This window comes from Papaver somniferum, unplaced genomic scaffold (assembly GCF_003573695.1).
Source record: "Papaver somniferum cultivar HN1 unplaced genomic scaffold, ASM357369v1 unplaced-scaffold_47, whole genome shotgun sequence".
Classification (NCBI taxonomy): domain Eukaryota; kingdom Viridiplantae; phylum Streptophyta; class Magnoliopsida; order Ranunculales; family Papaveraceae; genus Papaver; species Papaver somniferum.
In genome coordinates this window covers 1,089,497-1,161,585 of record NW_020647304.1, presented here as the reverse complement: position 1 = coordinate 1,161,585, position 72,089 = coordinate 1,089,497, and the positions used below count along the sequence as shown (strand labels likewise).

The window sequence follows — 72,089 nt, the reverse complement described above, 5'->3', positions numbered from 1 at the left end:
ATTAATGCTAATTTGCTTTAGTGTGCTAAAGGTGGCTTTTTTACCCTGCTAAAGGCCACAAATTATTTTTATGATTGAGGCCACCAAAAAGCTAGGGCCGGGCCTGCCGCGGTTCCTTGGTACCCGATCAAGTTCGCTTAAAACCAAAAAATAAGTTATTAACCATGATAATTCGGCTTCACACACGACCTAACAACCGCTCTCCACTCACACACGACTATTTCCTTCTCATATTTCATCTCTTTCGAGGCTCTCAAAACTCTATCTAAAGTTTTTACCCCAGCTGCTCCCTTGTATTTTTATCTTAAAACAAAAACCACCATTTCTCTTCTCTTCAACCAAGGTCTGGTGTCTGTACCGTCAACACTAGTAGGTACGAGTTTTTATTTTATGTTTTTTTTTTCATATGTTGTCTATGAAATCAATGAAAAATGAAAATACATAACCATATTTGTCTAGGGTTTAAAATTTTTGATTGAGATTATGAATAATGTATATTTTAATTGCAGATTTAGGGTATTTGCTCTCTAGATTGACAAAATCAGTTGTTGTTCTTTACCTATTTTTGATTTAAGAAATAATCTTAACCTATGATGTTGTTAGAACATATCCAACATCACCTCTTGTACAGTCTGTAAACATCCAGGACTAGACTAGATTTCCGTGAAGTGAGTATATATTGTTTCCATAAAAAGGTTATACGTATCTTGTATTTTTAGTATGTAAGCAAATAATCATTTATAAATATATCTTCCGTTAGGGTTCTTTTCATGGATTGAGAAACCTACAGAAAAGAACTTGTTCCAACTGATGTTCAAAAGTTTTTCCATTTGTTTACATACGGTGTTGGTGAATACAGTTGTGCGATGTTGTATTTGGGACGTTAATAATTACAATTTCTTGCAGAGTTCAAGCAATGGATGATTCGGAATCTGGTTCAGAGCCTCAGCTAGAGAACAGTCCAAACAATGTTGAGAAACAACGTAAGTTAATTAATTGGTTATTTCAGAACTTTATTATCTTCGAGGAACCAGATTTCTTATCTGTTTTTATTTGTGTTAGTACACTTATTCTTCATAATAATGATTTGCTGATTGTAGCTAAGAAGACACCTCGAAGTTCGACGAGGCTACCACTTTTTGTGAGTGAGAACATACCGGCGAAGAAGCTGGTCCTTTTGAATGACGTCGGCATGCCAGTAGTAAGGGGTCAAGTTAATTTGAAAAGCTACATGGGAGTTATTGTAAGGGCGCATATCCCAATAGACGTTGACCATTGGAAATATGTACCCACTCCAAGGAAGGAACGACTTTGGTAACTGATATAGGCATGCCAAATTTGGCAACTGTATGAATGCATATCAAATTTTTATAGACAGGCATTTGTATAAATGCATATCAAATTTTTATAGGCAGGCATTTGTATGAATGAAATATCAATTTTTTACCATACTAACAAGTTTTTGTATCAACGTGTTCATACTGCTTGTGTTAAGAGTCGATTTGAAGTCGAATCAGATTTGAAAAAAACTTTGCTGAGCGGATGCGGAGAATTGTGGAGAAACTTTAAGTCTAGACTCACAAAAACAATTCTGGAGCACAAGGATCAACCTGAGAAACTCAAAAAACCACCAGAAGAATATCCACAAATTAGACAACAACAGTGGGATAGATTTGTGACTTCCAGATTGAGCGAAGAATTTCAGGTGTGCATTATTTACTTTCTTTTAGCTGTTTCCTTGTTGAACTTTTTCCAGTTATCGCCTTTAATGCAAGTTTATTTGTGGTCTAAAGGAATTACATGAAAAGCAATCAGAGAAGAGATCAAAAAATATGTAGAACCACCATTCAGGCCGTAATGGTTACGATGGGCTAAAGGAAATATTAGTACGTAATTTTTTTTATTTTTGTTCTTATTTGTAATATGTAACTAGCAACATCTTCATCATTATGGTTGTTCATTCAATAATTTTCAAATGAGTAGATAGAAAGGGGTGACTACACACCGGATAAAATTGATCGAGGTGTACTATGGAAAGAAGCCCGAAAGGTTAATGGAGAATACAAAGATGAAGCTTGCAAACAAAAGGGAGACGACATTGTAAGCTTTCTTATCTGTATAGGATGAGATTGGAAAGAGAGATAAAGGTATGGTTTCTTTTAATTTTCTTCTTTCTTCCTAATTTATAAATATTTTTTATCTGTGCAGGATGAGTTTGAAAAGAGACGTAAAGATGGGACACTTGATGAAGACAGCGATATTGATGCGATAACCAAGGTTTTTGGTCCTGAGCATGCAGGAAGAGTCAGGGCTGCTGGAAAGTACGTCACACCAAATTCTTTTTTCGGTAAACAGATAAGTCGCTTCAGAGTCACCAAGGCACAGTACGATGCGGTCCTAGAGGAAAATAAGCGTTTGAAACTAGCAAATGTTGTATTAGAAAAGGAGGTTCTAGAATATCGACAAAGTCATCAAGTAAGAAACAAATTTAACTTTTCAAAATTCTTATGATCTTTGTAGAAGGCAGTATGGATATTTCTTATTGTCAAAAAAAAGTTGGATATTTCTTGAATGATGATACATTAGAAATCATCTTGAGTCTATATTCAGTATTGATATTCTTTTCAAATTTTAGTCATCTGCCGCATATGGCGCCTATCTAGCTCAGTCAACTTTGTTTGCATCGTCAAGAAGCCCAAAAATTAGAAAGGTAGATGTTACCACGTTTTTTGTTATTATGGCGATTTTTTAACTTCTTTTCTTTCTCTTGTTTCTCTAATTTTAATCCAAGCCAACTGAATTTCTTTTCCAGAAATCTGTTACTGCTACAAAAAGGAGGAGTTCTGAAGTTGAGAAAGCATCTGGGCCCCATCTAGCTCAGCCGACAATGTCTGAATCGTCAAAAAGTCCCAAGATTAGGAAGGTAAATGTTACCACGTTTTAATTATTATTGTGTGATTTTTTTTTTCTATTTCTTTCTTTTGTTACGCTAATTTTAAATCTTGTTGTTACTAAATTTCTCTTCCAGAAACCCGTAACTACTAATACAGTGAGTTCTGAAGTTGAGAAGGTAAGCCTTAATAACATTTGTTTCATTGATCTCATTAGTTATTTATTTCTTAGTTGAATTTTGAACAAAGGATTTCTGTTTTCAGAGGAAGAGATCCGGGAGTGATATGTTGCTCAATTATAAGCAGAGGAAGGTAAAATAAATATCCATTACCCAGTACATAGTTGTGTTCCTTGGAATACCATTATAGTTGATAAATGGGTCTGTTGATCGTACAGATGCTCAAAGATCTCGACTTGGGGAGGTAATCTTTGACATCCCATGGTTGGGTTGAAATATTCTATTCATTTTTGTTTTGTTTCTTTCATTATTATTTTGTAGAAGCTAACTAGTTAATATCATATAGGGCACACCATGCAAGTTATTCACAGACTTTGATGAGCTGGCAGCTGGAAATGTCTTCGACAGCACCCCTGGTGAAAAGGTACATAATGTTCCCATAGGTGTAGGCAACCTTCGTGTTCAGGTCCTGACTGGTAAAGATCTTGAAGCATTAGTCCCAATACCTGTTGAAGATGAGATAGTTACCGTCGACGATGCTCTTGGGTCATTCTTGGCGTGGCCCAAAAAACTTATAGTCGTTGAGAAAAAAGTATGTGGTTATTGTTGTATTGTATTCTTTTAACTGTTTTATTGATACTACTTATTTTATATTTGTACTAATGAATCTTATTTTTTAGGGTGAAAATACAGCATCTTCTTCGGATTTCCTTAGGAATTTTTTGCACGAAGCAACTTGACATTTAATAAAATTAGGGGGGGCAGTTTTTGCTACAATAGAGTCCAATGTTTTCAAGAAGAAAACCAATGATTCTGTAAATATTACAGAGGGAGATATTGAGAGTATTTGCAAAACAGAACTGAGGGCATCTGTTACCAATGTTGTTATATACATCAGGTAATGGTAGTGCAGTATAATCAACAATTTAGTTATCATGGCTTGTTTTTCAGGTATTTGCATCAAAAATTTCTCTCCGCAAGAAATCAAAACAAGTTTTCCTTTATGGATCCTACGGATATAACTGCAAGTGCATCCAGTTCTCAAAACTAACTCGTGATTTGATAGCACGTATGGACATAACAAATGCATAACTTGTTTTCGTCCATATATGAAGAAGTAAGTATTGGTGTTTGTTGTATGTTTCAGTAGTAAGATTTAGCACACTTATATTTGGTAAGAGAAGGCCCTCTCTATTCATCCATTGAAGAAGGGGATGTCCGAGTTGTTTCAGGTGGTGGTTTTTAGCTCTTGATCCATATGTTTTATATACATACAACAAATAATTTTTTTATTTTGGAAAAGTTCTGTGGTTGATGTAGGAAAATGAATTATGAAGCCCGGGTATTTTCTTGGTTAATGGAAGTAAATATTAACTTTGGTTGTTTTGTACATTACAGCCATCATTGGGTCTTAATGGTTGTAAATTTAAGTATTCAAAGGGTATGGAGGCTGGATTCGCAAGGGGAGCACCAAGATAAAGAAATTGACAAAATCATGCGGAAGTCAGTTAGATTTGTCTTTTCATACTAATTATGTATTCTCATGAAGTATCTTCGTATTTACTTCAACTTATTGTCATCCAGGGTTGTGGAAGGATGCCTTAAAAAAAACATTCGAGTGGTTCTACTGTGTTTGGTTACCCACAAGTAAGTGCACTAACCTAGTTGTGATGATAAATTGTGAAATATCACATTATTAACCCACATATATGTTTCCTGAATATTTAGCATATCCCACAACATAAAAACAATTGGGATTCTGGATTTTATGCAATGCGATTCATGAAAGAAATCATAGAAGGGAAGCTAAAACTGAATACTACAGTAATGGTTAGTACACACTGTACACTTTCGAAGTTTTCTTGTTCTCCATCATATTTTCATGTTCTTAAAGTTGTTTACTTTAGAACTTATCTGTGTTTGTTGAAGGCTTTATTTAAAGTACGTTTTTCTCAAATGCTAAAATGAAATTTCCTTTGGCCAGAACTTGATGTGATTGTTATACTTAAAATGAAATATCTCTCTGGTTGATTTCGTGTTCTTTCTGCGGAGGAAATCCGAGTACGATGAAGATATCATGGAAGTATGAAGAGAATGGGTGAACCACGTGCTACCATTATTGGTGACATGAATTGGCGGGAGTAGATTTCAATCAACATTGAACAAAAAAATGCAAGTGGTTTTCAATTTCACTGTTGTTTTTTTTTTGGTAGTACGAAGAATACTTATAAATATTTTGAATTATTTAGTACATTCACTTGTTCTTATTGGTTTCAAATTACTAGTTTCGTACCATCTGTTGAACAGATTATTGAGTTTGATGACAATGTTAAGAATCGTTTACAATTAATTGTGTTTTAATTGAATCCTAAAAAGCTTTCCATAATGATCTGGATTAACGTTACAGGACATAAACTTCGCTTACAGTTTTTATGAATAAACTGTTACCCTAGAACAAGAAATTAAGTTCTCTATAACAGTTTTATTAAGAAAGTGTTACAGTTACTCGCCAACAGTGACAGGTTTATGAAGTAAGTGTTACTTAAGAATAAGAAACTAAGTTTATGATGGCAGTTCTATCTAGAATACGTTGCGGTACCTTGTTACTAATGACGGGTTTATGAACAAACTGTTATCTTAGTTTAAGAAATTGAGTTTTGAATGAGAGTTTTAATAAGAAAATGTTGCCGTAAGTAGTCAACGATGATAGGTTTTTTGGAAAACTGTCACCCAAGTACTAGAAATCGAGTTTCCTACAACAGTTCTATTTATAAACTGTTACCATAAAACGTCAACAACGGCAGTTTTATGAAAAAACTGTTATATAATAGTCATGAAACAGTAACAGTTTCTTAATAGACCTTTCGTAACAGGAGCTTTGGTGACAGTCCAAATATTTTCAGAACTGTCACATAAGTATTTTGGTAACAGTTTTTAACTGTCACCTAAGCCCATTTTTCTACTAGTGCACCATCAAAGCCTACTCCAAATAACTGACTTTTTGCAAACTTTATTTTCAAACCAGTTAACATTTCAAAGGAGAGAAGAATGAGCTTTAAACTCTTAACTTGTTCCACATCTGCATCAAGAAAAATGAGTGTGTCATCTGCAAATTGAAGGTGACTTATAAGCATTCCATCTTGTTTAACCTGAAAGCCTGAAATGAGACCTTGTTCTTGAGCTTTCTTTATCATGAAATTTAGAGCTTCTCCAACCAATAAGAACAAAAAAGGTGAAATGGGATCACCCTGCCTGATACCCTTCTTGCTGGTAAAGAAACCAGTTGCACTGCCATTAATGAGAACTGAGAATTTCACAAATTTTACACAACATCTTATCCATCTTCTCCACTTATCACCAAAACCCATGAGATGAAAAATTTCATCAATGAAATCCCAATTAACATCAAAATCTATTTTGCATAGAATACCTGGCTTGCCACTTCTCAATTTAGAATCAATCAATTCATTTGCAATTAGAACTCCATCTAAGATCTGTCTTTTCTTGTCAAAAGCAGATTGTTGTTGAGAAATAATGTGAGGAAGTGTGAGTTTAAATCTCTCAGCAAGAATCTTGGAAATGATCTTATACACACCATGAATTAAGCTAATAGGTCTCAAGTCTTTAATCTCTTCATGGAATACTTTTTTAGAATTAAAGCAATGAATGTATTCTTCAACCTCCAATCTAGAAAACCTTTATTTTGTAGTTCATTCAAAACTTTAAGAAAATCTTCTTTAGTGATGCTCCAACAGATTAGATAGAACTTGATAGGAAACCCATCAGGGCCTTGTGCCTTGAATTGACCCAATAGTTTAATTGCATCTAAACATTCATCCTCATCAAAGTGTTTTTGAAGAACTGCATTCATCTGAAATTTTATTGAAATTCATGTCTTCCATTGAGATATTCCTTGGACTTTGAGACCGAAAGATGTTTTGAAAATAAGAAACAATGCCATCTTTTATCTCTGCTTCATCACTAGTTATAGAACCATTAACCTTTATGGAACCAATAAAACTTCTTCTTCTCCTGTCATTAACAAGCCTGTGGAAGTACTTTGTGTTGTTCTCAAAATCTTTAGTATGAGTGACTCTTGCTCTACTTCTCAGCTTCTCAGCATTAATGAAAGTTAACTTGCAGTATTACTGCTTAGCATTAGCTCTTTCCTCCTTTGCAAGTCAGTAAGGCCATTATTAGCATCCTCAGCAACATCTAAAGCCATGAAGATAGCCTCCAATTCTTGAAGTCGACTGTCTACTGCACCATACTCCAATTTGCTCCACTCCTTTAATTTTACCTTAAGCATTTGAAGTTTCTTACAGAATATGTAGCCAGCACTCCCTGACACATAAAAAGAGAGCCACATATCTTTGACAAAATTGAAAAAATTTGGATGGGAGAACCAAAAATACTAACAGCGGAACGGTGGTGGTCCATGCTTCAATCCCTGAGAAATAAGAGCAATTGGATTATGATCAGAACACGGTCGTGCAAGATCCTGTTGAATTACTTGAGGATAACGACATTCCCAATCAGGAGACAAAAGGATTCTATCAATTCTGCTTCTAATACTTTGAGTTTGATTATTAGTCCAAGTATAACTGGCACAAATAAGAGGAAGATCAATTATATGATGTCTTGAATGAATCTATTAAATTTAGTCATACCAGCAGTAACATCCCCTCCTGAAGTTCTTTCATGAGTGAATCTAATCTCATTGAAATCTCCTCCTATTACCCAAGGGTAACTCCAAAAACATCTGACTTCTGCAATCTCCCTCCAAAAGAGTTTTAAATCTTCAGTGTTAGAGGCACAAGGTGCATAAACACTAGTGAACATCCATTCAAAAGAATCTGAAACATTCTTGCACAATAAAGTGATAGAATAAGGCCCAATTAGAGAATCCAAAACTTGAATCTTTGAGGAATACCACAGACAATAAAGCCATTTAACTTATTTATTGCTCCAGCATTGCCAAACTAGTAAATCATTGCACTGTTGTAATTTGGTTTCTTGCAACACTATGATACTAGGTTTCCAATCTTTTATTTTCTTTTTTACAACATCTCTTCTTTTAATATCATTCAAACCACGAATATTCCAATAAACAAGTTTTAAATCCATTGATAAAACTGAACAACCAAGAAAAGATTTTACTTAACCACTTAAGCAGAAATTCGATTTTCTAAATCGAAATTATGAAGATGAAGTTTAAAAGTCTCCATCATAGAATCATTTACTTCATCATTTGTACCTTTCAAATGAATGCCTAATTTTGGCCAAAGAGTAGCCATTTGAAATATCACAGTTTATGCGTTGTTCAATCAATTAGAATATCCGACCTTTTGGTTGTTGATTTAAATTGATTGACACTTGGATATTGGTCTTCGGTACCATCAAAGTTATCTCTCTAGTATTTGATAAAGACTCTTAAATTTCTATTTGCTTGAGCATATATCAAATCGAGAGATTGAGATATAACCTCTTTGATATAAGTTTTATCTAGATTGAGTCTGACTGTCTAGTTGATTCTCTAGAAAGTATATTGGAGTTTGTCCATACAGGTTGCTAAGAGAAATATTGGGTGTGGTTGTTGTACCCCGCTTTTTCAGTTAATGCTCCAATATCCCGATTCAGTTACTCTAGGGATAACCGTTTTTCTGTAACTTTTTTTTGTTAGAATCGGATTACATGTGTGTCCAAAAAAACAGATTGTGTAGCCTTTGATTTCATAACTGCCTAGCCAACAATTGGATTACATGAGCACTTATAAAACGAATTGTTATGTGTTATGTTAGGAATCAGACTTCATCTGTGTATCGAGCAAACCAATCTTTTTAAGAAAAAATGCCCAATTTTCTTTGTATCTTTTTTTTGTTGTTGTTAGAATCGGATTACATAAGCACTAATATAAACCGATTGTTGATGTGTTATGTTAGGAATCGGTCTTTATTTGTGTATCGAGTAAACCGATTGTATACCTTGAATTCAAAAATATACATTGAATTCCATAGTTGTTTGTCGCTTATCTCCGCATTCTCCAGGGATAACAAGGGAAAGCAACAAAGACTAGCGGAAAAAAAAATATAAGAAGAAACATGACCTTGCTTCTTCTCTAAGTTTGGTACCTTGTCGAAAGTACAATAAAAATTTGGCCGCTTCTCACGGAAGGGGATCGGGGAGTAAACCCAAAGACAAAGGGATCCACATCAATGACCCACCACCTCAAGCGAAGCAACCTACACAAGAAGAATCTGATTCTACTACACTTACTGAAGAAGAAGGTGATGATAGAGAAGTTGTTGAGGAAGAAGGTTATGATAGAGAAGTTCCTGATGATAAGGAAGTTGATGAAGAAGAAAGTGATAAGAAAGTTGATGAAGAAGAAAGTGAGAAGGAAGTTAGTGAAGAAGAAAATGATAAGGAAGTTTATGAAGAAGAAAGTGACAAAGAAGTTGATGAAGAAGAAGGAGAAGTTCAATAACAAGTGGAAGAACAAGAACAAGTCCTAAGAGGAGAAGTTCAATGACAAGTGCAACAACAAGTCAAAGGAGGACAAGTTCAATAACAAGGTAAGAAAGATGGTACAAAGAAGAAGAGAGGGCACCACATGCCCAACCCGCTCAAGATATTTCCTCGCGCCCCTAATAATCCGTTTACAGTTTACCCGGCGATGAAGGAAAGTTTTTATGGGGGTACAAAGAGAGTAGGGCCGCTGTCGTCTGCCATACTATAGTAACTACCCAAATCTTATGCTATTTAAGATTAAATTTATTATCCATTTAGTGTTTTTATTATTGTCTACCTTATTTGTTTTGTTTATAGGATCACAAGGATGACGTTCGTCGTATGAATCCAGGAATGTCAATGAGTATGATGAAGAATAGTCCGTGGTGCTACGCTATGGTACAAGATTATATTTGGTCGAGCGGGATAATTTGAATGCGCCGGTCGAACAGACGCAAAACAAAATCACGCCTAATGGGGCGCTAATACAAAATACGCCCAAATTTGGCGTAGCCGTGAAATCCCGCTTCATGTGAGGCGTTATTATGAATTGCGTCCCACCAGGCGGGACTGGAAATTGCACCCACCGCACACTCGTGCCGCATGTGCCAAGGTTTATACACCCTCGTTCTCATCGATTCCAGTTTCTTCTCATCGTTTCTATGCTATTTCTCTTTTCTGATAAACCCTCGTTCTCATTGATTATAGTTTCTTCTCACCGTTTCTACTGGGTTTTTTTCGTTTCTCTATCTCGAGTATCCAACGAAGACAACCCTAGTGCTATGTTGAGTATTCAACAGACAACAAAAGATGAAGAATGATTAACTTTAATCATGCGATGAGGTATGTCAATCTTTCTTTTTTTTATTCACCCCAGTTATAGTTCAATTATTCCAAACAAAGATCAAAATCCTATTTTTTAACACCCTATAATTGTTTTATTTCTTTATTAGAGTTGAACCCATGTCCTAAAAATTTGTATTAGGTTTATATTGAATTCGAATTTACTGAAAAAAAACCCTTTAAACCCTAATTATACACATGGTGAATCTAATTGAATTAGAGATTTTTGTTATGCGTGTCATTATGTCTAGTTTTAGGATGATTCATTATGTCCATCAAAACTGCCCGAACATCATCAATAAAAAATCACATCAAAACTGGCTGGACATATGGTCATCAGTATTAGGGTGATTAATTTTTTGGTTAATGTGACTATTGTTTTGATTAATTCATCTTATTTGGTTACTGTGATTATAATTGTTTTGATTAATTCATCTTATTTGGTTAATGTGATTATAACTTGGTGAAAGTTTGCACTTTTGTTGGGTGGAGCCACTGTATATTTTTTCGTATTGCTCCTCTGAATTGCAAAGACAGAGTTTGCAACATATGGTTATGAATTGTATTGGAGGTTCACATGAATTAATCAAACGAATATTCCCAACTTGTGATGCTAATTATGTTTTTATACTAATGTAGAAACGTAGAGAATAACGAATGATTGAACAAACATAAGTTGTGATGCTAATTATGTTTATTGTATGTGTACAGATGTCGACTTCGAGGTTCAATAATCGCATAAAGACGAACTAGAAACAAAAAGTTGTTTCACATGATAATTAGAATTTGATCTCTACTTGTCAATATAAGGAGGTTGATGTTCCCGGGTTAGGGAGGTTTCCTGTCATAGAAGATGAAAAACCACACTGTTCTAGGGAAATCATTGTTGCAGGCAACAATGACTCTCAATATACACATCGTGGTAACCTGCATTCGATCACTACGGGAAAAATATACATCTACAATTGGAGATTTACAACACTTCGCTATACATCGTAGAAAGTCCTATGTTTTACAACTGGTTTCAAAGAAAGAGTTGTCGTATATCATCACTACCAACCCTTAGGAACAAGGGGTTGCGCTAAGAAAACAAACGACAACTCCTTTAGCAAAACTGTTGTGACGACATTTAGGTATAACAACTTTGTTTCATAAGTGTGGTGACTTAGCCTATCACAATTCTCACAAGTGTTGTTGATGAACACAAAAATATGATAATGAAAAATACGTTATAGGGGAGATTCGAACATGAACCTAATGCGTGGATGTATAGCTCATCAACCATCCTTACAGTTCACAAGTTTAGGTTTTTTCTTTTTTTTTAATAGAAACGTATAACAACACTTATAAGTGTTGTTGAAGTTAAAATATAGAATGTGGGAAAAAATTAGGTTTGGGGGATTCGACCCTGAGCCTCCTATATGGAAGTCTACACCACTAACCATACCTACACTATCACAAGTTCTGTAAAGTTGGTGGTTCTTTAATATACTATTATGACAACCCTTCATAAGCGTTGTAAAACAAAATATAATGCTCAAAGCCGACTGAGACGCAAAGAGCGCGAAGCATTCTCTGTAACCATATACATTCTTCTCTGTAAATAATCACATACATTCTATAAGACCACCCACTTTAAGCAAAGCATGCAACTGGGAAATTATGTCAAAAGTATACCATCAAATTATAAGTTAGAAGGGAGGGAGCATATATATACGAATATAAGCAGATGTAGAGAAAATATGCACAAGTTTAGACCAAGGCAGAATTTAAGTGGGCAAATATAGCAACCATAACAACTGAAATGTCTCATTTTCTCTCCTCCTTCATCCGGCCTTGAGACCGGCAATGAAATGATATATCATTTACATTGGCGGAGTTAAAAATGGTGTTATAAAAGTAACAGAGCTAGCATTTTATAACTAAGCACACAAATGGAGCTGTTAACTGTCTTTTTGCAAGAAAAATACTAGTATTACTAAAGAAAATACAACCAGAGTATGCAAGCTGCATTCTTACAACCTGCAAACCTGTACATATGAGAACAGTGGTCTGCACTCTGCACGTTTCTGAAAAACATTAACATCTCCAAACCGATATTCACACACAAATGATGATAACAAAAGCAGCCCTGAATTACCAACAATAGAACATAGAGTTTGATAAGTGATAAATACACAAGCCAATACGCGCAGTCACATAGCACACACTGCAATACTGATATCAGCGAAAAAACACCCCATGTGCGGCAGTATCATGGATACATCAAATATCCATAGCAGTGGCGAGTGATAGCAGCTACTGCTCCATACTCATTCTCAATATAAGCATACTTCACAAAGAAATATCTTTCACTATTAATTAACAACTCATACAGAACTACACACTCAGCTGTAGCAAGAAACTTGAGAATAACAGTTGAAGTAGATTACTGAGAAGGCAAATAACACCAAATATTGCTAAAGTAAGAATACAATACCGTAAAAATAATAAACTACTGATCTAACTTGTGAACTTCTTTTTCTTCTTATTTTTGTTCTTCTTCTTTGTCGGAACCACTATGGTATATTCCCCATCTTCTCTTAAGTAACTCTCGCTCTCGTCATCCATTTGGAAACCAAGAGTTGAAGTATCCACTGGTTGGAAATTTGTGTCATGCTTTTCATTGTATTCCTCTAATTCATGGAAACCCCTAGGCGGTGGTTTCACCATCACATACCAGTTAGATGTATTTGACTCTCGAGAATAGAAAACTTGTCGCGCTTGCTTTGCTAAAATGAATGGATCGTTACAGTATTTGTTCTTATGCTGCTTTAAATTGACTAATGTAAAGCCATCTTCTACCTTCACACCAAAATTGGTGTGAGCCCAATCACATTTGAATATTGGAATTTGAAACATATGATTGTAGTCCAACAATAAAATTTCTTCTAAAACACCGTAGAACCCACTAAGGTTGTTGATTCAATTGAAACTCCACTGTTTTGTGTGACTCTCTTAACATCCTTCGTAATAAACCTAGTGTCATTGATAAGCAAGCCTTTATATGATATGCAGTTTTCTAACGGCCCATATGACAACCATTCTACCGTGTGTGATATTGGCATGCCTTGTTCAATTTGCATCTTAACCTACAAATGTATAATCTCAGGACAAAAGAATATAACTAAATTTGTTATCTAAGCATAAGAAGTTAGATTTATATGATTCATAATCTGACTAAGAGTGGACTAAACATACTTTTTGTTGAAACCAATCTGCAAATGTGTCAGACTGTATGGAATTGAGTTGGTCTTCACTAGTAATTGCCCTCCCAGCAGGAGATTTTAACTCGTCCATATGCATTCTAAGACAAAATTAAAATTAGAAAATGAAGTATTAATTGACAGACCATTTTTAATAAACGTGAACATCATACTTACATCATATATGGGTCAATTTCGGGTGTGTTAAAAAGCACATATCTGTGATCTATCTTTAACTTCTCACTATCCATACGCACTTGGACACCTTTAGAAAGAGGACGTGCTTCCGGTGTGGAACCATTTTGAGTGTTTTCGTTATGCCTTTGCTTTACTCCTGTTTCAGCTGCTTGGGCCTTACGAATATCAAAATACCTAACACACTCCATTCCAAGATAACACTCGGCTATACAAGCTTCAGGTTGTGCATAATTATTTACATATTCTTTGAATGTCTTCATATACCTAGGAAAGTTGAGTATGCAACAGTTACTAGTTAATTAAATATTAGTATCTCTAAGATACAAAGGGCATAACTTTCTACACGAAACCAAAAAACATAAGTAATATAAATTAAATTGGCATACCTTTCAAATGGATACATCCAACGATATTGTACAGGTCCACATAATCGCACTTCTCGATCTAGGTGAATTGTCAAGTGCATCATGACATCAAAAAGTGACGGAGGGAAGTACCTCTCCATCATACACAAAGTCTCAGCAACTTCTACTTCAAGTTCTATTAATCTATGGAGATCAACTGCCCTTTGGCATATTTCGTGAAAATAAGAACATAACCTGAAAATTGCCTCCCTTGGCCCTACAGGTAAAAGTCCTTGCAAAGCAACGGGTAAGATTTGTTGCATAAGAACATGGTAATCATGAGCCTTAAGAACACCTAAGCAACCATCTTTTGAGAAATGCTTTCTAAGATCAGAACTAAAACCATATGGAACCTTTAAATTTCTCATCCTATTATACAATATAGCCTTTTTCTTGTCATTTAAACAGTATGGTGCTGGTGGAAGGATCATTTTTCCATTTATCTCTATTGGATGTAATTCTGGTCTTATTCCCATACTCTTCAGATCATTGCGGGACTTTAGACCGTCTTTTGTTTTGGACTTTATATTCAATATGGTACCAATAATACTCTCGCAAACATTTTTTTCTGTATGCATAACATCAATATTGTGCCGTAGTAATAAATCCTAGGAAGATGGAAAAACCCAAAATTAGTAATTAATTTTATAAAGAAATAAAACATCAGACATTTAATCTATGGAAAAACCCAACATTGATAATGTGAATTTTAGAGGCTAACATGGTGCAAAGCAGAAGAACTCATAGCCAAATATTAACAAGTAAGTTTAAAGTTATGGAACTAACCTTCCAGTAAGGCAAGTCGAAGAATATTGACCGTTTGTTAAACACCCGAAGTTCAGTTTCATCATCATTTGCACCAGAAATAGCCGCATCAGCAACAACATCCCTTTTCCGCTTCCCACATTTAGAATTACCCACATTTGCACTTGCTGCCGCACTACTCTTGCCCTTATTCTTCTTCTTTTGCTCATTCTTTTTCCTTATCTCCTCCTCGTTCTTCTCCGCTTTCCCAAAATCATTTGTAATACTATTCTGACATTCAAGTGCCGCAGCACCAGACATAACAGGTGGCTTTTCCTTCCTCTCAATCTCTCCATTAAACCAGTCTTTTTTCTGCCGAAGAGGATGATTATGACGAAGAAATCTCCTATGATTCAAGTACACAGTTTTACGACTAAATGCCAACCAGTTTGAAAGTGTATTTTCACCGCAAAGAGGACAGGCTGCCTTCCCTTTATACGTACATCCAGATAAATTACCATATGCAGGGAAATCGTTTATTGTCCACATTAATAACGCCTTCAAGTTAAAATCTGTTTTAGTAAACGAATCATATACCTGCACCCCTTTCTCCCACAACTCAAAAAGATCATCAATCAAGGGCTGCAAGTATACATCAATGTCATTACCCGGTTGTTTTTTTCCTGGAATCAGCATGCTCAGAATTATGTTGTCACCTTGCATACACAACTGAGGGGGCAAATTATTAACCACGAGCATCACTGGCCAACAACTGTGGGCTGCGGAAAGATCACCAAATGGATTAAATCCATCAGCAGCAAGCCCAAGACGCAAATTACGGGGATCTGAAGCAAACTCGACATACTTTTTGTCTATGTGCTTCCAAGCCAAAGAATCTGTTGGATGAAGCATCTTCCCATCCTTACTCTTGTTCGTCGCGTGCCATATCAACTGCTCAGCCAGTGCTGCTGATTGAAACAATCTTCTCAATCTCGGCACAATGGGGAAGTACCTAAGCACCTTCACCGGTATCTTCTTTTGCGGCTTGTCTATCATTTCAGCATCATCCATGTTAGATGTGTCTGCCTTCCACCTAGAATAATGACATTTAGGACACTCGTCTGCATCTTTCAAATCTTTTCTAAACAAACAACAATCATTAATACAAGCATGTATTTTCTGGTAAGTCAATTGATAAGATTTCAGCAGCTTTTTCACTTCATATGTTGAGCAAGGAAGACAATGATATGGCGGCAACAAGGAACCGATTGTCTTGAGAAGTTCGTCAAAAGATTTCCTAGATAAACCATTTACTGTCTTGTGCCTATACAATTCAACAGTGATGGATAACTTTGTGTGTGTTTTACAATTAGGATATAACGGTGTGTCCGCCTCTTCCACATGGTTTTCCAAACCCTCATCTTGCACAGGTTCATGTCCCTGATCGATATGTGCATCAGCTTCAACAACAGCATTTATATGATATGATCCCCTTGTTGCTCCCTCTTGGTGTACATCAGTAGAAGTGTGTATAATGTCCCCGTGAAAAACCCACTCAGTGTATGTAGGATCCCAACCTCGTTTCAGCAAGTGAAGATGCAATTCTTTCGAAGGAAGTAGGAAAGTGAGATTCTTACAATCAACACAAGGACAACTGAATTCAGAAGGATTTCCAAGTCTCTGACAAACGGTATCTATGAAATTCTTCAAGGCCTCCTGATAGGGAAGATCACCCCTACATGAAAGAACGACGAAATAATTAATCACGGAATAACACAATAAAAGAGGGAAAACCAATGTAAAGAATGTAATATTCTACAGTGAACAACATATTAACCTTGGCCAATGAACCCAATCTTTATTCATAATTTTGAATGACTTGAATCTGCAAATCTGTTCAGTTCTTCAATCCAGTTAAAAAAAACCTTTCAATTTCCCTTCTCAACCAACACTGGAGCCACTTCTTTGGTTGGAATGTTGAATTTATTAAAGATTAATGGCACCTGGCGCAATCAAAATATGATAGCCAGCATAAGTAACCACAACGGATTAACAAATCATAACATATTTACATATACAAAAAAATGATTGGAGCAGTAATTCTCTCATATTATCTGGGTGGTAACTTCTTAAATTACATTGATGCATCATTCATTTCACTGATGCACGAATCACTGGCCGTATGAAAATTATATTTAAACTTTTTTCTAATGGGGTGCAACCGGGCAGGTCCATATCATACTGCCTACTTCAATGAAAACCACACATTTATATCTATAATATATACATGTGCATCAAACATGTAAGCAAAACAATGAAAGAGAGTAAAGTAAATCATCTTACCGTCACTTGAAGTCTGAACCTTGAGATCAATTACTCAAGGAACATCTCCGAAATAAGCATCTTTCGCGCCGGTATTGCGAGAAATTGAATGAAATAAATTTCAGTGAAATCATTGGATACCTGTATATAACGGAGACTACTTTATAATTTCAAAATATGATAACCAGCATAAGTAACCACCCAGATAATATAATTCTAGACATTCAACACATTGGAGCAGGCAATTCTTATTCTACATTGGATCAGAACAAAATTGAACTCAGAACACACAAATGGAGCAATTGAAAACTCTCTAGAATCATGAAACCCTCTTTTCTTCATTACTGTCATGCAAATAAGAAAGGAACAAACTACCCATATTGTTGATTTTAATCAAATTTTAAACCAAACCCATATTGTTCTGTTTTGATTATCAAAAAACCTAATTCAAATTTTAATGCAAAAAAGTCACTGAAAAAACCTAATTCAAAAATCAAAAAAACAATATACCCTAAATTGAGCTTTGGTTACAGATCGATCCTCAACTTCGGGAAATTGGTGGAGGTGGTTAGTCAATATATGGGTTACAGATCGATCTTCAACATTGTGTGGTGATGATGAAGTTGGTGAAGTAATCTCCTGAGATCGATGAAGTTAAAAACGATGGTAATGAACGGAGCTGTTGGAGTCGTAGACGATGAAGTTGCCAGTAGTTTGAGTGATGGAGGTGTTGTTGTACCTAAGTGGTTTGAGTGATGGTGGTTTGAGTAATGGTGGTTTGAGGTGAAGTTTCTCCGTCGAACACACTGGGGAGATGCAGTTGAGGGAAAAAAAGAAAAGGATGAGGAAGGAATAGATATGAGAATGATGTTAAACAAAAAAAAAAAAACTTAACGGCTGTAGATGAAATAGAATTAAAATTAAATGAATGGGTGGTTATGATGTGATGATATACATAGAATATTCCAAAGGAATATTCCCAGTATATGGTTGGATTCATCGTTCTTATGAAGTCTCTGAGTTAGAATAGTCCACTCACCGCCAGGTTTCGATCTCGGAGCCATGTTATGTCTCGAAGTTGCCAAAACCGGTCAGGTTTAAGGGTTGGAGGAATATTATGAAAGCATCTTACATATGAATCGACAGATTCATCGTTCTTATGAAGTCTGTGAGTTAGAGTAGTCCACTCACCGCCAGGTTTCGATCTCGGAGCCATGTTATGTCTCGAAGTTTCCAAAACCGGACAGGTTTAAGGGTTGGAGGAATATTATGAAAGCATCTTACCTATGAATCGACATATTCATCGTCCTTATGAAGTCTCCGAGTTAGAGTAGTCCACTCACCGCCAGGTTTCGATCTCGGAGCCATGTTATGTCTCGAAGTTGCCAAAACCGGTCAGGTTTAAGGGTTGGAGGAATATTATGAAAGCATCTTACCTATGAATCGACAGGTTCATCGTTCTTATGAAGTCTCCGAGTTAGAGTAGTCCACTCACCGCCAGGTTTCGATCTCAGAGCCATGTTATGTCTCGAAGTTTCCAAAACCGGTCAGGTTTAAGGGTTGGAGGAATATTATGAAAGCATCTTACCTATGAATCGACAGATTCATCGTTCTTATGAAGTCTCTGAGTTAGAGTAGTCCACTCACCGCCAGGTTTCGATCTCGGAACCATGTTGTGTCTCGAAGTTTCCAAAACCGGTCAGGTTTAAGGGTTGGAGGAATATTATGAAAGCATCTTACCTATGAATCGACAGATTCATCGTTCTTATGAAGTCTCTGACTTAGAGTAGTCCACTCACCGCCAGGTTTCGATTTTGGAGCCATGTTATGTCTCGAAGTTGCCAAAACCGGACAGGTTTAAGGGTTGGAGGAATATTCTAATGGCACCGAAATTATTTATAGATAGACGAATTCATCGTTTTTACGAAGTCTCTGACTTAGAATAGTCCACTTACCAGTTACCGCCAGGTTATATCTATGTTACTTAGAGTGTTACCACCAATTTATTTTTTGTAATTTTGTCTAATCCAACGTACCAAAGTTAGGGAAGCAACTGCTACTAAATCTAACGGTGGAAATCTTGTGTTTGTTTGTCAAAAATTGTGTTTCTTTGCCAATCCGTATGCTTTTGCTTAGACCAATCAGAATATTCCACTTTCCCGCCCCAGATCCCGCCCAAATTTGGTCACGTGTCTGCCCAAGAAATTTTCAGACAATATTTAATGTTTGACCACTGCAACGTGTCCTATCCCATGTTAATTCCCCCCAGTATTTTCACAATGCGACCAAAATCATTATTCTCTTCACTCTTCACAAAAATAAGAAAACTCTCTCACAAAAAAAAAGAAAAAAATCTCTCACCTATCGCCATGTCTGCAACTGTGAAGATCTAACCCTAACAATCTCTTATCGGAAAACCCTAACAATCTCTCATCAGACTACCCTAACAATCTCTCATCAGGAAACCCTAACAATCTCTCAATCACTCAAACTCTTCAGAAAACCATAACTATCTATTAATCTCAGAGCTCTTCAACTTTAAAGAAAACCCTAACAAATTTTCAAGAAAAGGATTTCACGAAGGGGTAATCTCTCATACTCTCAAATCTTAAGAAAATAAATCTCTTTGTTCCAGTTTTCTATTTTAGTAATTTTGAGTTTTTTTTTTCTTCACATAAATGTTTAGATCTTCACATGCAATTTAGGATTTGTTGTTTCCATGATGAAATTGGTATTGGGTCCTATTTAATTTTGGGAATTTTCGATTTTAGGTCTTTTTATGATGATTTTCATTTCGATGATTGTCTCTGCAGCTCATGTTCTAGTTTTTTAGTTCTTTGTTCTGTGTTATAACAAAAAATCCCCCCTTTGTTCGATGCATGAAGTATAATTTAGAATTCGTAAGAATTTGTGATTTGATAGGTGTAGCCTTATTCTCTTTAGGTGTATGATTTGATTATATTTGTGCCAAAGCATGAAGTTTAGCCACTGTGATTATATTTTTGCAAGGCATAACTGCAATAATGAAGACTAACAAGGAAACAATAAAGAAAAAGCTGGTCAGGGAGTTGGCCATAAAGGTAAAGGCTTATCATCTCAATTTCAGTGTAAATAAATTTATTCACCATATCATTTTAACTAACCTATATGCATTGTTGTTGCAGATGAAAAACAAACAGTCCAAAACTGATAAAGGTTCTCCATCTGCAGAACCATCCCTTCCACCTGAAAGTAGGCGATCATCACCAAGGAAAAAGAAGTTTACGATAAAGGTAATGACTTTTCATCTCAATTTCACAACAAACTACTTACCTTCTCATTTTAACTAAGCTACACTTTTTGCAGATGAAAAACAAGCAGAACACTCAACAGTCCCCAACTGAAAGTGCTTCACTCACTTCAAAGCTGCAAACCCCGACTCAAACCAAGTCCGCAGAACCATCCCTTCCACCTGAAAGTAGGCGATCATCACCAAGGAACAAGAAGTTTGCGATAAAGGTAATGACTTTTCATCTCAATTTCACAACAAACTACTTACCTTCTCATTTTAAGTAAGCTATACTTTTTGCAGATGAAAAACAAGCAGAACACTCAACAGTCCCCAACTGAAAGTGCTTCACTCACTTCAAAGCTGCAAACCACGACTCAAACCAAGTCCGCAGAACCATCCCTTCTACCTGAAAGTAGGCGATCATCACCAAGGAACAAGAAGTTAGAACCAAGTGCTGCTGTTTCTTCTCTAACTAAATGTGCAACAACTCTAAAGCGTCGTCGACAACCTGAAAGTGCTAAAATGTCATCATCAACTACAAAGAGACAGGCTACTAGGAAGAAGAATGTGCAATCTGAAAGTGCTCAACATTCACAGACCACAACTACAAAGTCCCAATCAAAAAGCTCTGAAGGAGATACTGAAAAATCTGGAGTGGGGCGAAAGAATGTAAAGCGAAAACTTGACACAAGCAGCACAGGCCCATGTCTGAATGTTCAACTTAGGGATCCACACGACACTCTCGCAGATTTTCAAGATGAAGAAGAAGAGGAAGAGGAGGAGGAAGCTGTGGAAGAGGATAACTCTGATCATGTGGAGCCTGATGTGGAAGAAGAGAATGATAATGGTAATGGTGATGAGCCTGAATTGGAAGAGGAAAATGATAGTGGTAATGATGATAATGAGGAAGGTGAAGAAGGAAAAGAAGCGAAGAAAAGAAAATATGTTCCACGTGGTCCAACCCAGATGTATGCACTGAAGTTAGATTCTGCTGATCCGAAAAGAACAATTTCCTTCAACGCTAATGAAAAACCGATTGGTGATTCATATGTGCAACTTGCCAGTGTGCTAGGGGTGCTTGTTCGGAAACTTCCATTAACGTACAAGGATTGGAGACTTGTCCCTTATGAAGCCAAAGAAAACATATGGAAGATAGTCTCGGTTCGCAATTGATAACTCTTTAACTCTTTTCATTCGTAAATAATTATTTAAGTCATAGTCAACAATTATTTAATTCATAGCGTATTCTAATTCAATTATTTAAATTTATTTGTAGAACCGATTCATTGTGCCTGTGTATTACAAAGACTATTATTTCAGCAAGATGGGAACTTATCTTAGAGAAGCAAGGTCAAGGAAAGCTGGTTTGGTACTCGACGCTTTGGATCGGCTACAAGGGGAAGAACAAAAGAAACGGCTGGAGAAGTTAATGCCCAGGACCATGACAGTTAGGGAGTGGGAAGAGTTTGTGAAACATGTAGACTCTATTGAATTCAGAGTAAGTAATTTCTATTATATAGAATGCCTATATATTTGTATTAAAAACTTTAAAGTCTGTCAAATGATTTTTTTACTTTTCTATTCAGGTCAGAAAAATAAAAATGCAAGAAAATCGTTCAAAACACACCACCCCACATACCATAAGTCGAGAAGGTTACGCCCGATTGAAGGTGAAATTGGTATGTTCTACAGTCTTGATATTCACCATGTGAAAGCTATTGAATCGTTAAAAATATAATTGTTTGAAGTTCTCTACAAAGTTTTATCTTAGAAATATTCTGAGATAATACCATGTTGTTATGCTATTCTTGATGAATCATGTATTGATACATTTATTTGGCAGCAAAAAGAGCAAAACACAACCAAAGAGATTGATAGAGCTATAATCTGGAAAGTTGGTCATAAACAGCGCAAAGGAAAGAAACCACATCCTGGTGTTGTAGAAGCTTTGGTAAGAAATCTTCTCATGTTACTTTGTTTTATTTGTGTGTGCTTGAAAAAGTCAAAAATATCTGATGTTTTACACGCTTACACAAGAAAAACTTGAAAAAGCTCGAGAAAAGTATCATGCTGATTGTGGATCATCCGTGACAGATGATATTCTTGAAAAGGCCTTTGGTGAGGACAAGAAAACTAAAGGGAGACTTAAAGGAATTGTTTTTGGAGCGACACATAAAAAGGTTGTTGCGCAGTCCCACTATAAGATGATGATTAAAGAGTGTAAAGAATCCTATAAAGCATTGAGTGATCGAGTGGTGCAGCTAGAGGTGAGAATTTAACTTGTCTTTTATTAGGTCTCATTTTCTTGATAAACTCAAACTCGATAATGCCCCTGATACTGCTGATTGGTCTTAATATAGGGAACGAAATCAAAATGTTTCTGCAATGGAGTCTCACCCTCTCACATGTTAAGTCCCAGCAACAATCATGAGGCTAGCACTAGCAGAAATGTTATCTGTAATGAAAGAGTCTCAACTGATACCACTCCAAGTCATGTCAAGAAACAAAATGAGGTTCAATTGCCAAAGAGATTCCAAGTTTGCAAGTTGTTAAGCTGGTACAAGGAGGACGAGGTGGTTGTAGAGGCTGAAATTGCTGAAACAGATCCAAGTAAGCAGATACATGGAAAACCAATCGGTCTTGGAGCCTACACTGTATGTGTGAAGGTTTATTATGTGGATGATGCTCTTGTCTACCAAGCTACTTCAGATGTCAGAAATGTTCATGATGCTGTTTCAAATTTTATCACATGGCCCAAAGATAGAATAATCTACCAATAGACTTCTTAATCTTCTGTGATCTTTTTGGAGAATTAACTTTTGGTAACAAACATATCACTGCCACTTTTTTGTATGTTTTGTGTATATCACATTGGTATGTGAATTCTTTAACCCTGGGTTTGGTTTAATTTGAATGAATCTTTCAGTTTAATCCAATTGTTTATTTACATTTCAGTTTAATCTAGTTGTTTCTTTACATTTCACAAATAGTAGTGACAAAAGTGAAATATATATTCTGAAATATGGGTTTGATCTTATTCACAAGTATTGTAAAATAGTTTATTTGCAATCATAACTATGTGTTGTCCAAGATAGTCCTACTACACATAGTATAGTTGTATCAAGGTACTTCTACAATGCTAACAAGTGTACTGACTGTAATATTCACAATACTAACAAGTGTTGTGTTAACAATTTCTGCTACCCATGACAATAATTGTAAAAACAAATGTTCTACAATGCTAACAAGTGTACTGACTGTAATATTCACAATACTAGTAAGTATTGTGTTAACAATTTCTACTTCATACCACAATCATTGTAAAATGAAATCTTGCAACATCAGCAGGTGTTGTTCAGAATAGTTATACAACTCAAGGAAGTGTAGTGAGATGAGTATTCACAATACTAATAGACATCGTGAAAAGGTTTTCAACTACATAAACTAGATATTGTGAAACAGTTACTTTACAACATAAGTTTGTGTTGTCCAAGATAGTTCGACAATTCATACAAGTGTTGTGCAAATATTATTCATAATACTGGTAATTGTTGTTGCATATGTTTCTACGATATGCTACTTATGTTGTCTACTATTGTTCTACAATACAAGCAAGAGTTACGTTAGGTTATCAAAAAAAATCGAAAGAGAATCACAACATTGACAAACTATTGTCGAACCAGGAATCACATCACCCTTTACGTCACTTGTCAACCATTGTAGAAAAACTTGGACTTTCTACAATACCCCCGTTCCACAATGCATGAAATGGAGTTGTCGTAGGGGTACTGTAACTCTTATCTTGTGTCGTCAATGATAATTTTTCCCGTAGTGGATCATTGTTCATTATAAGGTTGTTTCTACACTTAGTCCTAGAGTAAAATATATTATTGAAAGAGCGGGATGGGATAGACTATTGAACATGGAATTGGCCGAAACCTCACATTCCATGGTCGATTATATTGTGGAGAGGTTTTGGGATACGACGAATACTTTTCACTTGCCTTTTGGTGAGATTGGGTTCACACCTCTTGATTGGGTCATGCTGACAGGGGTGACTATTGGTGATGGGCTTGAGGTTCCGTATAATTCTGAAAAGTACCAATTTGAATATGTCCGTGATAATATTTTTCCATATATCCAAGATGCCTCCCTTTGTCCAACAGGTGCGTCGTGGAAATCTAATTTAATTAAAGTTAAAATTCTGAGTTCATATTTCGTACCAGAAAAATTAAGTGCGGCTGAAAATGATAAAGCCATTGCTGAAAGAGTAGCAACTGCCTTTTTTATGTATGTTTTGGGACAATTTTTCTTTACTAATGCAAAGAACTATATTGATGCGGAATGGTTATCTACTTTTCAAGATCTTGATGTAGTAGGCACATATGATTGGGGTTCTACCGCTTTTTCGAGATTGTATGTGGCACTCCGTATAGCAGGTAGGAAGCGGAAGGGTCTATGCGGGCCCTTCCAAGTATTAGAGGTAAAACTTTTTTGATATACTTATTTTTCGTTTCAATGTTTAATTTATTGGGAAAATCCGTTTCATTTACTTGCTTGCTATTATGATGTAGTTTTGGGGCTACAAATATTTGGGCATATGTTCACCCGGGATAGTCGAGCCTAAGGATGATCAACCAATATGGCCTAGAATTAGTAGGTGGAAAGGAAAGAAGAAGATGGTTGATATTGTTCGTTGTACAAATTTAGTTAATAAGTTGACCGCTGACCAAGTTACATGGCAACCCTGGGAATCATGCAGACAAATCCTTGAATCTGATATTGGAATAAAAACTTCTACACTCTCAAACACAAGGGTTATTTTTTCTTGGAATGGCGTTGTGAGTATTATTTATGCTTTTTATGAGACCATTATTATTAGTTTCCCGATAACACCGTTATGATAATAACATACTTACTTCATGCATACTCCCTTGTTAATTGTACAACATAACATGTACCCATGGTGTTTGAGTCAAAACCATCCCACCTATGGTGTTCCCATAGACTTCCATTCAATTGTTGGGGATATGGATGATAAACAAGGAAAACGCCTATTCGAGGAAGTTTGGCACGATGCAAAAGATTTTGTGCTAAGTTGTTTCGTATGATATGTATATGCAATATTGGCGCAAGGTAAATTTTTTTAAAGATTATGTAACATATCCCGATTGGGATGTTCAAGTATATGGATATGCCGGTGACCTCACTACAAAACAAGTAGCTTTTAGGGACGGCTGTTTTGAAAAAACCGTCCCTAAAGAAGGATATTTGGGACGGTGATGGCCTGACCATCCCTAATAGTCATAAAATATTTAAATCAAGGCTAAATTATGTCCATCCCAAAAAGAAAACATGGCCAAATAGTATTAGTGACGGTGGAACAGGGGACGGTACATAAACCGTCCCTAATACCTCTTGGGACGTTTTTTTGTCCTCTTGGGACGTTTTTTGGCCGTCCCAAGAGGCCTTCTGTTTTGTAGTGCCTTCATAATCATTTCAAGTACACTGGTAGTTGATGTGTTGGTTTATCTTTCAGCGAGTAGTCATTTCCATTTTGAGTGTATAGACGAATCTTTCAGTATGTCTTCTCTTTTCAATGTCTCTTAATTTAGTGTATAGTCAGTCAGACAAAACAACTTTATACTTTTTTATTAATATTTACTCTTGAGTTTTCGTTATAAATTCAAGACTTTGTCGTCAGTATCAACAAAAAAACACCTATTCTTCTGATTATAATGGAAAACCACGAGAACAACTCTAACTGTTCTTCAGGTTCTTCTTCTTCTAATAATAATAACAGTTTCTATTCCTCAGATGATGATGCAGTAGCAATTCACCAAACTAACATGGTTGTTAGTTTGGGGCTCATTATTATAAATTCAAACTGGCCTCAAACTCGTATCAAAATATGGAGAGATCTTGACGCTGGAGCTGAACTTCTATGGAGAGACTACTTTTGCCCGAACCCGCGCTTTCCACCAAATGTATTTCATAGAATATTTAGAATGCGTCGATCATTGTTTAACCGAATAGTTATAGACGTTGTGGGAGTAAATTCTTATTTTGTTCAAAATCCCGATGCTTGTGGAGTTATGGGATTGAACCCTCATCAAAAAGTAACAACAGCAATCCGAATGTTAGCTTACGGATGTGCGACAGATGCAATAGACGAGTATTTACGCATTGGAGAAACTACAGTTTTGGAAGCTACTCGTAGGTTTTGTAAAACTATTGTCCGCTTGTATGGGAAATAATATTTGCGTGAACCAACTGCGGGTGATGTTGAACTCCTGCTTAAGGAAAACAAAAGCAGGGGGTTTCCAGGGATGCTGGGTAGTCTAGATTGCATGCTTTGTAAATGGGATAAATGTCCGTCGGCATTATCCGGGGCTTACTACACATATAAAGGGAGCGAAAGTATTGTGTTGGAGGCAGTGGTGTCGTATGATCTATGGTTTTGGCATGCGTTTTTTGGTATGCCCGGTTCAAACAATGATATTAATGTGATGAACCGTTCATATGTTTTTCGAAGTCTTGTCACAGGAAAAGCACCGCCAGTCAACTTTGTGGTAAACGGACATTCATATGATATGTCGTACTATCTCGGTAATGGGATATACCCAGAGATTGCTACCATTATTATGTCCATTAAATATCCAGAGGGGCAAAAAAAAAAAAAAATTCAGGGATTCAAGAGGGTGCACGGAAATATGTAGAGCGAGGATTTGGTGTTCTACAACAACAATTTGGAATCATCAAACAACCTGCAAGAATGTGGGATCCAGGTGTGCTTACCTATATCATGAAAACGTGTATTATTTTACATAATATGATAGTCGAGGATGAGCGTCTACCCGGTGACTGGCCACATGTATATGAACATCGCAGGAACTCGGCACCAGTTGCTATATCAAGAGAAAATAGTGAAGCATTTTCCCAAATTAGAGCTGAGCAACTTCGTCGCGCAATGCATAACAAACAAACACATATTAACTTGCGTGATGACTTGATCGAACACATATGGTCAGAATATGGGGATATGTAATAAATTAGGCACAAGGATTGGTATTACTATAAGATATGTTATTGTTAAAATTTATGCATGTAATTTTCTTTTTATTTTATGTATTATCTCATATTTATGTACTCATCGTTATATTTTAATTAATTACTGGTAAGTAGTTTAAAAGGGTGTTAAAGTTAATTCAATCCATGGATAATAATATCAAAATTCAAATATTACATAATAAACTACTAAAGAATAATGATTAATATTAAAACAAAATTAAACTACTAAAACTATTAGACATAACAATTAAGGTTTCGACTAATACGCCTGTACTCTAAAATTGATTTCTCCTATTCCGCACAATGTCCGCCTTTTGAAGTTCGAAGTATTCTCTTTGTAAGGGATCCAAATTATAGAGATCCTTCATAATGATGCACATTTCCTCATCTGCAACTGCCTTAGCTTGTTTTGCCGCAAACTCAGTTTGTTTTGCTGCAAACTCGGCTGCTCTTTGTTCCATCTTGAGTTTTGATTGTGCAGCGTAATGAGAATTAAAATGTTGTTGTTCTTCAATAAGTTGTGCCATGATTTCCTCTTGGAGAATTGATTTTTATTTCCCAAATACTTATGGGGTTGTCTTTTCTGCACTGGATTGCGAGTACGGACTGTTAGCTGATGTATGTGTGCACATTTAACTCACTTATAGATCATCTCTGCACTGGATTGCGATGGAATTTTTCAGTGATGTGAGAGTAAGGGACGCTTGTAGATATATGTTCAGGTGATGAATTGTAGGTGTCAACAAGACGCAGATATATGGAACACTTAATATGGAACGCTTATCAGTGGTTTACGTAGAGGTGTAAAACGTGCCAGCCCGGCACAACCCAGCCCACAAAGTCACGTGCTTGGCGTGCTACGTGCTGCGCTGGGCTGTGCCAACAATTTAAACGTGCTGTGTCGGGCTATGCTTTATTAGTCAAAAGCTCGGCACAACACAGCCCACGGGCACAACCCATTTATTCACGTGTTGTGCCGTGCTGTGCTGTGTCGGCACCCGTGCTATACGTAATATACCAAAAATACTATATATATTAAGATAAAAAACATAGGCAACCCACAAGTCTGATTGGTGAACCACCAGTCCAGCTTACAAGTTAAAAAGGAAATGAGGTATACCCCATTAACTAAATAGGAAAAAAAAAAAGAAAAAAAAAACAGAGCAAATATTCAGCAGAGAACAAGCTCTATACATCCAAAATATGCCATTTCACGAGACTGAACAAAACCTTGTAGTTGTGGGGTAAGAGAAAACATCTGATAAATATACATCCAAAATATAGCTTTACAAACTAACTGCATCCAAAATATAGCTTTACATAACTGCACATTCCAAGCATAGCTAATCAGCAGCACAAAAAGTATTTGTAAGCTTTCATGGATCTGCGAGATCCATGTCAAAAAAGTGGAATCACCTGTGAAGGAACATTTAGAATGAATTTAATCACAAAATAAAGTGAACAATGATTTATAATGTTGATGGAAAGAATTGTTCACATTTGCCCAATTCCAGTACTCTACAAAGTGTTTGTTGCTTTAAGCTAGTGTATCTTAAAAAGGGGTAACAGTTGCAAGAACTAAAACAAAACAAGAGGATACTATCTTTACATACCTTCCAGTGACAATTTAACCATCGAACCTTGAGAATACTTCCTCATATTCATCATTAAACTCATGTCTTCTCTTCCGAGCGTCATTCCAATCCTTTGAGCACACTAGATCATCCAAAATATCATGGGAAAGTCGGCTCCTTTTTTGCTCAAAATTCTCCCACTCAAACTAAAACAAGACTCCGAATCCACTGTTGATGCAGGCGGAGTCAGTAAATCACGAGCCATAATCTGCAAAATTGGAAAACTATTTCCATGAGTATTCCAAAATTGCAAAATATCAAAATTACTCCCCAATTCCTTACTTCCAAGGAAAACAGTGACATCCAACTCTAAATACCTAACAAGTTCAGAAATTGAATTGGTATTAGATGTGCCACTTGAAACAGTGGTAGAACAAGTTGATAACAATCTTTCTGATGGATCTAGTTCACCAAAATCGGATTGAGATTGGGCCACAGTAGTTTACACATTAATACCATGAGTACTGGAATAATGATTAAACAGTTTCAAAAGCATTTGATGCACAGATGCAAAACTATCAAGAGTTTCTCTATCAAAGGCATTAGCAATTCCTTCTATGAGTATAACTGTTCCAATAATTTTCTTCCTTGGATCCATAATAGACGCCAAGATAAATAGAGGTGGAATAGCCTCCCAATATTTCAGATATTTTTCTTCCATCAACTTAATAACTCTGCCATAAAGCCTATTATCCCTACATTGTTTAAATGATACTGCAATGTTATACAATTGATTCAAAGAAATGCAAGTGGTGGAATAGTAAACTCCAGATAACTTATTAGTAGCTGTATAAAATACACCTAAAAACTTGGTAAACACCTTACAATTGTCAAAGTCAATCATGTCCAGTTCATAGTCAGAATCAATAAGGGCATCCAATATTACGGTTTCACAACCTTCAATTGCTTTCAACATCATGTAAGTAGATTTCCATCTATTATGCACATCTAATCCAAATGATCTAGGTTTAAGAGCAAAATTTTGGCAAGACTTCTTAAATTCTTGTAACCTAGAAAGAGCATGAGTAATGTAAAGGATTGCACTTCTAATTTTTCTAATAAAGTCCAAGTTATCAGTTTCGTCAATCACCTTAATGGCATCATAAACTATCAAATGAATGATATGACATGCACATCTAACATGAAACAATTTCGCAAAATCAGGATATGGAGGCACAACAGAACGCTGAAAACAGTCAATAACACTAACATTCGCAGCAGCATTATCCAAACCAAGACTGAAAAATTTACTTTCAACACCATACTCTTTCAAAATATTTAAGATAACTTTATGAATATGGCGACCGGTATGAGGATAAGGAATAATACGAAAAGCAATTACCTTTTTGATTAGCATCCAAGATTTAGCATCAATATAATGAGATGTAACACAAATATAAGGAGATCCATTACATCCTGTCCACATATCCGAAGTAAAAGATATACCAGTAGCATGGGAAGCAAATTCAGCAATCAAAAGGTTTTTCCTTCCATCAAATTTCTTCACAATATCAGTTCTAGATCTATTTCTACTAACTTTTTTATAAGCAGGTTGAAGATAAAGTTGAATAAACTCCTCAAAATCCTCATCTTCAGCTAGAGCTAAGGGTTTCTCGGAATTTACAATGAAATCAGCTAATCCTTCTCTCATTCTACTCTGACTATAAGTAAAGTTACCTACCCCTGCACTACCTAATGTGATTTTAGCTTGCTTAGGATCATTTTCATCTAAGTGTAAGGGCAAACACTTTGCTAAATGTCTAGTTAAGTGACCAGTCCCGCTATTAATCCCAGGTTCATTACTAGTTTTGTACTCAGTCATACAGTGTTTGCATACATCCCTTAATACCAAGTTTCCCTTAAACATAACCTCTTTAGTTTCAAAATGAGCCCAAACTTCGGAGGTTCTTTTTCTTGTTTTAGGAAGAGAGGAAGGTGCATTCTCCTGACCAACAGGGACTTCCCGATTGGCCTCAAGCATATCTAAATCTATAGTACTCAACGGGTTAGTAGATTCACCAGCACCAGATTCCATAGCTTATAAACAAACCTAATATAAATTGGAGAAAAACAGTAAATTTATAAAATAAAAGGGAGTCAAACTAGAGCGATAAGAAAGATTTCAATCTGTGGGTCTTGATTTAATAGCTTTCTTCACCAAGTACACCTGAAAATGTCAAAAATAAATGGTGTTAAACCAAGCACATGCAGATCAATAACCTAACCAGGTAATATGTTAGGAAAATAAAAAAAAATATATATAAGTTTAGATCCGTAACCTAAACAGGAACATAATAATAGGAATTGATTAATCTGCATTGAAGGCTTCATCTTGTTTGAAGAACACCATATCTGGAAGGCCAAACATAAACATAATATGTTTAGATGGAACACCATACAGGTTAAATGAAGCATTTGGTAAATATGAATTGCAAATAAAAACCAGAAATTAACAAGTAGGAACCCCAACACAGATCGATTAAAACAAAAAAAAAATGCAAATCAAACATTTTAACAAACACTTCATGTTCATATTCTAAAATTAAAATCACAAACACTTCGTCACCAAAAAATGCATGAAACCTCTTGAAAAATCACAGATCTAAACAATACAAATTCCGATTGAGTAAATTACCAAACCAGAACTCAAAAAAACTAACTTAAGAAAAACAAAACGTACCTTGAGCTTCAAATTGCTGAAAAAATCCCACTGAAACCAAATCTTGTCAAGAAAATATAAACAGATTGATTAGACGGAATGAAAATAGAGAGAAAGAGTGCTATCATAGAGCAAAGATAAAGACATTAGGGGTTTTGTTAGAAGATTTACCAGCGGCTGCGACGGCTGTCTGGTTTTTTTTCTTCCCAAGGGCTTGCGAGAAAGAGAAATGAGAACTCAAAATTTTCTTTTCGCTTATAATACTAGTCAAACATAGGCCGTGTCTAGGTAACGGCATGATAACGTGTTAGTACTTCTAGCTATGCACGTGGTTTGATTATAGACTTATAGGTAATGGACCGTTAAATAATAAGGGGTTTGACTAGTAGGCCGTGCTTCACGTGCTTTACACGTGCTGTGTTTTTACCCGTGTTGTGTCGTGCTGTGCTGTGCTTTTAACCGTGCTGTGCTGTGCTTTTAATTGTGTTGTGCTGTGCCGCGTGCTTACACGTGCCGCGTGATGTTCCGTGCTGATGTGCCTATTTGCCGGGCACAGCACAGCACATTAAACAAACGTGTTGTGCCCGTGCTGTGCCGGTCACGTGCTGTGCCGTGCTGTGCTCAAATATAAACGTGCTGTGCTGTGACGTAAACGTGCTAGCCGGCCCAATTTACACCTCTAGGTTTACGTAATGGCGGAACCCTTAACCTGGTATGCTTATTAGTCGTTTATGTTAGGCGGGAGACTTGAAATCACTAGTAGGCTTCTTAGGCTAATCCAATTCAAAAGGATTTGCCCCATAGCCACAGGCCTAAAACCCAATAATCCAAGCACTGTATGGGAAGTATAGAGGCCGAAAGAAGGCATGCGGTGGAGAGTTGTAGTCCTAGCCTCCACATACAATAGAATCACCTATAAGGTTATTTTTCGTGGCTTTTGTTCTGCGGGTGGCCTTTACAGAAGCAGTTGCTAAGCAGATTGTCTAATTTTTGTCTTGAGAAAAATTATTTGGCTGGTGCAAAATTGAAAGGAACAAGATAGGGAACTTCAGGTGAAGGTGTGATTGGTAGAGACAATTTTTAAGAGGAACTCGGTTCAGGCAAACGTTTGAGAGCACGTTGGCACAAGCACAAATTTTCTTTCATCCGTGTCAATTTCAATTCAACACACGAACACTTGATTCGGGATCAATACCATTTTGCACATCCATAAAGATATTTGAATATGCTCAAATTCACTTGGCCATTTTTATCTTTATTTTTTTGTAAAAGCATCCAACGCTATATAAACCATCCACGTGTATGATAATAGTTGGTGATACGTATGGCTGCCCGTCAGAAATCACGGTCAGCATAGGGTACGAAAGATTTATCCCATTATCTTTATAAAAACCGTTCAATCAAATAATAAAAACAAATCGACTACCAGCTATTTACCCTAACATTAACGGGCAGAGATCTCGTCCTTATAAGTAGGAAAGATTTATCCCATTATCTTTAGCCTCCGTCGTCACTATGGCGAAAGATAGGAGCCCTAAAAATCAGATCTGAAATCCTCTATGTCTATGATTAGCAAAATCATGACCAGCTTAATCATCTTCAACAACAACGAATTACAACATAATGATTTCTACTCTAAACGAAGTGAAATACCGCGAATCCATCACTCTTGCGGATGATGATGGGGAAGTCGACGGTGGAGGTGGGTTCATCTAGTAAGTTGTTTGCATTTCCAGGGTATTGTATGTATCTCCATTGTTACTCCTCCATCTTAGTCCTGTATACCTGCATCTCCTTCTCCCTCTTCTATATTAATTTACTCATAAAATCTCCACATAAATCAAGTTTCCAACAAATCTTTATCTAGGCGACGACAATGGGTGTATGTTTTCATGAGGGTTCCAGCGATGGAAATTGTGAAGATCAATTAATTGTTTGGTCTTCAAATCTCAATAATATATTTATTTTTTTGATCGGTAAAATTAATAATATTATAGAAAGGGAAAAATGCTCACGAAACATGAACGAAAAGTACAGACGATAATCAATCAAAACATCCCAAAGCAACGACCAGATGAGAAAGAAATGCAAACAAAAACAACACATAAGACTCATGGAGGTTCCAACATCCATCCTTCCATTTCAACATAAAGTGTTGAAGAGTAATGCCTATGAATTTGAGGTTGCTGATACACCCAATACGCGATTGTAAACTTAATCTTCTGGATGACCTTCGTTGTGGGTAAAGACTTGTTTTCAAACGAGTGCCGGTTTCTTTCCTTCCATAAATTCCAAATGATTACAGCAGGGATTGTGCTAATCACAACATCTTTTCTTGTTTTAGGTTTGTAATTAGGTCAAGAGTGAATAGCAATTTCAACAGATGGGGGAGTAATCCATACCAGGTTGAATAACTCAATGAAAGATCTCCATATGGTGTTCACATACGAGCAGTGAAGAAGCATATGATGTGATGTTTCTCCGTCATCGATACATAAATAGCAGTAATTCACCCAATATCTCCATTTTCTTTTACAAAGATTGTCTTGAGTTAAGATTTTTTGATTGACAGCAAGCCAAATGAGAAAACTCACCTTTGGAGGCCAATATTTGGACCAAATCTTCTTTGGTGGGACGTAAACCGCTTCTTGCTGAGAGTTTTTCCGAGAAACCAGCCACGTATAACATTTCTTAACCGAGAATTTAGAAATTTCATTATTATCCATCCAACCTCTTTCATCTGGATTGTTATTAAGTGTATTATTGCTTTCATCCAGAGCATGCAACATCCTTGCAACACTTTCGATAACATGGTCTTGTATTCTTCTTGTAATTCCTAAGGACCAGCTCTTGTCGACATGATTGTAGCTACTGTGAACTCTTTATGAGCGGAGGCTTCGAAGGCATAAGGAAATTGCTCGGCTAAAGGAGAGGTACCTAGCCAAACGTCCCACCAGAATTTAGTTCTTTCACCATTCCCGACAATAAACTTGCAGTTGGAATTGAAGTCAGATACCTGGTTTTGAATTCCTCTCCAAACGCTGCATCCATAAGCTTGTTTCGGATTCACCGCGTTCCAACCTAGCTTTTCAATGCCATACTTTTCGAAGATTAATACCTTCCACAAGGGTGCGTCATCTTCACCAAACTTCCATAACCATTTCATAAGTAAGGCAATGTTCATCAGATGTAAATCCTTGATTCCCAAACCACCCTCCTCTTTGGATTTCATAACTATGCTCCAATCAACCAAGTGATACTTTTTGTTGTCTTCACCGTCATCCCACAGAAAATTACGCATTATTCTTTCTAACTTTTTAATCACATTAATGGGAGCAAGGAAGAAAGAAAAGATATAAATTGGAGTGGAGACAAGAACCGAGAGAATGAGAGTCAGTTTACCTCCACGAGAAAGGCTTTTGGCTATCCATCTTGGAAGTCTGGCTTCAAATTTTTCTGTAAAGGAGTCTCATTTGTTGCTTGATCTATAAGATTCACCGAGGGGGAGACCTAGATAAGTTGAAGGGAGCACCATAGTTTTGCACCCCATTGTAGTCGCAAGATAGTCAAGGTTATGCACGTTTCCAATAGCCATAAGAGAAGTTTTATGAAAATTGATTTTGAGGCCTGAAATCACTTCAAACCAAATGAGAATATTGCGCAAATAGCCAATGCTGTGAGTTTCATTCTTGATGAAGACCAAGGCATCGTAGGCGAATTGAAGATGAGTTATCTTTGAACCACCTAGGGTTACGTCGAAACCTTGAATCTATTCGAGTTGAGCAGTCTTTGCCAACATTAAGTTTAAGGATTCAGCAACAACTAAAAACAGAAAAGGGGACAATGGATCTCCTTGACGCAGGCCCTTTGAGATTTTGAACCTTCCATTAGAGGATCCGTTGATAAGCACAGAAAAGTGAACATGAGAAATAGCTGCGTCGATCCATCTTCTCCACTTAATACCAAACCACATTCTTCTTAAGACATAGTCAATGAAGGACCACGCAACATTATCATATGCCTTTTGAAAATCAATTTTGCAGAGAATACCATTTTGATTGTGCAGCTGAGCTGAGTTGATGCATTCACTTGAAATCATGGCACTGTCCATAATTTGCCTCCCTTGTAACGTAAGCTGACTGTTGGAAGCTAATAATTTGAGGAAGTACAACTTTGAGACTGGAAGATACAACTTTAGAGATGATTTTGTTGATGCTACTCATGAGACTTATTGGTCGAAAGTCAGAAATTTTCTCGAGATCCTTCACTTTAGGAATTAGCACCAGGAAAGTTGATTATTTCTATGGAGCTCATTCATCACCTGCATAATGTCAGATTTCATGAAATTACAGCATTTAAGAATAACGAAAATTGGCATACCATCAGGTCCAGGAGATTTTTCCTGGCCTAACTCTTTAACAGCTGACAGAACTTCATCTTCATGAACTGGTCTTCTAATTTGGCAGCAGCATTCGCAGATATGGAAGGGAAAGCAAGGCCATCCAGTTGAGGTCTTGAGTGAGTATTTTCTTTGAATAAGTTCTGATAGTAATCCACCAGTTCCTTTTTGATTGTAGGCTTGACTCTTGTGATCGCACCATTGATTCTAAGCTGAGAGAAATTTTTGGACCTTTGATTTGAAGAAGCATACTTGTGAAAGAAACGTGTATTGTTTTCATGTTCCTCCACCCAATTTATGTTGGCTCTTTGCTTCCAAAAATCATTATGCATTTTAGCTAGTCTCTTAAATTCAGCTTTAACAACGATTTGTTCATTCAACATCTGAGGGTTGACAGGGTCGAGAGCAACTTTTGCATCAATGCTCTGGATAGACAACAAGTTAGCTTGCACGAGCTTCTCAATCTTGCCGAAAACATCCCTATTCCAAGCTTTCAATTTCTCTTTTAAGGCTTGCATTTTTTTGGCGAGAATAAAACAGGTGAGCCATGAAAAGAGAAATACCTCCACCAGGTTTCCATAAGCCCCAAAATTGTGTCACCTTGCAGCCACATCTTCTCAAATCTACAAGGGATAGGGCCCCAACCTTCCTCTTCAGTAGACAACATAATGGGAAGGTGATCTGAAAAGGGTTTCGGAAGAGAAGATTGTTCGATCCTCAAGAAGTGATCCTCCCACCGCGAGCAAATTAAGAAACGATCCATCATACTCCAAGATGAGTTTCTAAACCAAGTAAAATGACTGCCCACTAGGGGAAGGTCGATTAGCTGGTGATTGTTAACAAGATTGGAGAACTTCCGCATAAACCTGTTGGTAGTTTGGGTACCAAATCTTTCGAAAGAAAATCTGGTGACATTGAAGTCACCACATAGGACCCAAGGATCATTCCAAAGGTATCGAATGTCTCCGAGTTCTTCCCAAAATTAATCTTTCTCAAAATTGAGCACCGGACCATAAACAGAGGTAAGTAACCAGACAAAGTCATCATTGATATATTTGCATCTTATTGAGATCGAAAACGCTCCAAGAAGAGACTCAATCATAACCACTTTGTTGCTATTCCAAATCATTAGGATGCCACCTGAATGCCCAATGGAATCTAGCGCAACCCAATCAAAATTGTTGGCACCCCAAATTTTTTTAACCTGATGACGCTGCAAACCTTCCATGTGAGTTTCCTGAATGCAAATAATTAAAGGTTTCCAAAGCCTGATGATAACTCTAAGATCATCCCTCTTATTACTATCTGCCAACCCATTAACATTCCAAGAAATAATTTTTGTATTCATGGATCCACCAAATTGACTGATGCAAGGACTTTAGCAGTTTCATTATCTATATCTTGTTGAGATGGATAATGAACATTTAGCAAAGCACAATTATTGTTAGTAGTTGTATGATGTAACAATTGTTGTAGCAGGGCTTCTGTTTGATTGAAAGACACTCCTAAAATGGGTCCTGCTTGCTGAAATTCTTGGACTAGAACTTGCAATTCATTTAACCCATCTACCTCTGCAGAATAACAATCCTTGTTCGAGGTACTTTGTTGCATGACTGCGTTCTTTGTGGTATCTTCTGAACTTTGGGGAGATGCCGACGGCAAAGACATAGCAGACGAGACCAAGGAGTCTAAGATGAAAGATGGACTAGCAGGTATGGGCCTGTGTAAGGTGCTTGAATTGATATCATCCGCCTTGTTGTGGGCCTGGTTAAGCTCTGGAGCCATATGGATTCTTGTGTTGACCCCTCCACTACCACTTGGCGCTATATTTGATAGCAGATCAAATTCAAAATTTGAACTTTGATGAGTAATTAATGCGGGTCGTTGAGGATGCTGTACTAAGTCAGAAAAAAGCACCTCGTTGACTGCATGTACTGAACTGAAATCTCTGTTGATCTCAGACTCATTAATATTTCTTGGAGAAAGCATCATCATTTCTTCTTCAGCCCTTATCTCAGTCGAATTATTACGAACCTTGCCATTGGAAATGCCTTGATCAGATATATCGCCGATGGGGAATCTATCGACCGGAGGGGCTACTGAAGCTTTTTCGAATTGATCTTTGGTCTCAACCGTTTGGAATTCCGAATGCTCGATGATGTCTTCATTTTCCAGAATTTCACCAAGAACAGGAAAAGATTGACCGTCAATGTGCACCATTTTGAATTCAGCCTGATCATGTACTGGACCCGCAACTTGAAGTAAAACAGCCGAATAATCTTTACCATTTAAAGAATTCCGATGAGTTGAGACTAGACCTCCCCATAATTTTCCTATTTTCCTGAATGTTTCTAAATTCCATATATCCATTGGAACACCATGAATGGCCAGCCAAATAGGCTTAGGAAATGTTGTCCCCAAAGAACTTAAGCTGTTAGCATCTGGATGCCATTCCGAAAAACGAACTTTAATACCTTGTTCTTCCCATTCACCTTTGTTAAGAATTCGATTTTTCCTATTTAGAGAATCCACAAAGAACAGAGCTTTAACCGACGAAAAAGGGGAGAGGGAAACAGAACCTGGAATACTAAGAAATATTTTCAACATGTTTGCAACCTCTATCCAAGCCATGTTAGGATTTCAATCTCACAAATAAGAGCTCCCTTCCACCTGTTTTGGATAAAATACGATGAAGATGGATTTTGCCTGTGAAGTACTCATTCTTTAGGCTGCTGCACAATTAGAGGGGATGTAATTTCCATAGCTAAGCAAAATTTCATTGCTTCAGCTAAATCCGTCCATCCCTTTCCGTTACCTCCTGATGGAAAAAAACATACTTCAGCTGGATCTCTTTTTGACGCCACTTTAGTGAGTTTGAGCATCTCACCATCCGCAAAGAAATTACGGACCATTGAAAGCTTGTTGTTGGTCTTATTGTGACTCCAATAAGTGGTTTTTTCTCGAAGGATGGCTGATTCTTGCTCAAGAATTGAGATAATCCATTCGACAGCACCAGTTGATATTACAAATTCCTTGAATCCCTTGTTGATTTGTTTCACAGAAACGACGACCTCATAATTGATCTTAGCTTTAACAAGTTCAAATGAACTCTTTCCTATTGAAATACATTTCTTAGGTTGGTGAGAGTTAGCTAGATTAACATTTTTTGGGGCCCTTTGAGCTGCAGATGAACCTATGTTGCAATTGAGATTTGAAGATGGATTAGCTCCTACAATTAATGATGCCCATGATACAGAATCTTGACCCACCAAATTCATGGTGGAAACTTACCTGAGGTTGCACGAGAAGGCCAACAGAGCACTTGTCAGAGCTTTTCTCTTAGTTATTAATCAACTTAGTATGTGGACCTCTTTGGGTGATGATTATGGTAGTAGAGGTGAAAGTGAAGATGGATCGGAGGAAGGTGGAAGTGATCGGAAAAAGTGGCAGCGACAACGGCAAGGGTGGGGTAGTGGGATTAAAGGGAAACATTATTTGAAAGTGATAGAAGATTTGTAGATCTAATGTTTCTTAGGGTATTAGGGTTTTCCATTGTGGGCTTATTAACTGGGTTTACTTGCAGATTTATGTCCACGGGATATTTGGGCTTTTCACATTATTTGTTCGGCTAGGCATTCATCTGCCTTGGTCTTCTGTAATGGGTTTTCCAATTTGGGTTTTATAGGCATTTAAAAGTTGAAATGCGATCAATGTGGGGTTGTAAGTTGTAACTTGTATTTGGGTTTCGCACAACAGTTTCAGGATCCTTGTTTGTTCAAGTCAACGTTGTAGAGACTAGAGTTTCAAAACATATCATTATGTGTACCACAATGAATACGCGTACTTGCATTTTTTTCTTATTGTTGATTGACATTATAGAAATACGATGTAAATAAGGTTTATCTTATAGATCTTCTTTTTTTTTTGTAGGGTCTGAACGGTAACTGAGATCTGGAAATAAGCAAATAGATATTTTCAAACAAAGTAAGAAAACAGAACACACGAGCCAGATTAGGAACTTGATTACTAAGGAAATTACTGGCTGGCATGTTGCGCTTTCTTTCTGCTCCTGACATTTGTGGATGAAGTCAATTTATGACAAGTGAAATGATGATTTTCTGTCGATGCATCATGCCATCATCCATGGGAGGCTACGAACTACGGTGGAAACAAACGTACTTGTTGCAATCACAGTCAAGAAAGATTAGGATGTATCAATTTTTTTTGCTTTTCCAAACCATTATGTGGGCATGCACCAGCCAAAAAAGTTAAGATTGGAGAAGCTTTTGCCGCGGACTCTCTTTGGTTTCAATGTAACTAAGCTTTTCTTCTGTAGGATGTTTTTCGTGTTCTTCCTAATTAACCCAATTTTCATGTATATCCATGAAGTGACTATGCAGTTTGTTTGATACTTCCTGATTTCCTAATTAACCCAATCATCTTCATGTATCCAAGAAGTGACTATATAGTTTGTTTTATTTTTCTTGATAAATTTTGGGTTTTCTGTAAATTCATGAAACAACCCAAATTTTCATGTGTCTGCTCTTCAAATAAATATTGAATACAAGAGGTTTGTTTAATTATTCCATAGGAGAGTTTGAAGTGTATATGTCCGAGAATATCAAGGATATGCAGAAGATATCGTTTAGTATAACAGTGTTTCCATATATTAGACTACTGTTAGTAGAATTTCCTTCCTGATTTCTAGCTTAACAAACTTATCTTTTCTTATTATCGGATAGTTCTTCCGATACGTAAATATATATTGTATATGTTTCAAAGGAACAAAATCTAAGCTTAAGAAAATGGTTCTCAAATTCACCAAGTTAATTGTGTAGGCACTAAACACTAGACCAAAACCAAGTTAACTAGGGCATTTTACCACCAAAAAGTCGTTAAAGTTAAATGGGAAATTGATATTTGATGGAGCATAATAAATTTTGATGGATCGGGAATGTAAAGCATCAGCGGCGTTATAAAGAACAACAAAGGCGATTTCCTACCATTGCAAAAATAACTGTAGTTGGACGTGCCCCTGTTTTGGTTCTTGAGAATGGCTTCTACAATGTATAGCAGCTAGAGTAAGCCTTCAGTTGGGGTTCCTAACCCAGATTTGTTAGTTCGAGTTCAAAATTGATTAATAGGGTTTTCAGTTTATATGTTGATAATTAATTAAAATGTGATTGCCAATTTTGCACCTTATTTAGTGATTTTGTACATTGGGATCGACGAATTCAATTTTGTGTTATTGGTTGGTGCAAAGATGTCCTGATTGATAGTTGAAGTATTGAAGTTGAATTGTGGAAATTATTTTTTGTCTTTAAACACAAACATCTAGAAGTGGTATCGGCTAGTTTTAGGTTGGCATTATTATTATTACCTTCCGTACGTAAGTGTTACAAAAAATACGAACCAGCCCGTAAAGTAGAAGTAGGAGGAATATTTGGTAAATCATAATCTTTTGTTGCCTATAAAAAGGAAAGAACTCAGATCAAACAATCAAAGAGAGACAAGTGAGGCCGCCGCCAGTGCTGATGAACAACAAACAATCAAAGAAGAAAAATCTCAAGAGCTGATCATCAATGGAATTTTTGGGTTATTTATGGGAAGATTTACACAGCTGGAGACCACACAACTGATTCGCACTATGATTTTTGCTCTCATGGTTCTGATTTAGCTGATGGCGCTTATGCAGTTTTCTATAGCCTATTTCTTTTTTATCTTTTTACAATAGTGATAAACATTGATAAGACTATTGGCATCGTGAAAGGAGGTTGAATCGAAGGAAAAATAGAAAATGAATCCTCTGAATCCTAATTTGAGGGAAAAACAAATGAATAGGAAGAAAGAACGGATCCTAGTTTGCTTCTTTTTTTCTTTTTTTTAGTATTTTTTCTTTGAAGTGTTTAATAAGTGTGCTTGAGCATATAATGATCTAAATTCTTGTAATGCATGCCTATAGTTATCAATTTCCATGTTCTCTCCAGAATCAATAAGATAATGAAAGGTAGATCTGGATTCAACCTTCTTCTCAATAGTTTGTCGTTAAAGTGATGCATTATATAAAGTTTCCCCTCTTTAGCCTGAATAAAATGGTTGATGGGATATTGTCCAATTCCGGATGTGTTGTTATTTTTCAAAATGTCCAAAATCTGTTGTTCCATATCTGTGGGGTTTGGTTGTTGTGTTGGAGTCATGGGGATTGTCCTTTTTGACTCTAAACTCTCTAATCTTCATAACTAAGAACTTGCTGGTGAAGGATTTAATTCTGAATCCCATCGAAGCCGAAAAGAGGTTGTATGACCAGAGTGTAACATAATTGTTGTTGTTGAGTCCTGGTATTAAACATTACACCGCGGAAATTGTTTTAAATTTTCTAGATGTTTACTGCTGATCACTACTAAGCTTAGATTTATTACACATGTTCTTCGAATCCATCATTTGCTATAGAGGTTACTAGTGGGTTGATCTTCTTTCTTTAAGGTTTTGATTATTTTGCAATCTTATTTCAACTACAATATTAATCTTCTCTGTATAAATCATCCATTTTGAAGAAAAATTGTGAGATCTAAATTTTTTGAAGTTTGTATTATAGACGGCTGAACTGAAGATGTTCGTAGGGTTAACTAAAGCTTTTAGGGTTTTAATAAGGGTGTTATATAGGCGATCCATTGGTTAGGAAATGTTTGAGATATTGACCTAGATCCAACGGTTAGAGGGTGGTAAAGGCTTGTTGTTGTGGACTTGTAGTGTTTTGGTTCACGGTTTGGAAATTAGCCTAGTAATGATCATTACTCAATCAACTTCAAGATGAATCGTTATCATCATCACTCGCTACCACTAATACCATTTCAATCATGGCTAGGACTAATCAGTGATGTGACCAAAGGTGTAAGATTAGTTGTTCAGTAAAGTAAGGTTACATTGCCAAAGTGGTTCCACTATTAGTATTCTATGCCTGATGGAACCATAATTAAAAGTAACCAAATCTCCGCATCTAGGAATACACAATATTTAAAATTTAATTGTCAAATTTAAAATTTACTAGTGGAAATTTAGATTTTATATTACTCATTCACATCTTGAGAATGTTTCTCCTTAAACCAAATCCACTGTCAAAAACATAGTGTTCTTAGTTGTCTCACAAGTTTCCAGTCCACTTGAAAAATACTTGACCATGACCCAAATCTGTAAAGGAACAATTTCAGATTATGCGTTTGTTGATTGTTCATCTTAGTCAATTTCAGACATTTCAGATATCTTATCGCCCTCCCTAAAGTTCAACAATCAAAATTGAGACCAGATATGATGTCTAAATAAGAAGAATCAATCTGACAGTAGAATAGAACTGAGAGTGCCGTACACATCATTATGGATAACATTTATATGCGAGTTTACAGGTAATATTTTTAGTGTAACTTTCTCAAAAACTAAAGCACTACACCATAGAAACATATGTCTAAGAAGCCACTGCACAAATCAAAAAGAAACTTCTCGACTGCAGTTCAATTTCCCAATCCCACATTTTACAACATCAAGTTATTTCATTCCTTTTTGGCAGTCAAACTCTTTCACACACAGCCCTAATGTTATAGAAGCATAAGTAGTCTTTCGACTAAGGATCATAGCCTCTGCAAGAGGTGATACATTGTTGTAGAGGTTCCACATCAAATGCTCATCATTTGTTCTCAGGATCCTCTTGTATGTGACGTAGTTACATAAGGTTCCGCAATTTAAATGATTTCTGATAATGTTACTTAGGCTTGTGTTTGTAATGGAGAAAAGACCCTGCTGCAATTATTTTGAACGAGCATATATACACTCTGTATTACAAAACAGGGATACTAAAAAATAGAATTGAGAAATATTGTTTCTTAATCTATTTTAAGTAAACACTAGAACTACAAACTAATAAAATTATTTCTTAATCTATTTCTCTACAACAAAATGTGGTTTTTTCAATGAAAAATATCGTCACAAATATTTGATTTTACGTCACAAATATATGTTTGTGACGCTTTTTCGCTGTTGGTCAATGCGTTATAAAAAGAGGTGTTGCAAATAATCCGACCGACGCTAAAAGCGTCACTTATGCCAAGGGTTTTTCTCAGCACTTTGTTTGTGTCACAAACATGTTTTCTGCGTCACAAATAGCTTGTGCGTCACAAATATTGTTTTTTCAGGATGTCACAAACAATACTTATTTTCAACGGATAAGCCCGTCGTTAATACATGTTATATATAGCGGTTTAAGATGTCACAAACAATCCTTATTTTCAACATATCAATACGTTAAAAAATTAGTGCATACGCAACAGATAAACCTGTCGTTAATATATATTATTTTCAACACGTAATAATATCGTGAATAATAATTATTTTCTACGCATTATTATGTCATAAAATGTTATATTTGCCACACATAATTTGGTAACATAAACATAATATGTGTGACACTTATAATAGTGGAATATATATACTCATTTGCGACGCTCACAAGAGTGATGATTGGTACTATTGAGCAACAAAACATGTTGTCATGTAAGTGTCTCATTTGCAATGCAACAAGCTGTCATGCAAGGGTCTCATTTTGCAAGGGGAAGGAATTATCCGGCCAAATTACAAATTCATGAGTCAGTTTCATATTTTAGTTAAAAATTGTAATTCATCAAAGTTTGACCAATAATTTTTTTCATGAAAAGAAGCAAATCATTACTAGAAAACATCTACATTGTTCATTAAATAACACCACTAATTAAGAAACTACAAATTGAAAAAACGATACCACTACAAATTGAAAAAACGATACCACTACAAATTGAAAAAACGATACCACTACAAATTGAAAAAACGATACCACTACAAATTTCAAAAGTGAAACATGCATAAAGCTAAAAAAAGAAACAGAGATGCACATCTCAACTGGTGGTCGCTTAACAATCATCTCAAGAGGTGCTTTGACGGTTCTCAGGAGTACTTTGACGATTTCCCTTCATTTCAAGCAACATTCTTCTTATATCCATTGTGCCAGTTACCAGCCCCTGTATTGTGTGATTCTGCTCATCAACTCTTTCTTCAAGTTCCTTATTTCTCTTCTCAGCTTCATATGCCCTCCTAAGAGCTTCGCCTAACTCCGCGTTATATTCAATGCTAGAGGAGCTAGGTTTTTCATACCCATGACCAAGACCCTTGACATAACCGGATCTTACACCTAGCACTTCCTCACATATTTGAGCATCGGTCAAGGGTGTTGAACCTTCAGGTGTAGGCGCAGCTCGGAGTTCAAGCATTTTACCCTACATAATAATTAACAATAAATAGCAGAACATATACTAAAACTAAATAATAACTCAGACAAAAAACTTAAAATAAAATCACAACGAAAATCCTTGTATTACATAGTTTTCCTCAGCCGTATGATAGGTCCAAACATCATTTTTGCAGTGGGTTTTCTTGTAGAATTCAATTTATTCAACAACTTCACCTCTTTCTGGATCACACTGAAGGTTTCCCCACAAAAAAAATTAGATACAGTATTAACCATAAACTTATAAAAGAGTAACAGAGACAACACAATTACCATTTCCTCTCTATAGCGGGAAAAAGGTTTTGACCCCGTACAATGAATGGTTGTATTCGCTTCTCGACTTTTTTTACCTTTAGTGCTACTTGTATGCATTCAAATCCAAAGAAGACAGTTCAATGCAAAAGAATACCACATAGATATCATAAATACGACTAGTAGTGAAGTCTGAACACCACCAATATTACTACCACAAATAAATCTTATAAATACAACAAGGATCGAACAACAATATTACCTGAAACTCATCAGACTAAAACCAAGTGAAAAGTTTCTTCCAATCCTCCTGCTTAACCTGATGATGCGGGTTTTCCCGTTCTGTCCCATCTTGTTTGTACTGCAGGTAGTGTTTGTGAAGCGTACATCTAAACTGTCTGTACTCATTTGCTAGAATTTTGTTGACCGCCTTCTGAATGCATACTACATGTAGATCAATATTGAATTTTTCCTAAGTTCACAATCACCAAACAAATTTCTGTTAGCACCAGCAACAAAAAAACTACGCAAAGAGAGTTCTAATTAATAAAGTCGTAGACTGTGCAAGAAGAACATAACTGTAGGGACATTAGAAGAACAGAGTAGTAGGGACACTAAAATGAATCAAAGAAAAAATGAGTACCAATATGAGATCATAAAATTTCCTCAGATCTGATTTTTCAATTGACTTCAATTTGGGGCGAGTCGACCATGGTGCAAACTTTTTGAAGATGATTCCTATTTCAGTTTGGAACTCAGTGGCCCAATCCCCAGTTGGAATCTTTTTACCTGGTTTGATCGTTATTGTAGACTTTTCGTTCTTTTTCCTTAGGTGATCATTAAGCTTTGCATTAAGAGCATCTCCTCTTCCTCATTTGTTAATCTTTGGCAGATCTATTTTTCAAGAGATATGGGAGTTAGATAATACTGCGTTTGGCGAAAATGAACATGATAATTCCAAGAAAATAATTTGTAGGTATGTGATTAACTCAATTACCAGTGCGTGACAACTGAGAGGCTGCGTGTGATGTGCAAGGGGGTCTAACTCCACCTGGTGCAATTATCCCTTAATTAAAATTGGTAGTAGTCCTGATAATGGAACACAAAAAGTAGATGATTAACAAACTGAAAGGAAAATAAACCAAAAGCATCAAGGTTAACAAGAAAGAACAGTAGACACTCAAAAACCAATTCCAAGCATTGTAAAATTTCCACCAAACACTACAAGTCTCCACGTACAAGCCTTCGATGGAGATATCTAAAACATCTCCAACCGTTGGATCTCCATCTAGGTCTCTTATAAAGTAATATCCCATGAAAACATAGAAACATACCTTAAAACCACAATATGCAGCCGCCTTCAAAGTAAAACTTTCTTTTTGCTCATTTTCTTTGGATCTCAATTTTTTTTCTTCAGAATAATGTATGATTCTTCGTGAATCTGTTTATTACTCACTGATCTCTTAATTCCTCTAAAATTGCCGAAAGAAGATGAAGCCCTTGTCCTGTATTGTTCATGAAATTCACTCACACAATGATTTTTCCTCTCAAAACCGGAGTTTTTTCATTATATATTGTGATGTACTTTGGAAGAATAGACTGAATTTTCGTAAGCACTTCAATTTTTATTTTATTTTTAATTAGTGTTTTAGTTCTCGCTAGTTGTCTATTGTTTTGATTTAGGCTCATAATTTTTATTTGTATTTTGGTTGCACAGGGTTTTTTGGTTTGTTTCCTTGAGTAGATCCATCTTGCGGTGCGATAAACAAAGTATGAAGTATTACCATCCGGAGGATTTGGAGCTATTTATAGTGCTACGGACTCTAGAAAATGGTCAAAGTTATTCTCTTATTTTTTTTATTGTTTTTTTTTCTTTTCTTTCAATTTTGGTTAGTTTATGGTTTGACTTATGAGATTTACTTGTTTCTTTGTGGATGAGTGTAGTTGAGATGTGTATGTACACTGTAGATTCTAGATCTATGAATAAAAGATGTGCATGAAGAGTTGCTTGTGTAATTCGAAAAATGAATGTCATTTATATCATGGCGACGACGTTGTACCCTTGAAACTTTTGGAAGTGTCAGGAACATGGCGTAGTATATTATGTTGTAGAGTATGGTAAATTGAGAAATCAGAAAATGTCATCAATCAATTGCAGAAATCTGGAAATGTCAATCAAAGAGTAAACGATAATCATAATCCACAAGTGCTTTCACAACATAGTAAGTAAGACTAGATCCATGAATAAAAGATGTTAGCAAAAGAATTGCATGCATGGTTTAGTAATCCTTAGTTTGGAAATGTTATTGATCAATTTCATGTTATTGTTTACTTGGTTTTCCTCTCAATCACAAGAACTGATTGTGCACAACGGTATTGGTCGACTTTGTTGGGGACAGTGTTGTTGTTGTGCTGGGGAGCGGTGTTACTATTTTGGATTGACATGAGTGATGCGTGGTCTGTTCACTTTGGACCTGTTGTGGAAGTATTTAGAGATGCTGCTAGTGAAGTATGATTTGGTTGATGATGTATCGTTTAATGAACCTGTTGATAATAAAAAGTCGGGAAAGTCTGGGATTCGGATCCAGATGAATTTTATTGATAGTGAAGGTAGGGGCGTTAATACAAGTGATGTGGAGGACATTTCAAATCAGCAGCAATATCATTGTTTACACTGTCTTTTTTATGTTATTTAATTTGGAGGAGCAAATAACTGGTATCTCTTCTTCTATAGAACATGTTGAACATCATGGAACTTACATCCTCCACTGCATTAGTGGTTGTTGTCGTGTCTTATAGATGTGTAAAAGTGACTGTAAGGAAAGGAATTTTGTTTTGTTATGTTGCTTCCGTAACATGAATTGAAGAGGTTTGCTGACACAAATACTGTAAAATGGGCTTAACCGCATAACTTTTTTAGCTTGAGCAGTTACATGAATGCAACATTAATCTAATAATACTCAGCTAGATATATCATTAGAGGCTGAAAGGTTGTATGTGAGGCGAATCAAGGAAGTGTTGGCATTTTTAAACTGTTCAAGTGTCTTTCTGATTTTTTTTTATTCTTTAATCTGAATTTGGCATCACAAATTTGTGATTTTCTTACATCCTGGTAGTTGTGTTGCATCAGAATTTTAATAATTAATCTTCGTGTAACAGAAAAAATGGGCCGGCAGCTCCTCTATCGTGAACTTGGTGTTCGTAAGGATTTTATGGTCTATATATATAACAGATACCTTAAGTCGTGTCATAGCTCTAGGAAGTGTTTGCGTTGAATTTTTGTGTTCCCTTCAGCTCTGCCTTGGAATTACTGCTCAAGCCGTTTGTGTAGTTTTTCGTTGGAGATAATTGCATTTTTTCGAATGGAATTTTCTCATCAGAAGGAAGTGTGCCATTGCTATGAATTCTTTAGAAAGACTGCAGCCTGGATGGACAGATTGTGGAAAACTAAGGGCCATAACTTTAGCACCTACGCGACTTTGCTAGTATTCTTCTATGCTAAATAATGATGAACTCTCTAGAAAGCCACCGATGACGGATAGGTAAGAAAATTTAGCAGGACCTCACCTCGTGTGCTTCAAAATAGTTCTGCTGATGCCTCCGAATTTTTATGAAGCGAGGTACCAATGGATGTCTTTGATAAGAGGGACGACATGTGAAACCACATAAACATTTACTTAAAGATCGCCCCTTGGGCTTTGTTGGTTTTAATCTGTGTCGATTATTGAGTGATCCGTGAATCAAAATGCATATCTGGCTCTCGCTCATTGTCAATCTTGCTGCCGCGTATAATCCTCTCCAGACAATGATCGGTTGTTTCATTATCAGGATGTAATGTATACTGCTGCATCTCCCTTCTGACTACCCACCCATGCTTTTTCCTATGGTTCAGTAACATGGCTGCAGCTCCCTATGCTTTTTCCTAATAAATGAGTGATGCTAGTCGATCTTTGAATATTATTGCTGCCAAACTTGTGTTGGATGCAAAAATTCTTGACATTCAGTTTTGTGCATTCTCTATTGTGGGAGGGGAAAAGCTTCGTTATTGAAATTTCAAAAAATTTAGATGTCCAGAGACAACCTCTCATTTTTGCTGGACCCTGCATTGCAGTCCATCCATCCCTTGCACAGTTAAATTTATGAAGTTGAAAACCTCCCATAAACACAACAAGAATCCCCCGTGACCTCTTTTCCTTCTAAATAGTTGAAGAGTTGAATTCTAGTAACAATACGCAATACACCATGTGCACTTTTTGTAAGAACATCAGACCCTATATACACCATTTATATGAACATCCTATATACACCATCATTGTCACCGCTTGTTATATCTTTGTCGGTCAGCAATCTTGGTCAGGCATAGGGTAGGTGTTGACCGTTCAATCAAAATAATTGAAGCAAATCAACGGTTACAACTAACCCTAATACACTCGGGAAGATATGATAGATTCTAATACAACTGATGGTTTTTCTTATCAACTAAAAGTAGATAGTAGGTTTCACACCTGAATGGTAATCAACTAACAAAAAAACCAAAAAAGCAACGAAAACTAAATCCGATCCTATATTTTTATCTCAACTTTGTTTACGAAGGATTAGAGAAGATAAAAGTGTGTAGCGTATTGATTATAATTACATCAAAATATACGGAGACTAGGTATCACCCCGACCTACGGCCGGGGCTCAAACTTTTTCGTTTTCGTTTTGCTGTTTGATCGGCTGGTCAGTATTCTACCAAATTCTTTTTTAGTCATTCGCAAAACAAATTAGATTATAACTGTCAAACATCGAGCTTATAAGTTAGTTCAGACTTGCGTCCCTAGTATTTGTGGTTGTGTCAAATTAGTCGGTCTTACAGCCACGGCCGTGGTCCATTGAGGATACCATAGCATTTTGTTGATCGGGTCAAATTAGCCAGGGTTTACAGCCCCGTCCGTGGTCCCTTGAGGATACTATAGTATTTTGTTGCTCAGGTCAAATTAGCCGGGGCTTACAGCCCCGACCGTGGCCCTTAAACATTCCCTAATGTTTTATTGGTCGGAGTTGTGACACTTAAATCTCGCACATAAATCTTTACCTTATTTTATTTGTTTTTTAAAAATAGCTTTTAGATTAGTTGAGGCTAACTTAAATTTTCTTGAGAAAGTTATGGTACAAATCATTATGCTTATTGGATGATTGAACGTTCGATGGACCAGGGTATATCTGGTGTATATGAATAATCTTCATGGAGGGTCATCCACCAAACATAATCCAAACAGACCCTTAGCCATATGTTTTCCGTGAAGATGTATTAGTAAGGAGATATTTGGTTGCATTAAACATAAAACCTCTTACCCAATTCACTCCTCTTCCTCTATTAGGTTTTCTATCTTCTCCTTTCCTCTTTAGACCAATTTTTTTTTTAAATCATCAGCTCTGTTTTCTTTTATTTCATCGTATCCATCCTTTAAATCATCCATAATAATAACTTAGTATTAATAACTCAGTATTATTATGATATAGAGAGACGAAATTAAGAATTAGAAGTCGTTAATGGAGGGGAAGAACTATAGATAAAAGACCATTTGTTGGTGAAACCGTTAAAGAATGATGCTCTTCTTTTCTATAAATGCATCTACTTAGTGTTAGCCTATATTAACGAAAACTTGGTCAAATTAGGAAATCCGACGCTGCAGTCAAATTAAGAAATCCAAGGATCCGACGCCGTTAAATAATCTTTAGAATCATATTTTTATTAGGAACCCAAGGGATCGGACGGACGTCTATATAGGACATATAACCGATGGATCTCCATCGTGGGATGACGAAATAGATGGTCGGATTTTTAAGGCTACACACACACCACTTCTTTTTATAATATAGATGGCTATAATTGATTTCTATATATAGTTACATTAAGATAAACGAGATTTTTTGTTAATTGAATAGATGGATGCAGAGATGACTATGATCTATATATATAGTTACATTAAGATATATATTTTTTACCGTATATATTAGCTTCGGGACGGTGTGATGTACAAGCAATCCTACCTTAGACCTCTCCTCCGATCTCTCTCATTTGTAGAAGGGCAGAGAATATTGAAAGAAATACATTATGGTTACGCAGAAAACCATAATGGAGGACGATCCCTAGCCCACAAAGCAAGGCTACAGGGGTATTTTTGGCCTCGCATGAACGAAGACTCAAAAAAAATGGCGAAAACCTGCATCGAATGCCAAAAATTTGGCAAAAGAAAACATGCACCATCAATGGACTTAAAATCCGTGCTAAGCCCTTGGCCATTCGCCAAATGGGGGTTGATATTGTCGGACCACTAAGAGACGGCACCGGACAACGAAAATATATAATAATAGCCACAGACTACTTTACCAAATGGGTGGAAGCATCCGCCCTAAAACACATCAGAGACCATGACGTCTTCAAATTCCTATTCGAGCATATCATATGCCGCTTCGGTATCCTGGCTTCCATTGTATCCGATAACGGGGCCCAACTAAGCGGAGAAAATATCGATCTTCTGTTCAACTGTTTCAAGATCAGAAAAAATAAATCCACACCGATCTATCCTGAGAGCAATGGCCAGGAAGAGGCCACAAATAAAACCATCGCCGATATACTCAATAAGAAGCTTGATGGATATCGAACTACCAAAAGGGAGCAATTGCACAATGTCCTATGGGCATATCGAACTACCAAAAGGGAAGCAACATGAATGTCCCCCTTCTCCCTCACATATGGCACGGAGGCAATCATACCCACAAAAGCGATGATCCCCACAACGAAGACCGAGGCATGGGAGAAAAACCTGACCTCGGACATGATACTCTCCAAACTAGACGATTTGGAGGAGAACAGAGAGATCGCTCTCCAAACAATAAAAAACTACCACAAAAGATTGGGTCGGGAATACAATAAACGTGTTCACTAAAGGAAATTTAGCCCAGGAGACCAAGTCTGGCGCGAGATCCCACCCTACCAGCGCGAGTCAGGCAAATTTGCACCCGTATGGGAAGGTCCACTAACAGTCCTAGCCAATGCGGGAGATGGAGCATACCGATTGCTCAAATCCGATGGCGTAGAACTTGAACACCCCTGGAACATCAGATACTTAAAAGCTTATCACGCTTAGTAAGATCATTCAAACATACCGATTGCAAAAGAGAGTTCACTAAACTCTCTTTTGCAAAAATAATAACTAGCACCTTTTGTCTTAATGCTTTCCTTTTATTTGTTTTGTTTTCTTGCATCGTTCTTGTTTTCACATTTTTTCTTTTCATTATTTTATTAGTCTTTTCTATTATTGCATACCATAATCGCATTCTACTAAAGCCCATAAACCACTATGGCATGGTGCTAGCCACACCTTCCATTCTCTTAAGAATGATGCAGGTAATCTACCTAAGCTACCCGACACGGACACAGACCTACGGTAATGCCATCGCGATCACAAAGTCGGGATGATGTCCTCTACATGAGGAGATATCCATAACCGAGCTACTTTCCCTTGGCTGGGGCAGGTATCACCCGGCCGAGATATCACCCTCCAAGTCACCAGGAGGAAACATAGCCCAAAGCAACGGACAAAAAATAGTTGCGAGAGCGAGAAGGAAAAAACCATATGTATACACACCCAATATTGTAAGAGATGCCCCATCCAAATAGGAACTGATCATTCCTTGGCTTTGGCATCCATAATTGGACTTACAATGCATACGGAGAATCCTCAGAGCCATACGAATATACAACAATCAAACAAACACACTCGGAGCAACATAAAAATACATATTACATAGTGCCTCCTCGCAGGAGCATCGCACTCGCAGCGGCGGATCCCCTGCCCATCCATTCCTCGCCCGAAGCAACGACCACGAGCAGGAGCACAAACATCCCTTCTTCACACACATAGCTTATTTACGGCGAAGCAAGACGTCTCCACTTCCCCCTTTTTCACGCAACTAGCCTCCGGTGCTACGTCATAAAACAGGGGCAAGGTAAATATATATACGTTTGAAATAACAGTATTTTATACCCTAGCACCTCCAGCAGCAAACGTTTCTAAGACAAAACGAGCGAGCACGAGCACGACATAAAGTGTTGCCGAGGCAAATCGCCGGAATAACCTTAACACATAAAGTGTTACCAAGGCCAACCGTGGAAAGTAAAACGGTGCACAAAGTGTTTCCAAGCTTGCCCGTGGAAGTAAAATCAATGATAAACACGAGATCCCGTAACGGGAGGTACAATCACTTGGCGAACAAACGAGGCTAAAGATGCCATGCGAAAAGATAGGTCTCTCCGAGGAGACATTGGTGATGATCTAGAATGGGATCAGGAAAAACGAAGGAATGCATGAATGAGAGGACATACCATCATGGTAAAAAATACATGAATAATTACCCGGCTCCCATGGAGGACGAGGAAGAAAAAATTTAGCATACATCGGAGAAAAGAATGAAGGAGACCATACCCTCATCACTGAAAGACTCTTATTAAATAGAAGAGAAAATCTTTGGAAAACTAGCTAGATTTCCCAAACCCAAGAAGGTCAAAGGCGCGGCAAGCTAGACGATATGATTTATGGAGGAAAAGTACAAAAGAAAAGACATCCTCTTCCCAGAAAATTTGATAGAACCAATTGATATCTTAAAACGGACTGACAGGTACACGTGCCGAAAAAAGTGGGACAGTTACACAGTTTTCTTCCCATCATGCCATAGGCAAGTTGCAAAGAAAAGGAGCAAAATGTGTGGGTAAAATACCCGATGGCCACGTGTCAGCATCCTAAGGGATGAACGTCTGATGAGGTGATAAGGTATGAGCACCGAATCATCCTCCAAAAGGTAGTTTTGTCTCAGTCGAGGCAACTGCACCAGCGCCACATGAATGACGCGTGTAGATAAAGATCTAATCTGCTCAGACGCTCAAGTCTAAAAAGAAAGATCACATTTAATGAAGGATAAGAACAGAGACGTGGGTAGTTTCGCATCTTGATGAGAGACTCGGCGATCCATACTGCGACCCAGAGGCGATAGGGCACCAGGTTCTCCACAGAAGGCCAGCACGATCCAGGGAAGACGAGACAACTCGGAGGGAGAACCCAGTAAGACATCGTAAGGAGCAGTATGGATGTTAGCCCGAGGAAACCAGAGCGAGGGAAGACAGCTCACCGAGCTCAGACGACCACACCACAACGAGTTTAGTTAGCCTATAAATACCAGTCCATGTACCAGGAGATGGAAAACTGATGTAACATTTTAGATGGTATTTCTACAGAGAATTCCTGAGAGAGATCTATATAGAGAGAAAGTGAAAAATCTAGAAGAGATCTGTAACACTTTCAAGAAAACATCTTCTTCTCCGTGGACGTAGGTTTTCATGGCCGAACCACGTTATATGCTTGTGTTCATCCTTACTTTTCATGCTATTTACATCTTGTTCATCTTTGATCTTGTGTGTTTAAGTAGTTTTTAGTCTTTAATTTCACTTGGGTGTAGTAGTCAGAAAATATGCAACTACAATCATAGTAATGTTTGGCCAGACACACTATAATGTTTGGTCGTGGCCATGCGAATCTTTTTACCGAATTTGTCAAGATCCAAAACCCAATTGGAGAAATACAAACGATAGAAAAATACAAACACTTCCTCGACATACTCTGTCCCTTAGTAGCCAGAAACGTGAAAGGGCATCACGAACCTCCTTAAAATTCGCGAATTTGCGTTCCCAAATGAGATTCGTATCAGGAACGCGATCCTAACATGCAAAAAACGCATTCCCAACTTGTCAGAAACGTGTGATTTCAAGTTCCAACCAATCCCAACATAAACTCAACAGAATATGTATCTAGATTCTAGACCCGAATATTTTGGGTTTACAAAGTCAAGTCCGCAAAAATTGAAATGAATCAAACAAACAAAGTCAACCATGGGATCAGAAACTCAAAATCCATGTCTTCCCCTAAACGTTACATCAACACCAACTGACATCAATATGGATGCTAATCTATCTATACACCAAAGATCAATGTAAGATCAGAATTTCTTTGAAAAAATAGTTTTGTTAATTGTTGTTGGCGTGATTGATGTTTCCATTGTAAACTTAATCCCGATATAAACTTAACTCCAACATGAAGTTAGTTCCCACCGATTTCGAATATTTAGTTTCTTGTAATCAGATAAGAAATTTGATTTCTTAATATTTAAGGTTTTATGTCTTATTTCTTAGTTAAAAAATTGGAAAATGAGTAATATAACTAAGATTTCTAAAAAATTTTAATTTATGTTCCCAATTCGTTGCTCGAATTTCATATTTTGAAAATTTTACGATTCGGGTTCCCGTCCCCGTTCTCGCTACCGTCCCCCGTTCCCGCTCCTGGCTACTAAGCTCTGCCCTCTCTCCCACCCTCTCCCCACCCCTTTTCCCGTGAACCACCACCCAACAACCACCCACCTCATTTAACCACTTATCACCATGCCCCCGCCACCACCCTCTTCCTCCCTAATCCCTTCTCCGCCTCCTAAATCCTTCAAAATTGGAGGCAAATCCTTTACTTTGAAGCTAAAAATCCTTAGTGGACTTGAAAGAAATGCATCCTTTCTGAACTCGGATTGAAATATGAAGCTTACGGAGCCATTAAAATTGATCTTGTCGCCAAACTTGAAACTTCTCTAGTTGACCCCATTAAAGACGGAGAAAACGGTGATGCTCACTGGCATTTCTCAGATCGCCCTGCATGGTTGACACTTCAAAAGGCATCAAATGAAAAAGGTTATTTTCTTCGCCTAACTCTCTCTAGACTCGATGGCAAAGGAACTCTCAGATCTTTCTTCATCCCCTCCGGCAAGTATTGTTCCGGATGGTCATCAATGGCCTCTGCACTGATTACTCTCCTTCATCAATCTTTATCTCGTACTCAGAATAAAAAAACCAGGAAACAATATTTACCTCTCCTCTTATCATCTCAACTCCCTAGACAAATAATACATCTCAAACTTACAAACCAATCCCACATCTAAATCCCACTCCTATCCATCCACCAACTACTACTGACAACATTTCTCACCTACCATCTCTACCCAACCCAATCTCAATAACGTCATCCCTCTCATGTGACTTGGTCACCATTTATTAGGAAATAATACATGAGAGTCTATATTTAGGAGATATGCATTTAAGTTGTGAGAGTTATATTAAGAATTGAATATCTTGAGAATCAAGTTTTGTGTCGTAAGAACCAAATCTTGTGATTGTATAAATAGCTTGAAGAATTAATGAGAAAAATACACCAAGTTATTATCAATGTTGTCTATTGCTTCCGTGCGTTTATGCTCTCCTCTCTCTTGGTCGATCCTTAACATGGTATCAGAGTAAGGTGAGAGGGAGAGGAAGAGAAGTTAGATGTTTTCGTAAAGAGTTTGCAAAGTTGAAATACGAAGGAGAAGCTTGATTTCGTTTGGATTCATTATGAAAATCAAGTTAGGGCATGTTACTGATGTCGAGAAAACATGGCAGACGAGATACTGCCGCTGAAAAAAAAGATGGCTTTGACTGGTTAAAGATGGGTTTCTTTCAGTTGCATACAAGGGTTTAACGAGTTTTCATGATAAGAAAATATTGAAGCACGTGTGTGCTGGAATGAAACTAGGGTCGCCTAGGGTTAGGGTTATCACCGAGAAACTAGTCAAGAAAGAAGAGGAGCTAAGAAGTCATGCTGCTGATGGAAGGCAGTCGAGCTTGGTGCTGCTATTGTTTGAAAGATGAAGATGGAAGAAGAAGATCATGGTCGGAGACAGATGGTAGGCAGTAGAAAAGGGAGAAAGAGTTGCTGCCAATGGTATCACCATTAACGTCAGTTCATGATGAGATGATGGCCTGGAAGAAGATGAGATCGAGATGTGAAAAGAAAGTTGGAGACGAGCCAGATGTTGTTGCTGGTCCAGGTCTTCGCCAAGGGTCGAGACGGGAGATTTATAAATTAACGAAGAAGGAAAGAAAAGTTTGGACAAGTCCGGGAGAGGACGAAGTTCTCAAGCAAATACCCAGTTAAAGGAGTTCTGTTGACATCGATCTAGTTGATTATGAAGATCACGGTCGAAGAAATAGAAGCTGAGAAGAATTCGAGGACATGGAGACTTGGGTTTGTCTCGTATCCGTTTTGAGTAAATCAAAGGACCCTGAGATGTTGGTGTTGATTAACGTGTGGCATTTGGAAAGTGTGATGGGATCTGGTGGAGAACAAGATCTCCTCCATTCACTAAATCTAGGTAGCACAGAATCAGAAGCTCGAAACAAACAAGGATATTTAGAGTTTCGTGATTACAAAACAGGAGAAACTAGTGTCTTCCAGGCTATGGGTTCGTTGCCTAGGGTTTATGGAGACATGGGTTGTGTTTCAATCCCAGGCAGGAATATTAACTGGTTGTCGATGTTAAAGAGGAAGAAATTGTTACTGTCGTTGCTACAACATTCTTGTGATCGAGAAGAACAACAAAAAAGAGATGGTTCTGGCAGCGTTTGTTGCCGACCTAATTTGTCTTAAGGGATTGTGAAAAACTCTGAGTTTGAATGATTGAATGGTCTACTGAGTTGCTGCTAAAAGCCTCAAAGAAATAAAGAAGATGCAGACAAAATATTTGTTTAAAAGCAAACATAAGTGTGACAATTATGTCACAGAGTTGCAAATATGTTACGAATTCAGAATTTTGGCAAATCTGGATGGCGTGGCAAATTTACAACAAGAAGAATAATTAAAGCTTGTGGCAGAAGCTTGAAGAAATGAAAGATTGTGAGATAATCTTGAAAAGAAAAGAAGTGTGACAGTTTTCGCATCGAAAGCGTGACTGAAAACCAGAAAAGAAGAGAAGAACAAACAACAAAGTTGTGAAGAAAGAAAAGTAATCACCAAGAAGTGATTAGAGAAAGAACAACAATAATAGGTCAAAATCCTATGAGTTGTAAAGAACAACGATAGTAGGTTAAAATCCTATGAGTTGTAGAGAACATCACAACAACAGAAAATTGTGATCGTGAAGATAGAAGAGAAGATAAAATAGAAGATGAGCAATGACGCTCGGTGGATACAAACTACAAGTGAGTTTGTATGAATTCTACGACGCACAGTAGGATTCGTCGAAAAAAAAAGGACTTGGTTTGTTATTCATCTATCAAGTGGATAGAGCGCAGCAAAGAAGTTTTTGTTTCTAGCTTCTTAGGAATGTTACTATGATACATGAGTATTATAGGGAGGACGGATGAATATGCAAGGTTGCATGATGTCTAGAGAGTACAAGAAGTATTATACTGAAGAAACTAAGACTACGAAGAGGACCGAAATGTCCCCAAACTACGAAGGGGACCGAAATGTTCTAAAATTACGAAGAGGACCGTAATGTCCCTAAACTACGAAGGGGACCGAAATGTCCTAAAACTACGAAGAGGACCGTAATTTCCCTAAACTACGAAGGGGACCGTAATGTCCTTAAACTTCCGAAGAGGACCGAAATGTCCCTAAACTACGAGGGGACGAAACGTCCTTAAACTACGAAGGGGACCACAATGTCCAAAAACTACTATTGGGACCGAAATGTCCAAAAACTATGATTGGGACCGTAATGTCCTTAAACTTCCGAAGATGGGACCGAAACGTCCTTAAACTACGAAGATGGGACCGAAATGTCCTTAAACTACGATGGAACCTGGATGTTCTAAAACTACTAATTGGACTGCAATGTCCTTAAACTACGAATGGGACCGAAAACATCCTAAAACTACGAAGAGGACCGTAATGTCCTAAAACTATGAATGGGACCGAAATCGTCCTAAAACTACGAAGAGGACCGAAATGTCCCTAAACTACGGTGAGGATGGAAAAGTGTTAAGGAAAGATCAGTTTAAATTTCTTTTGTCCAAGATGGCATTCGTGATCAACATGCTCCATCTTGAGGGAGGGTATTAGGAAATAATATATGAGAGTCTATATTTAGGAGATATGCATTTAAGTTGTGAGAGTTATATTAGGAATTGAATATCTTGAAAATCAAGTCTTCTGTCGTAATAACCAAGTCTTGTGATTGTATAAATAGTTTGAAGAATTAATGAGAAAAATACACCAAGTTATTATCAATGTAGTCTATTGCTTCCGTGCTTTTGTGCTTTCCTCTCTCTTGCTCGATCCTTAACACCATTTCAACCAAAATCTCTGTATTGGAAATCCAAGACCCACACCCACAATATAATGGATCTTTCCTAAAACTCCAAGATTCAGTAGAAGATCACAAAGACTCCTTGGATATTTGGGAAAAAGGATTAGTATGCGTGGCTTACAACCCTATATAAGTTCGGAAAGATATTGAATTGGAGCTGGTGGAGTCCCTTGAAACTTATGAACCTTTTGATATAATGCCTATTGATCATCATAGGGTTGTCCGTGTCACCAAGAACCCGAGACAATATCACACATATTGGAGTCAAGATTTGCGACCGCCTGATTCGTGTATTCGTGTTGTCGTACTCAAAACTCAAACCTGTTTTTTTTGTAACTTCAAAAACATAAAAAAAGATTTTAAAATTGGTTTTGGATCATAACCACTTCTAGTTAGAGTCATGAATTGTGGTAAGCCAAGGTAACAATTAAAGGTTTGATAAGTTGAACGTGGTTTACATCTTTTCATGAGCTGTGTTGGTTTTGATTGGTGTTGATTTGATCACATGATATGTGATAGACTTCTCGGTCAGCAACCACGGTTAGGCATAGGGTAGACAAGTTAACGGTTCAATTAAATAATCAAAAACAATCATCCCTTAGAATTAACCCTAAGATAAACATGCATGTCTTATTAGTAGGAAAGGTTTTCCCGAATATCTTTAACCTGAATCTCTTCTTAATTTATCAGAACCCTGCAGTTCTTTGCATTTCTTTGAGTGCTTGCAGAAAAACAATTCAACAAATCAAACTTCATAGAAACCAATCAACACAACCATTTTATTGTTTAAGATGATTCAGCTCTTTCAGTTAGCCGTAATTCTTCAAAAGTCGTAGACTTGAGTTTTTCGCAATCATAAAGATTAGACTATCATGATCTTTAGAATAATACGATCATTGCAAGATACACAACTACACTTATAATTATCTAAAATTCAATCAGTTTAGAAGACAATTAACTAAATAATTACTGAATCTCGGTTTAATGGCTAACTATTGACGTGACCATCATGATTTGAGTACCCAAACACTACTATTTTTTTCATTTGATGAACATTCAGACATTGGCTAATAACTCAAATAGCTGAAATGAAAACCCTAAAAGATGAGTAGTGAATTACATAATCAGGGCAATTGAAGTGAGCGTGACAAGTAACGGGAATGCGCCAGTACCCTTATGCTTCTTGATGCTTCTGGCAGTATTAGTAAAAGTGGTGCTGCTGGTACTACTGGTACAATGTCTCCAGCTAATGGTAGTGTTGGTTACCGTCATCCAACCGTCGTTGTTGTTGGTAATGGTAATGTTGCTCCTGCTAGAGGTAGTACACTCGGCTGTTTCATAGACAATCAAAGGATTTGTTCTTTTTATATACGCCATTTAAAAAAAAAAAAAAAAAAAACAAGACAGATGGATCTTGAAGAATATATATAGATTAGCAAACCTGAGATCGTTATGACCAAACGAGGAAACATGATCAGGTGTAACAAAAGAAATCCTGCAGCTGCCATTTTCTTCATCTCTCTTCTTCTTCGTCTAATCTCTTCACTGTTAACGTTTATGAATTAGTTAGAAAGAAGTAGAAAAAGCATCAACATTTTAATTTCCATCATCGCTTCTATTTTCTCTTTAACAATCCAGAGTCTTTAAGAAGATGAAATTTGCTGGTCTAAAAACATGATTCAAGCAAGGAATGCCCACTTACATTGATTCTTTGTAACTAAAAATGAAATCAAACTTATATGACTTGATGGATGTGGAAAAAAGAAAAACTGCATTTTAATATCTCAGTAAATTAACACTACACCAAATCTAGACTTTCCTAACAATAAGTTTCCTAACAAATTTTGATTTGGTGACTCAACTAATCCATTATAGTTCTAGTAACCCTTATAAAAAGTTAGCAAGTTAAGAAATAGTTACCATAATTAGGAATTATCTCATAAAAATTAAACAACTATTCAAAGTGTGAGACATTAGTTATACATATCTAACACATTTTTAACTAAATAACTATTACTACTATTTCTACCCAAAATTGGATGCACATCAAAATAAACCCCATCTTTATAACTCTTTATCATTTTCATTGGTAACACACTTAGGCATTGCTAACACAATGGTTTATTTTGAAATTTTGAAAATGTAAAATAAAATTTTAAGATTTTATAAATCTTGTGCTTGGAACCGACTATTGGGGCTAGAACCCTGGAATAATCCAATCCCGGAACAAATACAGTGGGATAAAAAAGTTTCAGTTCCATATACTTTCCAACCACTGTCGACAGGACCAAAGTCACCAATCCAAACTCGAACACAACAAAGACTTGGACGAATTTTTTATCTCCTTCTGCACCTTAGATTGAAAATAAAAAACCCAATCAATTTCGAATTAAACTCCAATAAAGGAAAATCCGTCATCATTCTTATGATCCAATCAAAGAAAAACCCATCTTCATTCTTATGATTTCGCTGTGTTTTCATCAACTCATTAGTTTCAAGGAATTTGAAGAGAAATAAGAACGAAGAAGGTGATTTATTTCTGGTGAAATCCATTGGTTATCGTTGCTGGTATGGTTGCTCTTATTGTACTTTTTCGATTACTCTGATTACAGTTTTTTAATTATGAACCTAGGGTTTGAACAATGAGGGATTTTTTAATTAGGTTCTAATTGGGGGTTTATGATTGTTGAATTTATTTATTTTTGGTTTTTTCTGTTTGCGGTGGTTATGGTCTATAAGTTCTCTGTTAAGTTATGGGATTGATGTCATTTTGCGATAGTCTGTAGATTTTGGATTGTTTATATATTCTGATCAGTGTTGCCGATGCATAGTAATGTACTGGTGTGCTATTTCTGCCATTGGATTATCATAATTTTTAAATTTCAAGCTTATGTTGCTTCTAGGGTGAATTTGTATTGTTACAAATATTTTGTAAGTTGAAGGGAAAAAGCCGCATTGCAACCTCAATCATTGTAGGAAGTTGTAGATCATATCTGCCTATTTTGGTGTTTGGGTAGACTTTACTTTTTGATTTGAATCTTTTGATACATAACTTGTGCTGATTTAATTATCTGGTCATAGAGCAATTTTTTTCGTTGGTAACCTTATTACTGGTTTTAAGAACTCGTTATCACGATTTGGGATTTTGAGCAGGATTTGTATTGTTGTCTTATAAGTGTGGAGCTTTGAGTTTAATGCTTATTATTTTCTTAAATGATGCAGTGCATTGGGATGTAAATTCATGAGATTATTTGTTTGTGTATGTATGCCCACAATGTTACTTGCATGATCCATGATTTCCACTTTTGATATTTCATGCCCAAAGGGCTAACCTACTCTGATAAGCAGAGTGTCCTTTGAAGGTAGCTACATTGTGGTAAATTTCTTTTCATCTGACGAACAAAATGTGGAAATGGGGTTTGACCCTCTAAAGACTCTGTTAACAAGACTATCATTTGGCATATGTGTCTAATAGATATTCAGTAAATGTATGAGTAATTTTTACCAGATATCGATTTCAGTTTATTGTTCCTGTGCTTAATTGATATAAGACAAGAAATTTCATTTTAAGTGTTATTTCTGTTATAGGGAAAAGCTTCAACTTAGCAAAACGTCTTTTGTGCATTGGCTTGAAGTTGGTCTTCAATATCACTTCAGTCGAGCAGAGATGCTATTGAATCACAAGACCCGAAACGAGCCATGCAAACCTGGCGCCCACTTCATCACACTTGAAAAGATCAATGGTGAGGAGAAGAAGCTGCATACAAAAATTAAGGTAATCATATATGATGACCATCTGTGACTACTATACATGTATCCTACAATATTGTTTACCAAATGCAGTTGAATCCTTTCTAGGCACATGAAGCCATCTCACTTATATACTCAAGCTCATCAGAAACAGTGTTCACTAAGGGGTTAGTTGTTATTCTCCTGGGTGAATGTGTAATCTATAACAGATCTGCTGAGAGTGGTAAGGATGCTTTTATGGTAGTTGATGCCATCAGCCAGAAGATTGGTATTTACTCCATACTTCCTAAATTTGAATTGCACAGAAGAGGTTTCCTTCGATTTTTCGAACAAGGTATGTTTTGGTTTAAAATATTTATCTTCAATTTTACTTTTTCCCATTACACTCTTCGTAAAGATTCTTCAGTCCTATCCCTTTACTGTACCTATTGTCCCATTGGCAATCGTAAAGTAAATGTTGCCGAACTGCCATAGACACCCAAACTTTTTATTTTGCCTTGCAGGAGTCTGTCCAGTTTATAGAAAATCTCGCATGCCTGTACAGTTTGATACATTAAGTTTCTGTACGCCAAACAACAATGATTTCTTGACTAGTACATGAGCAATATTTAGTGTATGCTGAATGCACATAGTTTTGTTATGTTTAATCAACTGAGGATAATGGATTGCGGAAGGAAAACTTGCACACTACTATTTAATTTGTAATGATGATTTCCCATTTTGTCTTCAGTCCTGGTCCTAGTTCTAGATCAAGTTGAATGTTGACATTTTGTTGTTTGGTGCTGCTGCTGGTTTATGACATTTCTAACTGTATGCCGAAATTCAATTATTGGTTTATGACATTTCTTAGATGTGCATATGCGGGGGTGAACCCCAGGATCGAAGTGGACAGTAGAGTGACTTCTAAAAATGCTTTCCAAGGTGTAGTTATGAACTCTTATGGATTTCTTTAGTAATTAGATACTATTGGGTCAGCACCAATATATCTTTACTTCGGACATGCAACACATACAAAAATGTTTGAAACTCCTGTGGTTATTCACATACAGTTGGCTCATCTTATCGATGTGCAAGGTAAATGTCTCCTCAAACCTACTCTTTGTAACATGGATTTCTTTGTTTGGTTACTTTGTTACTTCTAATACATACCCATTTATGGCCCTTGCTCCGCAACAAAATTGAAGGGTGGTAACTATGGCCTAAGTACCGCACATGCCCATGTATGGACTGCATTTTCTTCTATTTTCTCTACTTAGTTAAATTATTGATTGACTCAGCTTATTAGTTGTGAAGTTGTTTAATTCTGGGGTTTGACTGTTTAAGAACTCCAAAAATTAGTTTGTCCTCTCATTGCTGTATTGTCTTGTTTTTTAGGTTTGTTGTTCCTCTCATTTCCAGTTTTTAGCCAGAAGATATTGAATATATGAAATTGTTGTTTTCTTTTTGACTTTTTTTTTATAGATTGCTAGGATAAAGCGGTACGGGGACAAGTTTTTTGTAGATGAGGTATGCTACTTGCTCTTGCAAATGCCGAACTGGTTTGTTCGGTTGTTCCTCATTCCTCACACATCGAATAAAGCAACCTCTATAGGCAAATCTATCCACCACAGTCATGGACGACATTTTTTGGGCAATAGTACTGCTATTTGTCTAAGTACATAGATTCTTCAAGAATTAATTTCACTGTTCCGACCTTTGTGCTAAATGGTCGTTATAGACTTTAAAGTGGGGATAGCAAACGATACATCATGTCAGTTCTAGACCTTTGTCAGTTTTTCTTAAGGTTTCATGGAACTGCGTTTTCGATTGACTTTTTTTTTCTTGGTTGTCTGTCCGAGTGGTTAATGTGTTTGCAGTTGACAAATTAAGAAGATAATCATATAATTCTTTAAACTATACGTGTTTGAATACTAATGAATCTGTGGTGCAATGGTAGCACATCTGACTTTGATGCAGAAAATGCGTGTTCGATTCACGTCAGGTTCACTCACTTGTATCTTTCATCAATGTTTTCCTTGTAGTGCAAATTATATAAATGTGTGAAATTGTGTGCGCAGTTTATATGGAACGGTAACGTGTTTCAGTAATGCAAATTATCTATAACTATACCAAATGATTTATTGCCGATTAGATTCGCATTTCCTTTTTTAGTATGCACTCGTCTTTCCTAATTTAAGACAACTTTGTCATCCGATAGCATGGCAATCTGCTATTTAGATAAAATATTTTTGTTTTTAACTAATTTGTAAGAATTTCGTAATTATGTATATTGAATTGACGACATCTATTTTGTCAATGTCGTTCAAAACTTAGTAATTTACCAATTTCTTCAAATTATTCGTAAGTATGTCGTAATTGTCTGCAAGAATTTAGTTGATCCCGTACCTCAATAATTGATATGTGACTATACCTACCAATATCTTCAAACTTCTCGTCAATCGTGTACTTACATTTATTTCATTAATCTCGTTCAATCTAAACTTCATGTTAGAATTAAAAAGTCGGCCTCGTTGATCCGCAATTTACTTATCAATTTATATATGTGCAACTTATGTCGAAATCTTGTTTGTTGTAAGTTCGATTATGGAAACTTATCTTTAATAGTCCTCAGTTCGATTTTGAAAATCTGGTATTTATTATTTTCAAGAGCAATATTTATTTCGTTGTAAGTTAAAAATACATCTTCAGACGAGTACGCTAATTTCTAATATTGAAACCTCGTTAGTTATCAATTCACTCTCGGGAACTCAGATTTTGTTACGTGTCAAAATAATCATTAATTCGATGTAGGTCAAAATATACCTTCAGACGAATGTTTAATATTAACTGCCAGAATATCGTTCATTATCAATTCATTCTCCCAGAAAATCAAAATCTACATCAGAGTTGTAAACCTACTAATGTTTGCAATATTATCCTTAATGATTTATTTCACTAAGTTGGAATGTTTACCGGAACCCTTAATCTATCGTAATTGGGATTTGAAATTTGTGAATTCATTTCTCATTTTCTAAATCAATCTTACGTGAAAATGGTCGGGTTCATCGTTCTTGTGAAGTTTCCGACTTATAGTAGTCCACTCCTATCCAGGTTTCGAGCTCAGACCCACTTTCTTTCTCGAAGTCGCCCGAAAATGGTTTGTTTAAGGTTTCGGAGAATATTCTGATGGAATCTTACCTATAAATGGTTTGATTCATCGTTCTTACGAATTTTTCGACTTATAATAGTCCACTCCCGTCCAGGTTTCGGGGTTCAGGGTTCACTTTATTTATCGAAGTCGACAGAAAAGGGCTTGTTCAGGGTTTCAGAGAAGATCCCAATGGAATCTTACATGTAAATGGTCGGATTCATCGTTCTTCCGAAGTTTCCGTCTTATAGTAGTCCACTCCCGACTAGGTTTCGAGCTCGGAGCCACTTTCTTAACTTTTGTTGAGAGTTGTGATATAACTGGTCATTGCCTATGTTATGTAGCTAGTTGTTATCGGTTACAAGTTACTTTGGAAATAAAGGTGTAATCGATCACATTTTGGTAATGTCCTCGTGACATATGTTTGTTTTTCCCTCGATAGGGAACTTATCTTGTTTCCGAGGTATTTTTCTTCTTAGAAATTTCTGAGGAAGGTAAGGTGTGACATCTGGGACAATTCAAAGTGCTTTTCGAGAAACAAAACAAAGATGTACCAATTTCTACAAATTAATCCGACCGAAATTTGATATGTGACTTTATATTTACCAAATCTTTTTCAAAATCTAAACTTCCAATAAGAATGATAACTAATTTTTTTTTGAAATATCTGATATGTGACTCAGAATTTTTTGTTATAAGATCATTCTCGAAAACTCAGTAATTATTATTTACTGATCCTAATTTTAAATTTCCCGATTCAGCGGCGTGGAACCACGATAATGTTCTCATATGATTTTAGTGTCCATTTTATACTTGTTTTACCTATAATTCTTACATGTATTCTTGTCATTACTCTTGTTTTCTCTTATTTTTTCCTATTAAATCTTAGTATCTCATATTAAGAAGAGAAATACTCCAAGTATCCAAGTTCCTAAGTCGAAGACAAGCGGAAGAAGTCCGAAAAAAATGAGCAAAATTTCTCAAAAGCAAGAGACGGGCCAAATACTAAGATTAACTCATTCAAATTCATGATTTTTTATTACCATATTGAAGAGAATTCAATTTCGAAGAGAATGCAAAAAGAATAAGGTCATTCGAAATTCGGACGAAGAAGTTGCCGGCAAATCAGAGATACGCAAAAAGCACAAATTTATCCAAAACAAACACAATTTCTTTGATCCGTATGAAAATGCCAAATGAAATCCGCACCATCCACAGATCCGTATGAAAATCCCACACGAAATCTGCACCATCCACAGGTTTCCATAATCTGTATGACCAAATAACTATCACTTTCCTCTACGACTCTCTCTTCCTCTCTTTCTCTTTCTCCTCCGCCTCTCTTCTACCAAAAATAGAACCCTAACAACTGCCGCCACCTTCACGACTCAGTGACCACCACCAATGAATCAATCTCTCTCACTCGCTCTATACCATAGATTACTTAATTGCTTAGCGATGGCAAATTAAGAATGATTTGGGCGTCGTTAAGACTTAAAGCACAAAGATTAAGCCGGATCTAGGGTTTGTATAATCTTCTCTTAAATTAAATCTGCACAGATTAACCTTTTTTTTCATTATTGGAGTGTGTTTTATGCAGATTTCAACATCTATTTTCATAGTTCTAAATATGGGTTTCCATATCAGCCTTTGTCGACATCAAGGAATTGGGATTTTCTGGTAACTTTTTTTTCCATTAATTCTCGTGGTTAATTAACTAGGGTTTCTGGTGGTGACTTAGTTTATTGAATAGTGCAGATGTTCTACGAGTCAATTAAGGAGTCTTTCTGCTACTTAACCTTTCTCACTCCCTGTATAGAAGGTGATGAGCAGAGAAGGCTTTCAGATGAATCAATTTCTGTAGATAAAGCCATTAATTGTTGTTGGCCTCCTAATTTTGTCAAATATCTGTTTAGACTCATTTTGTTGAGCTTCGTTTGTGTTTTAGTAATCAATGTCACATGGATTTGATGTTGTTTCTTGTTTATTTTTCAGATGATTGATGAAACACATACAGATGGAAGACCTAACCAATGCTGACTGGTGATTCCCTGTATTTCCCTGTATTACTATCATGTGCAGGACATTACTTTTGTCTATCTTCCTGGATGTTGTAACTGTATTTGCCTATGGAACTCTATTCAAGTGCATTCCTGTGAAACATATGGTTGCAGGTCTGCATATGATGCTCTCATTCCTGTTTTAAAGTTCATTTTATATTTTGTTTATTCACTAATAAAGTATTTGTTTGATTTTTGCAGGAAATTATGGAGTTGCTTTAGCAGTTTTAGAACTTAAAGAGTAAATACCTTGCCATTCAAAAATGTCGTGACTCACTAGATTAATTATCGATTGTTTATACTTATGCATAATGTATGTACAGGCTAAAAAGGAAGGTTTGGTAGCCGAGGATGCTCGAGGGCTTGCTTGGATGGATGAAAATATAGAAAAGATGGAAAAGTAAACCCTTTAGCAGTTGAGAAAAATGTGAGTATGCTTGGCCTTATACGCAAGTGTTGCAACCATAGTCATGGCAGCAAGCATGAACTCGGTGAATAGTGCACCAAGGAATGACAATACGGACGAGACTCTCCTGCAAAAGCATACTGAACTAGTTACCAATGTGAGTTTTCAGTTACAAGCTCTGTTTTCGTTGATATCTTAATGCACATAATATTTTAACCAGCTAGGATATGTCTATATATTTGCAGGTGTTCGGGTTTGTTAATTATGAGTTCATGTTAATGAATTTAATCCTTAATTCCATATGTAGATTTCTGTCTTAACTTTACGAAATTAAAACTGCAATGGAAGAGAGATCATTAATGCAAATTCAGGATACATGACAAGTATATACATTATGCATTATAGGTGAGTGGACTTTAGCACAACCATATTCCCCTTGTGCCTAGATGGGATGCCGCTCCATTGCTTGTATTCGTCACTAGTTCACAAAGTGCCAACAGACTTCTTAGGATTAGCTGCCAGCATTCATGAATTCTTGAATTTACCCAGTTCTCATTATGAAATCTTGAATTTACCCAGTTCTCATTATGAAATCTTGAATTTTCCCAGTCCTGCATCAAAAGTAGTTTATAGAGCTCTGCGCGCTCTTGCAACTGAGTCCTTTGAATTACCGGTTTAATGTCTTAATTGTCTAGATGTAATGGTAGTACCTGTACTTGAGCCGGTGGCTCACTTTTTCTATTTGTTTTTGGACTTCAGCTCATCCACCACTAAAACCTGACATAGTTGTGGTTATATTTTGGGGTTCACTTGCAGAAACATAAAATGTACAGTGCTTTATATGTCTAGAGGAAACGTATAAAATTGCCAAGCGTACCATCTGGCCAACCCAAACTACAACTAGATGAAATGGAGCAGGATATGGTATTATTATAACAGTAGCAGAATGAATAACAGACGTCGTTGAGTAGATGAAACATCAACTATCACTTGAGTATTTTGGTAAGAAAGGTGAAGAGCATCGTTACATTCTAGGTATATAAATCCTACCAATAATCTGAAGAATATTGTTAGATGCCATGAAACTTTTTGAGGCAATTTCAACTCTCCCATCTTCATATATACTTCAGTTCATTTTAAATTTGGCCCTAGAACCGAAATGGTTCCATTGCTCGCGAAATTTAATGAATTTTCCTTGTTCATTTTCCTTTTCATAAAGCTTGGTGAGCTTGGAAGGCTGTTAGTTGCGATTATATTTCAAATGATAAAGACTTGATGTTTTTTTGGAACATCCATTAAAGATACATATAGTACAGATTATATTTCAAATGATAGAGACATGATGATTTTTGGAACATCCTTCAAAGATACATATAGTACGGTACCTTTTTCTTTCTTTCTTTGGGACATCCTTTCAACATAAATGGAAGATTGAATGTTTATAGTGGACTGTATTTATTATCACATTGACTGCTTCTTATTTAGGGGATTCACTGTCTTGTACGAGCACTACAATAGTCGGCCTTTCATTACTGTTACGGATGCAGTGGATTCTACAGTTTAACTGTTCGAAGCATTGATCAGTTACTAAAGAAGAGTGCTTTCTCTGACCAAAAGATTCATGATATATTCACTCTTTCGAAGATGTTTGCAATTGTTCAACACTCTTTGTCTGCAAGTTTTAGCTTATTATCTTAATATTTGGTAATTGTGATGCCTGATGCTTCTATTGGTACTTGGTAGTGAAATGGCCCCTGCAGACTCTCTTTGCTTTCTGTCCCTTTCCTCCATATGAAAATACGTTCTCTTTGCTTTCTGTCCTTTTCCTCCATATGAAAATTTGTTCTTACTATACTTTATGTTTTTAAGTTAATGTGAGAAATTTGCACCTCATGTGCGTTAGTAATGCAACTATAGCAGCCGTTTGCCTTATCTCCTACACCAATACTTGCTCAGTTCAACTTATTTTCAATAGTATTCTTATTGTTCCTTTTCTTTTGTCTCTGTGCAGATGATTTTTGAAGGGGTTTATGCCTTGCACCCAGATATTGGTAAATCACCCGACTTCTGGATAGCAGCAGCAATACCTGCCAATAACAATTTAGTTCTATATGTTGAAAGTCTTAATTGCATCAGAAATCCAGGTCTTGTTGGTGTTTGGGAGAATATATTGCAAATGAATGGGTAACTTTGGCCGGTCTCCTGGAGTTTATGAATGAAAACTTGACTAACTACTTTTTGTAGAGTGGAAACATATCTTTCTTTTATTTAGAGGATCAAACACTTTTTTGTGCTGTGAAAGCTTCTTGAGTCGCTACTTTCTCATATGAGATCTGTAATTTGTGGAATTTTGCACAACTATTTTTATGTAACTGACTGTGCTCCTTGTATATAATATCATGATTTACTAATATATAATTATATATTTCCAGTATTCATTCCTTTTACTCTTATGATTTCAATGGATGGATTGTAGATTAAAGAGTAGTTTTATGGGTACTGGTAACTATCAGGCCCGGCGACCGGAAACTGTCAGGTCCGATTACCGGAAATGGTCAGGTCCGGCGAACTGCCGGTTGTTACATATCAGACCGACACATGTAATTTGT

The 72,089-nt window shown here is 36.6% G+C and overlaps 2 protein-coding genes, 4 long non-coding RNA genes and 1 other non-coding gene across 14 annotated transcripts; all 7 read left to right on the top strand.

The window, feature by feature from the left end:
- Positions 1-276: 276 nt before the first annotated feature.
- LOC113342774 lies at positions 277-1,235 on the top strand. The gene is made up of 3 exons (XR_003356830.1): positions 277-373; positions 907-983; positions 1,101-1,235. It is a non-coding gene; the product is annotated as an uncharacterized LOC113342774 (long non-coding RNA).
- A 23,294-nt stretch (positions 1,236-24,529) lies between these two features.
- LOC113342767 (protein MAIN-LIKE 1-like) lies at positions 24,530-25,511 on the top strand. Its single transcript, XM_026587200.1, has 2 exons — positions 24,530-25,090; positions 25,182-25,511. The coding sequence occupies exons 1-2, from the start codon at positions 24,530-24,532 to the stop codon at positions 25,509-25,511; spliced, it is 891 nt and encodes a 296-aa protein (XP_026442985.1).
- Positions 25,512-26,345: 834 nt separating this feature from the next.
- LOC113342766 lies at positions 26,346-26,864 on the top strand. The gene has a single exon (XM_026587199.1). The coding sequence runs from the start codon at positions 26,346-26,348 to the stop codon at positions 26,862-26,864; it is 519 nt and encodes a 172-aa protein (XP_026442984.1).
- A 20,415-nt stretch (positions 26,865-47,279) lies between these two features.
- LOC113342732 lies at positions 47,280-48,770 on the top strand. Its single transcript, XR_003356810.1, has 3 exons — positions 47,280-47,538; positions 47,647-47,762; positions 48,329-48,770. It is a non-coding gene; the product is annotated as an uncharacterized LOC113342732 (long non-coding RNA).
- A 13,674-nt stretch (positions 48,771-62,444) lies between these two features.
- On the top strand, positions 62,445-65,783 carry LOC113342800. Of its 2 annotated transcripts, XR_003356857.1 has the most exons (5): positions 62,445-62,705; positions 63,726-63,912; positions 63,996-64,221; positions 64,738-64,961; positions 65,349-65,783. It is a non-coding gene; the product is annotated as an uncharacterized LOC113342800 (long non-coding RNA). The 2 variants fall into 2 exon arrangements; XR_003356856.1 differs by having other exon boundaries at positions 63,996-64,961.
- Positions 65,784-65,802: 19 nt separating this feature from the next.
- Positions 65,803-65,873, top strand: TRNAQ-UUG. Its single transcript has one exon. It is a non-coding gene; the product is annotated as a tRNA-Gln (tRNA).
- A 2,456-nt stretch (positions 65,874-68,329) lies between these two features.
- LOC113342799 lies at positions 68,330-71,914 on the top strand. 7 transcript variants are annotated; one of them, XR_003356849.1, is made up of 8 exons: positions 68,330-68,538; positions 68,615-68,694; positions 68,773-68,836; positions 69,010-69,188; positions 69,276-69,315; positions 69,398-69,637; positions 70,297-70,515; positions 70,700-71,914. It is a non-coding gene; the product is annotated as an uncharacterized LOC113342799 (long non-coding RNA). The 7 variants fall into 7 exon arrangements; XR_003356855.1 differs by having other exon boundaries at positions 70,297-70,856; positions 70,966-71,914; XR_003356851.1 differs by adding an exon at positions 69,788-69,885 and having other exon boundaries at positions 70,297-71,914.
- The last annotated feature ends 175 nt before the right edge of the window (positions 71,915-72,089 follow it).

What these genes read in the sequence shown, in the direction of transcription:
- LOC113342767 (XM_026587200.1), top strand. Translation starts at nt 24,530, where the DNA reads ATGGAATTGGCCGAAACCTCACATTCCATGGTCGATTATATTGTGGAG. An exon ending in GGCCCTTCCAAGTATTAGAG is followed by an intron (nt 25,091 to 25,181) that starts GTAAAACTTTTT and finishes ATTATGATGTAG; the next exon opens with TTTTGGGGCTACAAATATTT.
- LOC113342766 (XM_026587199.1), top strand. Translation starts at nt 26,346, where the DNA reads ATGGAAAACCACGAGAACAACTCTAACTGTTCTTCAGGTTCTTCTTCT.